This window comes from Prinia subflava, chromosome 3, assembly GCF_021018805.1.
Source record: "Prinia subflava isolate CZ2003 ecotype Zambia chromosome 3, Cam_Psub_1.2, whole genome shotgun sequence".
Taxonomy (NCBI): domain Eukaryota; kingdom Metazoa; phylum Chordata; class Aves; order Passeriformes; family Cisticolidae; genus Prinia; species Prinia subflava.
In genome coordinates this window covers 20,250,539-20,320,629 of record NC_086249.1, presented here as the reverse complement: position 1 = coordinate 20,320,629, position 70,091 = coordinate 20,250,539, and the positions used below count along the sequence as shown (strand labels likewise).

The 70,091-nt window shown below is 45.5% G+C and overlaps 3 protein-coding genes across 12 annotated transcripts; 2 read left to right on the top strand and 1 right to left on the bottom strand.

Moving 5' to 3' along the window:
- Nucleotides 1-19,806: 19,806 nt before the first annotated feature.
- FOXJ2 (forkhead box J2) lies at nucleotides 19,807-50,908 on the top strand. 7 transcript variants are annotated; one of them, XM_063394294.1, is made up of 12 exons: nucleotides 19,808-20,069; nucleotides 24,845-24,966; nucleotides 39,587-39,939; nucleotides 40,450-40,524; nucleotides 42,433-42,501; nucleotides 42,852-42,992; nucleotides 43,399-43,597; nucleotides 45,459-45,779; nucleotides 46,170-46,271; nucleotides 46,714-46,914; nucleotides 47,638-47,736; nucleotides 48,308-50,908. In XM_063394294.1, exons 3-12 carry the CDS (start codon nucleotides 39,607-39,609, stop codon nucleotides 48,394-48,396), a joined length of 1,629 nt encoding a protein of 542 aa, XP_063250364.1. In that variant the 5' UTR covers nucleotides 19,808-20,069; nucleotides 24,845-24,966; nucleotides 39,587-39,606; the 3' UTR covers nucleotides 48,397-50,908. The 7 variants fall into 7 exon arrangements, with proteins under 7 accessions (XP_063250365.1, XP_063250364.1, XP_063250361.1 ...); XM_063394291.1 differs by having other exon boundaries at nucleotides 24,842-24,966; XM_063394293.1 differs by lacking the exon at nucleotides 19,808-20,069 and adding an exon at nucleotides 23,461-23,697.
- Nucleotides 50,909-51,269: 361 nt separating this feature from the next.
- C3AR1 (complement C3a receptor 1) lies at nucleotides 51,270-61,429 on the bottom strand. 4 transcript variants are annotated; one of them, XM_063394300.1, is made up of 3 exons: nucleotides 58,804-61,429; nucleotides 54,932-55,056; nucleotides 51,270-54,179 (listed from the first exon to the last, which is right to left on the bottom strand). In XM_063394300.1, the coding sequence occupies exons 2-3, from the start codon at nucleotides 55,033-55,035 to the stop codon at nucleotides 53,066-53,068; spliced, it is 1,218 nt and encodes a 405-aa protein (XP_063250370.1). In that variant the 5' UTR covers nucleotides 55,036-55,056; nucleotides 58,804-61,429; the 3' UTR covers nucleotides 51,270-53,065. The 4 variants fall into 4 exon arrangements, with proteins under 4 accessions (XP_063250370.1, XP_063250368.1, XP_063250371.1 ...); XM_063394298.1 differs by having other exon boundaries at nucleotides 51,270-55,056; XM_063394301.1 differs by lacking the exon at nucleotides 54,932-55,056.
- A 144-nt stretch (nucleotides 61,430-61,573) lies between these two features.
- Nucleotides 61,574-68,415, top strand: NECAP1 (NECAP endocytosis associated 1). The gene is made up of 8 exons (XM_063394302.1): nucleotides 61,574-61,786; nucleotides 63,141-63,241; nucleotides 63,391-63,495; nucleotides 63,887-63,968; nucleotides 64,379-64,487; nucleotides 64,583-64,769; nucleotides 65,918-66,011; nucleotides 66,127-68,415. Exons 1-8 carry the CDS (start codon nucleotides 61,689-61,691, stop codon nucleotides 66,173-66,175), a joined length of 825 nt encoding a protein of 274 aa, XP_063250372.1. The 5' UTR covers nucleotides 61,574-61,688; the 3' UTR covers nucleotides 66,176-68,415.
- Nucleotides 68,416-70,091: the final 1,676 nt, after the last annotated feature.

Here is a 70,091-nt window from a genome sequence, read left to right as displayed (position 1 = left end):
AAAGGCATCGTGGTCCCCACAGGGTTAAAAAAAGCACAAGTGGGGGTGGGGTGCTGCCCTTCTCTGTCCTTGATCAGTGCCATCAGCCTTTTGGGAGGCAGGAGGTGGCCCGAGGGAGCTGGGCTGCATCCTCATGCAGTCTCTCACGTCCTCAGCACTTAGGGGAGAGCAGCAGCCCTGCTATCAGTGCCAGGCTGGAGGGAAGGAGGGAGGCCATGCAAAGCAGACTTTTTGGCAGACACAGCCAGTGCCACATGTGGAAACCTCAAATACACGAGGATTTAAGAGGATTGATATGGTGAGTGACTGTTCTTTATGCAGCTAGAGGATATTAAGTGTCATCTTCCTTGTACTCAGCTGCTCTGCAGAGGCCCCTTGGTGCCCCATGCTGCTCCTCTGTTCCTTCGGGGTGCAGTGAGGCTCCCCGAGGCCTTCCCACATTATACCACAGAGTCCCTCCTAGTAATCCTCATTCTGGCCCACCTATTCACACATTGGTATGTGCATATCTCAGATCCCCAAGCAGCTGAATTTCTAAAGAAGGGAACACCTCACAGCAGTCAGTCTGACACACATCCGCCCTGGAAAACCCAATCTCCCTGGCAATGGGAGTGTGAAGAGACAGACAAAACAGAATTAGATTTTTCAGAAGAGCAAGGAGCAGGCATCTCCTGTCAAGACATCCACATACCCTCCACTCAGAAACACAGCAGGAGAATTTAGGAGGTAGAAATAAAACGTGCCAAAACCAAAGGGGACCTGGCTGAGTGAGACTAAGCGTTGAAATTTAGGTGTGACACCGGAGACTCTGCGCAAAAGCCCCCCAGCTGAAGGACTGCTGTGTTACTTCTGCTTCTGGTACAGCCATTTGGAACCTGATATGGGATAGGGCAGCATCTTGGCAGATTCTCAGTCTTCAGGGCATCACAGAACAATATGTCAGGTATGTCACTCATTGTACACCCTCTCCCATCCACAATGCAGGTACACATCACACCACCCCTGGAGCACTGTAGGGTCTGGGCATCTGACAGTCTTGATTTTTCACAGCACCTCGTTGAAAGGAGGAAAGAGCCTTTATCAGATGTAGAACTGAGACAAAGAAACAAAAAGCAGATCCCAGTTTGAGAGGCCACGATGCTGAGCACTTGCAGCATTGGGACTTTCTCAGTCCCTTAAATGGAAACCAAGAGCCCAGAAGGAGAAAAAAAATACCCTGGGGTAACACAAAATAACACATAAGAAAATAGTAAATCCCAGCACTCTCCAGGTTACACTGCAGTAGTCAGAACTGCTGAGAGGTGCCATCCTTCAGACGGACAGCCTGCAGCCTCTGCTTTCCTGAACCTGCACTCACCCCTCTCTTTACTTTAAAAAAAGCTCAGATTCTTTAGTAGTTGCTTTTTCTCTGCTGGCAGGGTAGCGCTATGGTTAGTGCAATACCTCAGAACAAGAGACCAGTGTTCAGCTTCTCCATTAAGGGACCCATTTTCTACATTCCTAGACACCGTGTTCATGGATCCACGAGTTGCTAGGGAAGGACAAACCCACTCACCACAGGGCTCTGAATGCCTGATTGAGTCTCAAAGCCACCTGTTGTAGTCCTTAGAATATGCATTTGCTCTGCCAAATAAACTTGAACATGCTCATGGTGAAAAAAGGCTAGGAGCCAAGATCACCTACTTTCTGTACCTATGCCAGGTAAGGTAGGAATCAGGCTGCCTCATACCTAATGCATCCTGAATTATCCTTTGTATGGGGATGTGTCCCACTGCCTGACCGAGAATTTGCGATCACTGACTTCTTAGGGTCTGCACCTGAATGCATGAATGGTGGAATTCAGCTGCTTCCAGTGGGGAGACAGGCTTCCTATGGAGGCTTTTTAAAATGAAAACACACTAATCACCACTGAATTTCATGTCATGTCTGATCTCTAGCAGGGATGCAAATGGTATTTTCAGAAAGAAAGCAATGTCAAAAATTTGCCTCCGGCACACGATAGTCACTGAATGTAGTTTTTTTGGAACATGTTGTTTTAGGTGTAGTTCCCTAAACGCTGCCCCTATCCCCCTTTGGATCCTTAAGCCACTGTATTGAAGTCTGCCTTAACTAACAAGCACCTGTCCAAAGAGCAAGCAGTGGTAGAGTGCAGCCTGTTTACACCGAATTCTTAGCTCCAGCCAATGTCCTGGCACTACAGCCACTGTTACACTTCTGTTCTGCAACTTATCTGTTTTTCTAGACCTTGTGGCAGCACAGTGACTGAGACAATAAAACAGAAAAAGAGATTAAGAAGAACTGAAGCAAACAAAGGGGAAGGAAATATCAGTCTTACCGAAAATGGACAGAAAAAGAAAGAGAAAACCATGGTGCAGCATAAGACAATGTAAGAAATAGCTGGGCAAAATAAATATATTTGTGAAAGAAAACACAAGGATGTAATAAAAAATAAGAAAAGGAGACATAGAAAAAAACACAGCTGATACAGAAACACATCTCTTTCTAGCAGGTGATAGATACTCTAATTCTCAGAAAGTTGCATGACTTTTGTGTAAGTGTAAGGGAAGTATGTTGTTGCAGCATTTTTGTGTCCAGTGAAGCAATTAGTGCAGCACTGGGTGACAGGGACAGAATGTGTCCAGGATTCCTCCACTGCTCACAGAAGGATTTTCTTGTTGGGTGAAAGACCACTACTGCAGCAAGTCGGCAGTTTTAAGGTCTTCAAAGAGTCTCTTGGTTAAGAAGTATCTCGTGCACTATCCCTGATATTAAAGGCAGAACGTGCAGCTCTTCATATCACAAAGGCACAGGGCACCACAGCCATTCAGCTACCCTATGCCAAAAGTTCAGGTTTCCCTGGGAATTTGGGACCCTGAGCCAAATCACCTTTAACAGGTCCAAAGACTTATCAGATAACACATTCTTTAGCCTTTCAGAAGAATCACTGGATCAGACAGAGAAGACAATGTGCTAGTCACATGAGACCCTAAATCCTGAACTGACCTAAAAATGCAGTGAAGCTCAAAACTCTCTGAATAACATATTTATCTGCATCTGATTCCTGATCAAGCATTGATCCAAGATTTCTGGGAACACCTTAAACTGTGAAGTGAAATGCAATAGTAAAATAAATGTCTGACCACTGTTGCCATTATCTGATGTTCATACAGCAGACCCAAGCCTCCCTGAATTCCATCCCATTCTGTGCCAGGCTCAGTGAAAGATCTGGAATTATTTTCCCATGGCAGCCACTCCTCTGATTCTTCCAGAGTTCACCCCACAGAGCTTAGAATATTACAGACACCAAACAAATGAAACTACTGATGACATGATCTTCAGAGCTTGGAGCCAGCTAGAGATGCATTATTAATAGGATTAATTAGTCCTCCTAAAGGGTTCAACTTAAATCAAGATGATGCTGTAGAAAGCACTGTATGTATAAAAAGAGAGTAAGAGAGAGCTATATCGTGAAGACTTATCTCAAGGTCTACATACATGAGGCAAAAGAAGTAGTATTAATTCTGTTTTGCTGGTATGGAAACGTGACATGTAGTGGCTGCATTGTTTGGCCCAAGAGAAGATCTGTGATGGAGCCATAAATCAAACCCCAGTATCCAGAGATGCAGACCAGTGCAGCTGGTCACCAGCTAGGCAATCCACAGTCTCCCTCTGGACTAAAAGCAGAGACCATGACACAGGCAGCTGCTAGGTCTGCTCAACAGAGCCACTACAAGTGCTGTATGTTCAGTGTTGTTTGTTTTTGTTCTTGATTTCATGCTCCTTTACTTAGTTGAAGCCTCTGGCACCAACAAACAATTTTCTGGGATGTAAGAAAGTGTAGTTATGGATCATAAACCCTCACTTGCCTGCTGGGAATGTGCACAGCTGATGCTATCGGGGGAACATACACATGTCAGATTCTGTCCATCTAGCCCAGACCAGAAACAAGAAAATGACCTTCAGAGCCACGCTCCAAATTTTTGTGGTTAGATGACTGAGAAACTGATGTTGCAGCAGGACACTTTTCCTAAACTAAGAAGACAAACAAAGCCACTCACTGGCTGGTGTTATACACCAAAAGAAGTTAGGATACAGCCCGTGGGAAATTGCTGCACAGAGCATGGAAGCATTGTTGAGACTGCCTATGTGAGCCTAAGCACATTCTTTCTTTTTATTGAGAGGAAAAAGAGCTGCTGAGTACTGTGACATTGTTCCTAAACAGACAGATTGCCTCCTCCCAACAACGGAGAGAAGACCAAGCTAACACTGAGGAAATCTACTCTTGCAGCCCTATGGCCTGTTCTCCCTCCTGGAATTTCCGAAAGGCTAAACCAAACCTCAGTGGCTTGAAGGGCAGAAAAGGCCTGCCTGTCACAGAGACACAACATGGCATGCTTGAATACTGTATAACCTTTTCAGTCTCTAATTCTGGCTCCCTAATCACCTAATATCTGGACCTGATGTAAACTGCTGTGGCAAAGCAGGTTTACACGAGTTCAGTGTGCTCTGTGAAGATCAACTGTCTCCTCCTGCCAGGCAGCAGGTGTGGACATTAAACCTTCCCAGCCTCTTCCATCCATCAGTTTTCAAGGTGCCCAGAAGACAGCAAGGAGGTCATTTTGGATCCTCTGTTTTCTTACAGAAAGGCTACAAAAATCCAGAGGGATGCAGATGACAAAAACACGTGTCTCTCATGCAATAACTGGTATCCACTATCCCCAGCAGGTACCAACTTTTCCAGTTCCACTGTTTTCTCTCCCATCACAGGCTCAGCTGCTGGGCAGTTATATTTCAACTCCCCCAAACCAATGAAGGTGTTTGAGATACCTCATTGGGATAACTCTACAGGCAGAATCTCTGACAGGGAATGTGAGGCTGATTTCCATTATGTAAGGCAGATAACCTATTCCCTGTGCTTTACATAAGGAAAAAGCTTATGCTCCTCTTCTGTTGCCTCTGCCACCCCTTTCTCTCATCCTTCAAGCAAGAAGGCACAATCAGAATAGAGCAAGTGCTTCTGTGCACCAGGTGTGGGGGGCATGTTAAGCAGTGGGAGTGGGAGTAGGACACGTGGAGCAGATGTGGATTTTATCCGCATAGGGAGGATCCTGCAATGGCCCTGACTCTTTCCCAGATGGAAAGGTTCTGCCACATCTGGCAGCAATGAAAGGCATTCAAGTAGTGTGTTCCATTCATTCTGTGTTACCTGTATCCCTACATTGCCTGCAGGAGCCCTAGCAGAGCTGCCCCACTTTGTGACCCAACAATGGGAATCTGCCAGAATTTCCACCAATGTGAAATTAAGACAGGCCCACAGCAGTTTAAGCAAACAATGAGATAAACTCCCTTTCAACAAAAAGAGATGTCACCTCTCCCACCCAGTGCACAAACCCTGCAAACACAAGTTATCACAACCTGAAAAAGTGGCTGGGGACTAAACACAGCAATCCAACACAGACAGGTCTGCATCTGCTCACCTCAGATACCACTCCTGTCATTCCTACCTTACAACAGATCTCCCACAAGCCTCTTTCCCTTGGGGCCTCCTCTGCCTGCAGCATCCCTCTGTTATGCACTCACGTAATCCTCATGGATGAGCTCTGTTACCATTTGAAATCTTTGCCCTCACCACTTGCCCGAAGACATTTTCTTCCTCTGCCTTCCTAACTCCCTCACATGCAATTACCCTCCCATTTTCTAAGCCCTTTCCTCAGGGCAACACCTCCCGCTCTGCTTGGGAGACTGTGATATCTCCCAGGCTTCCAGTTGCAGCTGACCTGGCTTGATCTCCAACCTGCACACAACCTGCCAGCCTCACCTCACTGAGGAAAAGGTGAAAGGCAGCACAGCAGAAAGGGGAGCTACATCTGGATCGGCACATCAACTATGCCATCTTACCCTCTTTCCACATCTTCTCCCATTGTGAGGAACAGAGGGGCCGATTTCTTTATACCTGTCCCCTGAGAAAGCTTCTGTTCTGAATTTGTTGAGGTGTAGGTCACGAATGGGCAGCTTTTGAGAAGGGTAAACAAACTCCTCTTGTAGTTTTTCATATGAGTCCCATTGTCTCAGATCCGCTAGAAAAATCTCTTATTAACCTGTTTCACAGTGAATGGTTATTTTGATAGCTATAGGATCTGGGTTTGGTGTCCATGTTTGTTTCAAAGTCCAAAAATTTTTTTCCAGACTAAAAATAGGTTTGAAAGTATGTACTTATCACTGATTGAGGTCATTTTATTTTGTATAGAAACAGATGTAAGGATAATCATAGCAGAATAATTATCCCAACTGAGATATGCAGCAGTTTATTTCCCCTCATAAGTCAGGTACAACTAGGTTCAATGACAAGAGCCATTGTAGCCAGCAAGGCCTTGGAACGAGGGGATCTTCTTGGGCATATTAATATCACTCCAGATAAAGTCAGCCTTGATTTGTCATTAAGTCCTTTACTAAGAACAGCGTGTTAAGGATTGCACAGAGAAACTTTCACAGCAGCAGCAAAAAATATTCCCAACAAAGGTCAGAGTTATTTAATGCCCCTGCCATATGACATGGATCAGTCATGCCAGACCTGGAAATAGACTTCAAGCCTTCTAATTTTATAATCCCATTATCCCCTGCTCCCCACCTCCTGGCACTTCTTCTGTTCTCTTGCACCTTAGCATCTTTGCAGTGAAAGCTCCCAAGCCAGGTAACGTGATGGAAATGTGCAACTGGATCCCCACAGCCTCCCCTTCTTACCTCATGCTCTCCCATCTGCCACATCTGCCATGAACTTGCTCTCCCGCCCCCTTTCACCCCAAACTTCTGTGCTCTGCTCTGTGCCCAGCATCGCCCATTACCTGCACACATTACACGTCTCCCTTGCCTTTGCAACAGTTATTTTATGCATCATCTCTTCTTCATCATCCTTGTCCAGCCTCATTTCTTCCAATATCTACCTCCTCCTCCTCCTTCTCTCTCTGAGTCAATATAGACTGAGCTTAAGGTGTGATGTTAGCCACAAAGGATAATGTGGTCGTTAACCAGCCTGATATGGACTCAGCAGACTGGCTTTAAGTCATGTTAACAATCCTAAATGAGGCAAGAAATCAGTGAAACACTGATTTACCACTTTGCATATTTATTGGGTTTTATGAGTTTCTGATATCCTTTCCAAGAGTCTCTCCTCGTTTTTGTTCTGGTCATTATCTTTTGAAACTTATCTCTTTTTCCTCCCTTTCTGACTGAAAAAAGGCTGCATTTCACAACTTGATCATCACCCTAAACAGGATACAAGCTGCTTCCCCTTCACATGTGTTTATGTTAATGTGCTTGCTTCTTAGTCCAAGTTTATTGCTCCTGCCTCAAAGTCAAGGATGATTTTTTTTTTTAGAAGAACAAAGAACTTCTTTTCCATCTTAGATAGGGATAAGGTGAGGCCATGATGCAGGAAGGCTGTGGCTAATCATACAGGGAGGCAAAGAGAGAACAAAAGGGAGACTGGAAAACAAGGCTGAAGTGAAAGCATGAAGGCAAAAGGTTACAGATAGGGCTGACTAAGAGCTAATATCAAGAACAAGGAGGAGGCCCAAGTCCACCTGCTCCCTGGTGCTTTTGGTACCCAGGAACAGGAAGGTGCTGGCCAAAGCTGGACTGTGCAACAGGATCCAGCTCACTCCAGCACTTCCCTCTGCTGGCCGGCGTGCACAGCCCCAGGGAGGGCACCCAGTGCAGGGGAAGGAGGGCTCTGGATTGCCCCATCTTGTCCTGGGACACAAACCATGGGAGGGACCCGTGTGAGCACCTGAATCGCTGCATTCTTCAGAGACTGAGGATGGCTGAAATATTGGGGAAACTTTAGTTCAATTCTAGGTGTCTCTTTTGTGTTCTCATTCAACTTTAATGTCAATCAATAGGCCTTTTATGTCTTGAAATGCACACAAACCTACTGCAATACCCCTGCCTCCATATGGCACCTAACCATTTCCTCCAGTGGCTTAGATTTGCTTACCTCACTGCTGTTGAAAGAGGGTAGAAGCTACGAGGAAATGATAAACAGGAAGCCCCAAAAGGCCAGATCATTTACAAAACAACACGTAGGCGCATGTATCCATAATGTATTGTGGATAACGCTAAATGAGTTGGAAAAGAGTTATTTGTTTTGCTGTATCCTTTTGTACTTAGATGCTGATGTATGATCTTGGCTTAGCAGACAGCAGGAGCTTCTTGGCCTGCTCCCCAGATGTGCACAGATCTGTAAAATTTCCTAGAGCTTTTCTGTTGACAGTGCAATATAGAAGGCACTATTTGGCAACAGCAGAGCTCTTGCTGTTTTGTTGCAGGGGTTCTGCAATGTATGTCATGTCTATTGTATGTGTATTGAAGAGAGTTTCTAGATTTCCTTCCTATGCTGTAAGACTGCAGGCTTACAGCCAAGTCGTATTTTTTTCCAAGGTTCCCATCTCTAGATCCTTTTGCAGCTTCAAATTTCCTTTATCTTGTTTTTAGCTACATGTTTCAGATGCTTTTTCTGGGGTACCTAAATCTTAATAAGCATTCATTTCAACATGTTCATTCCCCAAACCTCCCACCCCTGGCTATGCCCCACCCACCTCTCTGGTACCCATCACAATTTTCCAGCTGCCCTCCCAGTCAATCCACCCTGCTGCCTCTCCTCGCCACAGTTCTTCCAGCCACTCCCTTTTTCCCTGTTTCCCTCACCAGTCTCCTCTCCTTCTTCCTTCTTCCCCTTCTCTTCCTTTTCTCTTTCTCTGAATGGCTGTAACGCTGCCAGTGTTGGCAGATGAGCCAGCCTCTGTCTCAGAATCAGCTAAATTAGCTCTGTTAGCTCCTTTAGCTCTGTGCGTGGGGGAACCCTCTTTGGCAAGCTCAGCCCCGCCGATCCCGGACACCAGAGGGCCTTTTTCAGGGATTCTCTTTCCTGCAGTCCTTTATCTGTCTGACGCTGTTTGCTTCTGAGCCGAGGCTCTGAGGTGTGCAGTGAGGTACCCCGACTGTTCTTTATAGGATAAAATAAAAAGCGCCTGCCGCCCCGGAACAGCAGCTCAGCCGCTGGCCCAGGCAGGGTTTGCTGAGCGGAGTGTGCTCATGCCTGGGGGAAGGGGGAGGCAGAGCCGGGGTCCGGCAGCGCTTCCCTCACCTGCTGCAAGACGGGCAGGACCACCTGGCCCGCGGCAGAGGGCACGGGGATGGCTGATGCACTGTTTGACGAACATCTAGCTGCGCCTTAGAGACAGAAAGTGGAGGGGATGGAGGGGAGAGCCATCCGGTCCCCATGGCAACCGTGCTCATGTCATCTGAGGTCAGAATGATGACCGAGGCTGCCAGAGAAAACGTATTTTGATGTGAGGATAAATCCCACATCAGAGACCACATGACTCGGTCTGCCAGCTCCGGGTGCCCTGAGCAGCCCAGCACCCCCGTGTGTGCACCGCCCCCCAAACTGCACTGCACTGCTCCCCGCTATGCTGCTTCTGGGGGCCCTCTCAAAGCCTGATCATCTCTCCCACTGCCTGCCCTGAATTCACCCCCAGCTATTTCTGTTTCTGGGTCACCGAGCTCACATCTGCACAGCCACCAGTGGCTGCAGGGTGGGCTGGCACATCCTCGCTCCTCTCGAGCCGTGAGGCTCAGGCCACCAGCCCGGCACCGGCCAGCGGAGCCTCAGCTCGCCAGTCACCACCCCCTCGCTGTCCTCAAGGGTCCGGCTTCATCGAAAGCCATCGCGTACGCGCCTAGTGACGACAAAGTCACGTCAGCTTTCCTTCGTTTTGGGAAAGCAGCTGGAACTGAGCAGTCTCTGCAGGATGCTGCCGCGCTCGAGCGGATTTCTGTTGCCATCTGGTGGCAACTGAAGAGCACTTGGAAGTAGAGACAAATCACCAAGATCCACGCCCCACTGTTCTCCGAGAGGGGCTTCTCCTCCTCCATTGCACTGGGCTGCCCAGGGAGGTGGTGGAGTCACCATCCCTGAAGGTACTCAAGGAACGGCTGGACTTGGCACTTCGTGCCATGGTCTAGTTCACAGGGTGGGGATCGGTCAAAGGTTGGACCAGATTGTTTTGGAAATCCTTTCCAACCTAAACGAGTCTGTGACTCTGTTCCACAGGTCGTTACTCAGGCCACATCAAAATCTCCTCACTTCAAAAGGGGAGAATGTTAACACTATCAGATCTGATTTGATTTGATATCTAGATTCCAGATGATACCTGCCATTGCAAATGTTCTCCACAGTTTGTAATTAAACACTGACAATTTTCTTGACTACTCCACGTGTTGTAATCAAGACTCCCTCCTATCCCCTAAACCCTGCAGTTTAGCTCACCCTAAATTAGAAATCTTCCCTCTGCCTTGAGAGTTGTTGAATGAATCATCCACAGTTGGTCAGTTAATGAATGTATAGTTACCAACCCCATCTGGCTGTTGCAGAAATCTCCTTAAAGGACTGCACCCCTGCTTATCGAGGAACATATGAACCCAAAGCCAGCCTCAGACTCCCTCTCTGTCTAGCCCAGGGCCTCATCCCATCTGTGGCTTAGGGGCAGAGGCCTCATGGAAGGCAGAGTTCTCTCATCAGATGGCTTGCCCTGACATGTTCCTTTTGTGGACACTATTGCAGCTTCTGCTGGAGCCTGGCTCACACTGCAGAACCAGCATTTCTGAAGGCAGCCACAGATTCACCCTCTTGTCAATTTACTGTTCTCCGGTAGAGAATAATTCCCCTCCTGTTTAAGGAGGGCACCAAACCATTGGACTGCATGGACAATGCAGAAGCAGGACATGCTAATGGCATTTGATTGTAGTCCTGCTTATTTTTTGCTCCCACTTATGCTTAACCCTGCCTTTGTGCCTTCCCTCATGCCAGTCTTGCTCTTGCCCCTGTTCCCTGCTCCAGCCCAGCCACATCTGCTGGAACCACCCAACCTCCTTCATGCCCATGTTGCCTAAACTCCAACAAACCGCCTTTACCAGTCAGGCAGAGAGCCCACAGAGAGTTTCCCACTGTGTTGTTCCCACAGGCAGGGGTGACTCATGACATCTTGTCACTCCCGAGTAAGTTAGCTGATGAAATCCCAGGAGCAGCCAGCCACATTCCAGCTCCATGTCAGTGCTCCAGCACCAGCTCCTGCTCCATGTGAAATAATCCAAGGGAGTGCAGCAGCTCCTTCACTAGCCCCATCAGAGCTGAACCTTCCCTTGCCACACAAAACTTACGATGGCCACTGATGTTCTTTTGGTGCTGTTCAACTTGCTCATAGGTTGGTTTTGACCCAGTCTCCTGTGTGTGCTCTTGCTTGCCAGACACAGGATGTGGGTGAGGGCCTAAAGAAGCCCTCCCCTGCAGAAGCTCTTAATCCTTTATTTAGATCCCAGGAGAGAGCAGTGAGCAGATATTAAACCAAAAGCAGAAGGATTCTGTGGTATCTGGCAATACTGTGACCCTTAGCATGGCCCCAGAAAGGAATTCTGCAATGAAGCCACACCATTTCCAACAGGGGCTGATTGGAAAAGCCCTGGTGCAGTTGTAAACATCCTTCTCTTTCTTTATTTTTTTATTCTCTACATCTGTTCTGACATCCATTTTCAAGACATGAAGGCTGAGTGTTTGAAGGGCTTGTAACTGGCGGTGATCTTCTCATCCAGTTCTCTACAGCTTCATGGTTCATCTTCATATTCAGTGCATTGACAACTGTTACCTCAGGCCACAGAGCAGAGACAGGCACCTGGGAGTCACACCACAAATGCAGGCAGCACGACCGACCTGTCAGTCCACCACCCTGCTCCAAAATGAGGAAACCTCATCCCATCACCATATGGTGCCAGTGAATCACATGGGTCTGAAAGGCACATGAGCCTCTACAAACTTCATAGACACAGGATTTTATTGAGAATGTGAATGGGTTTTTACAATTTAGACCAGGAACAGATCCTCAGTCACTGTACGCTGTTTTGTGAAAGAGATTAGTTGGTTACACTACAGCACTACTAAATGAAATGATGGCTGGGAGTGTTCGCCACTAAAATTTGATGATAAAAGTTAGTTAGCAGCCCACTAGAAATTGTCCTTACAGTTCTGTACACGGTTTAGAAGTCAGCACATAAGAAGGAATGTTCCAGAAGGAAGTCTGCCTGCAGTCAGTCTATTATAGAGGCTAAGAGTTTAACACTATGGCCACTCCATGCCCAGTAGCCTCAAAACCAAAGAAGTTTAATCTGCTGCCAGAGTAAGCCTTACTCTCTGTGTGAGCATTGAGTCAATTTCTCAATACTTTGTTCACTTTTCATATGGACCAATTACTTTAGGCTCTCTGCATGGTACCAAAATAATTTGGGTCAAGAGACTAATGCAGTTAAGGTTCAAAGTCATCTTTCACTGACGTGTCTCTGCACATAATGTTTGATTGACTATGATGACAGAGTTAAGTTTATTTATTCTCTTTTTATTTTCCTTTAGAAAATCAGAGCTTGTTGCTGGTTTTGAGGATCCAAGTTACTGGAAACTCTGGTTAATAAGTCAAGTGTATTGCTCTACCACATTTGTGCTCTTCCCCACAACTCCCATTGCTTTGATCCCAGACATGAAGCCTCCTTCAAAGGACCAAAGCCAATGCTTGATTTGAAACAAAGCCAGGTTACTCTGAATGCTTAACATAGTGTTCCTTGTTCCCAGAGCTTCATCTACAGATATCCACATTCTTTTACAGCTGGAAAGGAGAGCTTCCTTAAATCTTGCACTGCCTACCAAGAACTGAAGAGGAAATACCGGGAAATACCTCTTGCATTGCATCCCTGACCTATTTGCTTGCATATGGCAAAAATCACTACAAAGCTGGAGTCAGGGAAGCATAGTTGTTCTAAATCCAGTAGGATACAAAGAGTAAATAAGTCTTCCAGGCCAGAGCGGGTCATTTTGTGTATATAGCTATTCATCTTGTTGACAGTAACTTTTCCAGAAACTGCAGACTAACTTACCTCTGAATATTTTGCATCATCCCCAACTGCATGCTACAACCTCAGTGATGCCATTTTAAGCAACCCAGAGCAAAACTACTGGCTCATAACAATTTTTAAGAAGGACTAAGAATGATTCACATCAAGATTTCAAAGGAACACAGTTGTCCCAACTCCTAATTTCTTGGACAGAAGGACATCTGATCCTGGCTATTCCTATAAACCAACAACTTTAGAACATAATTAGCAATACTGTCAAAAAACCCTGCAACTAATTAGGATCACATCTGGCTGATGGTAAACAGCACTTGAAGGAATATGTTGTGCTTTCAAATGTGGACTGATCAGAAAGCTTGAACAGTTCAGACAAGAAACTGAATTAAGTTAGAGTTAAATGGCTGTTTCCTGTTCCTGTTTCCACCTCAGACTGAGTGAAATAGTAGGACAACAGATGACTGTCCATGAAAGGAAACATTTATCCGTCCCCTTCTTGAGTGCTGTATCTTCATTTTAAATGCAGTTATGTTTCAGTGTGACTCACACATCCTTGGGACACTCTTTGCTATCATCCCTCCTGGGCATCAGTCACCTAACAAATAATTTGGCATCTGTAACCAGGATGTCCCCTCTCAGAACCTCTCAACAGCTTGTGGAGACACAACCCTAACAAATACTCCTGCCCCAGTTCTATTGTCACTGATGACAGCACTAGACACTGATGAGAGCTGTATAAATTTCCAGTCCTTTCTGAAAGCCAGGGAAGCATTTGGCTCAACCACTTTCTTCAGCGATGAATTCTCCAGTGTAATATCATGATATGGAAAAGTGATCCCCAGTTTTTACTCCCCAGTTTCACTGAATGGTCCTTTTGTTCTCATTTATATGATACAGGCAGAACAGAAGCTAAGTCTACTTTATAAACTAGCATTCCACTTTTATATCTCTCCTTTTCAAAATAGCAGTCTCGGTTTTTCCAGCATCTTAGAGTTTTTACATGCCTTAGTTTCTCATGTCACCATTTCCTGAAGTCTCCTGTTTGAGGGCAGACTTCTGTGTTGTCTCCAGAGCATTCATACAACATTGTCCTCAACAGTGATGGCATCTCATGCCTATAATTATTACAGAGCTAATTTAAACCCCACAAGGGTAACATCAGCCCTTCCAATTGCACTGTTGAAACTGAATTTTAAATACTGTTGTGTTGTCCAGTCACCTTCCCTGTACGGGTCATTTTAGGGAAAGACATTTCAGAAAGCCCTTAATTAACACTGGATTTTTTTTTCCTACTGTTCACTCTCATTTCCGGATGTATTTGTTCTTAAATTTGTAGCATCCTCTGCATTAAAAGCTCCTTTCCCTATCTGTTGATTACCATCAAGATTTCCATCTTGATAGAAAACCATCAGATCCTTTCCCCCTCTTCACTTTATTAGGCAAACTTTTTAAGCCAAAGTTCTGGGGGTAGGGTCTTCATTCTTCAGAAGATCCTAAGAGCCATTCTTACACTGTTTTCATTTGCATGAATCTTTACTGAGAATGAATGATGAGAATTATTCACAATATTCTCTATGAGACTTTTTACATAGAATATTCTCTTGATACTTTTCTGTATACCATTTACCTTTTAGCAGTTCATAGTGTGTGACCACCTAATACTCAAAGATCCTTTTTCCTCCTTCTCTCTCATTTCCAGCTGGTGAGTTCCCAGGAACAAAAGTTATTAGTCCCTATATCCATGGTAGTAAATTTTGCATACTCGAATCTCATCCAAGATTTCATTTCATCCACCTTTCAGTATTCATTTATAACATCCTGATCATTCTGTCCTTGTGCCATCAGCAAATTTCACCCAAATGCTCTTTTTATTTATGCCAAGGCCATGAATTCAAATATGAGACAAGATAAGGCCCCACAGTGACCTCCATTAGTAATCCCTTTTCCCTATCAAGATCCTGCCTTTGTGAAGCAGTCTCAAAGGCCTTTTAAAAATCTAAACATATCAGATTAAATGTTTCTCTTTTATTAACTTCTTTGTTGACGCATCCCGAAAACTGAGCAGAGGATTTATGAGATACTCTTTGCTTAAAGAATTAATCTCAGTTATCAGGATCTTCCAGGTGTTTTGACACATTTTTAATTACCATTCCAACCAGCTTTCAAGAAACAGATAAAAGCTTCACTATTGTACTTCCCTGATTCATCCCTAGCACCTTTTTCAAAACTGTGGGTACAGGGTATGTTGTGTTCCCAGAAGCTCTGGTACCATGGCAGCTTTCCATCACAGACCATGAATTTTCCTAACCCAAGAAGCCAAGAAGCCCCACTACTACTACTCACTTGAAGTTCTCTGGAATTCTTGGAGGTATACCATATTATGTTTTCAAATTATCAGTTTGATCCAACATTTCTCATTATGAACTCTCAGTCTTTGAAAGCTGCTTCATTGTAAAAAACAGAATGCATGCAGGACAGGAATACAGAAGTCTCAAAACTGAAAGTGTACATGAAAACACAAGGTTTTTCTCGATTGTTCTCTTTAACCACCCTTGATCCAACACATCCACTAATTGTTTCACAGGCTTCCCGGTTCTCACACCCAGGAAAATTCTCATTTATCCTTTTCATTCATTTCATTGTTTGCTCCATAACTCCCTGTTCTATCTTCCCTCCTAATTATTAAATGCTGCAAATTCAAGCTTCTCCCTACTGTAAATTTTGAAGAACCTCTTGCATGACTCTGAAATTATAAGTTAAGTCACACAGGTATCCTATTTTCCTTTTGATCCGCGGGAATGCTTGTCATCCAAGACTATTATTATTGCTGATATCATAGGTACCCGCCAGCACTTCTAAGGATTTTAATCTTTTACTATTAACTCTGATGTCTGCTTCTCAGTCAGAACGCAACAGCATGAACTGCTCATTAGTTTGAGTTATTGCGATCAAACTTTATATCCTGTCTGCATTTTCACACCATCTGCTTTTGAAGTGGCAGATAGGCTGTTAATCAGACACACTGTGCTTCAGTGCCTGTGAAGTGTACTGGCTCTTTGAAAAGTGACTTCAGGTGGTTCTTCATTTACTGTTTCAAGCAACTTCTGTCCACACTTACAGGCAGCCAGAGCTTTCCTAGCTGCCAGTCCTGGGAATGTGTCCACAGCTTTCCTTTCCTGGCAGCATTGCCCAATGTGAAGACCCAAACTCTGATGCACAAAACAGGGTTTTCCTTTAAAGACAGCTACCAATTGATGTCTTGGTTTGTTCACGATAATCATCTGAAACTTAGAATACAATTTTGTCAATTCAAAAGGAAGGAGCATTATTCAGCTTCCTCTCTCAGAGCTATTTTTATTCTGCAGGGCTAACAAGCAAGAAAACCAGAAAAATTACTGCAGCCTATCAAGTCGAATTAGCCAAAATGCACCTAAGCATCTTTACTGCTGTGTAAGAAGGTATTTTTTCATGTAGGCATTTCAGAGGAGAATCATTTTATAACTTTGCTGTACTTTTTATTCATTGAGCCTCTGGAAAGATAACATGTAACAGTACCTTTGTGAGCTTTGGGGCCCTAGAATTTGACCTTCAATATCAATTTGTCTGTCTGTCCAACAGCTTAAATGTTTCCCTTGTGAATACTTCACAATCCTTATCATAGTAACACTATACAAACCTTTTGAGTCAGGAAAGTGCAATTATCATGGATTTTTTTTAAAGAAAATTCTTTAGATGTTCTACACTGAAGGAAAAACAGCATGACTCGAAAATGTATGCAAAACAAATTCATTCACTGACACTCCTTTCTCTGCCTAAAAAAGCGCCTTTGTCTCACCCCAGTCTTATAGAATAGAGCACAGCAGACCTTAAGCCGCTGGAAACTCTTGTGAAGACCTTGACATCCTGGTCTGCCAGACCATAATGGCCAAGAGTCCCCTCCCCTGGGGTGCTCTGGTCTCTATCCTTACAAGCACCGAGATCACCCAGGAGTTTGCATTCAAGTACTACCTAGAATTGTGTAGGCTTGTGCAGACTCTGACAGCTCCAAGTTCACCCTCCAGGTTTTTCAGCTTGAACAGAGGCTCCAGAACAAGGCTCCTGCACATGATCTTCCTCCACCAACCTTTCCAGGTGACATTGTTCCCAGAGGCCCATTCACAGCACAACTCGGCCACAGGGAACGCATAGGAAGGGCTGCGGCAGACCAAGAACATCATGGTTAAAATATTTTCCCCAGTTTGTGTTAGATCTGTATCCTGACTCCTGCCTCACCGCACTACTTTCTGTCAGAGATACCACAACCTGAACACACAGTTAAGCATTGTGCAGCAAGTATTTGTCATTTTGTATCTCCCTGGTATCTCCCATGTACTGCCTGAATATCCTAAAGATTGGGGTTTATAACCCAGCTATTTTTGTTTCCCTGAATATTTAATCAATCATTCACACAAAGAGGATAAGCTTCAAGGTGAAAAAATGGCATTAAAAAAACAATTACCTCCAGTTATCCAAAGCTTGATAACAAGAGCATTTGCCTAGGATACACTAGCAACATCTCTTTCAAACAGGGCATTTGACCTGGGGACACAGAAAGCGCAGTCTCCCCCCCTACTCATGATCCTTGGGAATGAGCCCTACTCTGTTCCTGTGCCTACCTACAGCCACTGTGCCTGTCTGAAAGATCAAGGGAAAAGCTGGTGAGCCAGGTTTAAACCTCTGCTAAAAAGCCGTGAGAAGAATGAAGGTCCCTTGCAGAGATCTAAAAAACCAAGAACTCATGTAGGGTTCATGAAAATAAGAGACCAAATACAGGAGACAGACTTTATTTTTGTCCTTGCAAAGGGAAAGGTCACAGTACAAACTGAAGATTTAAAAGGCTTAAGAAAACCAGAATGAAAAGAGACATTACAAATGCACCAATTAGGGGAAAAGCTTCAGTTAGAACTTGTGCCTTGTCACTCATCAAAGAATCCAATTACAAGACCAAAACCAGGCTTTGTTAGTTCTGCAATTCACAGAACTACCTGCTTCAAAGCACATTAAAGTGCAGCTGCAGCCTGAAAAGTGACTATCACAGCTACGTGGGATGACATGGAGCCTGCACCGAGTCTTGGCGGAAACAAAGACCCAACCTTCAGTCCCTAAGGAATGAATACAGGGAAATTCCTCATTTCAACAAAGCCTCCCTGTATTGGAAGCACAGCCAATTTCCCTGTCTTGGACTTCTGAGGATTTTAGGGCGAGTCTGTACTGTTGCAGGCCCTATTTGAAAGCAGAGGTGGCCCTGGAACAGACAGGACAGTCCACGTGGAAACCATTTTGGTGGGGAGCAAGAGACACAGGGGCTTCTGTCCATCCAAAATATTCCACTGCCTTTCCCAGTGACTAAACCTCTGGAGCATGGCTGGTTTGGGTTTGGCTGGCACTGCTCAGGCAAGGAATGTCTAAAAGACAGAACACACCCCACCGCTGGGATCCCAAGTGCAGAGTGTGGGAACGGGACACACTTCACCCTGAGAATTCTGTCCTACGCGGTGTGTGAGTGACTAAATTCAATTTAAAGGCTTCCAGGATGAGAGAACATAGTCTCAAGGATATATCAGGGGAGGCTTAGGTTGGAGGAATTACTTCAGGAAAAGGGGGATTAGACATTGGAACGGGCTGCCCTTGGAGGGGGTGCAGTCACCATCCCTGGAGGTGCCTACAGACTACTGGACGTGGCACTCAGTGGTGTTCATTGCCATGGTGCTGTCTGGCCACAGGATGGACTCGGAGAACTCGGAGGTTTTTTCCACCATCGCTGACTCCGTGACTCCACCAGCAGCCAGAGCGGCGCGCAGGGTGCTCCCCTCACACACACGATGGATCCCTCCCGGGGCGCTGCCCTCACACACACCACGGATCCCTCCCGGGGCGCTGCCCTCACACACCATGGATCTCCCCCGGGGCGCTGCCCTCACACACACCATGGATCCCTCCCGGGGCGCTGCCCTCACACACACCACGGATCCCTCCCGGGGCGCTGCCCTCACACACAACATGGACCCCCCGCTGCCATTTTGCGGGCGCCGCTCCCCACGTGCCCCCGACACGGGGGGACGGCCCCGCCCGCGCCCTGGCGTCCCGCAAAGCGCATGCGCTGAGCGCAGGCGGGAGGGGGCGCCCCAGCCCGAGGCCGCGGGGCGGGTCAGCCGGAAGCCGCCGAGCCCCGCGCAGGAAGTGCCCCCCGCGCGCACGCCGCGACCAGCGGCCCCCGGCTGCGGCCGCCCGCGCGGCCCTTTGTGACTCATGTGACTGACGCGCGCGGCGCTGACCAATGACAGCGGCTCCTCCCTTGCCCGCATGGCCCCGCCTCCTCTCGAGCCTCACGACCAATCGGGAGGGCAAGTTCTCCTCCATCGCCATCGCCTCCTTGATGGATGGGTGCGAAAGCCAATGAGATCGCTAGCCCCGCCCCCATCCCGCCAATGGGCGCCGCGCAATGCGGCGCTCGCGAGCTGGGGGGAGCCAGGGAGGGCCTGGCCGGACACCCCCGCCCCGGCGGAGTCGCCGCCGCCGGGGACCGGCCGCGCTCCTGCGCCGGGGGCAGCCGCCCCGCGCTCCCCGCCCGCCACGCCCTCCCCGCCGCCATCGTGAGGGGCTCCGTCCACCCCCAGCCCCGGGCAGCCCCGCCGCCCGCCACACGTTCCCTGGCTGGATGCGACACGGGGCGGGGAGGAGCCGCCCGGCCGCTGCGTGTGGGGGCTCTACGCGCTCTTAAGGTGGCCCGAGAGCCCGACGGCAGCGGGACCGGGATAGCCGGGGGTGTCCCCGGTGGGGCGGAGGAGGGGCGCGGTAGCGGCGGCGGGAGCTGCCCGCTGTGAGGGCGCCGTGTGGGGGCGGCTGCCGGAGAACTCCCGCTTGGCCGCCGGGGTGAGGGAACCGGGTGGAGATTTGTACCGGGAGATAAGAGCATGTCACATGAGGATTCCTGCTGCAGAGACGGGGAGCGGCGGCTGGAGACAGTGTGTGCCTTCCCGTGTGTCCGAGGCTGGGCCAGCAAACACGTCTCTCGACGATTGTCCAACCTTTGAAACTTTGGAGCTCTCGGCAGGTGCGGTTGGCACTGGTGGAGATTTCAGGTACACTGGCTTTCTTGTAGTTAGGATCCTAAACGTGTAATTGAAGCGCTGAGTTTTAAACCACCGGTTTTGGCCTCTTGGTTGTGTAAGATGCATCATTACACGCGTAAGTGTGTCATTTACATAGAGTATACCAAGACACTTTTCAAGATACACAATGTGAATAACCAGTAACTTTTTATGTACGTATCTACATAATCACTGAATCTGTGAGCTGGCAAAAGACCTCTGAGACTATAGAGTCGAACCTTTGACTGAATAGCACCATAGCAACTAGACCACGGCACTGAGTGCCACATCCAGTCTTTCCTTAAACATTTCCAGGGAAATTGGCTGCACCACCTCCCTGGGCAGCCCATTCCAAAGTCACCGTTTTCTGTGAAGAAATTCCTCCTGAAGTCCGACCTAAACCTCCCCTGACACAGCCTGAGGCTATGTCCTCCTGTCCAGTCATTTGTTACCTGGGAGAAGAGGCCGACCCTCACCTGGCTGCCCCCTACTTTCAGGTGGTTGTAGAGTGAGAAGGTTACCTTTGAGCCCCTTCTACAGGCTAAACAATCTCTGCTCCCTCAGTCGTTCTTGTACTTGTGTGCAAGTACATAAACAAAGATTTTCCTGACTAAGAATAGTTTTTTTTTAAAAAAAAAACCCAAGCCAAACACCAAACTCTGCCCAGGGAGAAAAACATGTCAGGATACCTGCACGGTACACAGGATTGCTGAGATGCCTGTTTATTACTGGGAAATGGAAGGAACAGTCATTCAGCCAGGATGTGGAAGAGAATTCCTTCCCAAATACTGAGACTTTCAGTGTCCCAACTGCCAAAAACCAAAGCCACCTCCTACACCTTCCTGGATGCGAGAAGCCCCAACTGCCCGCTACCCATCTGTCAAAATTTATAGATCTCCTTAGACAAATATTAACAATTCAGTCATGCACAAAGCCTGTGGCATATTGAAAAAAATGGGAGAAGGATAAAATACATTGAATGTAATGTAAAAATAAGCTACGTGGTGACTAGTTTACTCGTTTTCCCCATGTCTCCATCTGCTCTGCTCTGTCTTCTGCTTAGCTTTGAAAGGCTTTGGGATGTGTCTTTGTTCTCTGAATGCTGAATATGATGATGGATCACGATACATTTATCTTTGTGCATTTCTGCCACACTGATCCTTTGCCCTGCCTCCCTAGGGCACTTTTTGTGTTGGATGGTAATTTTTGTATTTACGTTCTTACAAGCAGTGGAACAAGTTAGTTACATCATACCTTTTAATTGTCTATAAAAAGCAGGCAGTACTTCAGATATTCATTCGGGGGGAGGATCCTGAAAACCAAAAGGAAAAATAAGTAGGGAACACACATCGGATGCCTGGCACACGTCGAGTCCAACCACAGCTTTTAACACCTCTGCAGTTGGCTACAGATCAAACAACTTGCAGATACCACCCGTCTGCCTCCCAGCACAATGATGCTCCTGCCTCCTCTCTCAGTGAAGTCTGAGCACTGCATGGACACAAATCCTAGCTAGAGGGGCACTGAGGAACCTGGACTAGGAGTAGCAGGCACACCCAAAGACCACATAGCCCAAACAGAAGTCAAAAGAGAGGCAGAGGGACAAGGGAACTGAAGCTAAGCTGTTCAAGCAGGACTTCAGTGAGGTGGGAGAAAAGACACAAGACAGAACTCTGCTATGGAGGTGAGAGGGAAAGAAATTGTTGTTGGCCCTTGGTAATAATCAAGAACACCGTAATGGGGATCTCTAGTGAGATAATGCAAATAGTATGGGGAAAAAGGCAGGAAACTTTTCTTGACAGAACAGGTAATAGCATAGGGAGGAAAGTTGTGACTAGAGCTGCTGGCACAGATGCAGAAGAAGGGGATAGTGTGGGAGAAGGAGGACACAGAGGATGGAGGATGATGACTGACTTCCTGAAATTAAGGTGGGGAACTATGGCACAGGTTTTGACCTGTTGAAGGAATGCAAGGAGTCATTGCAGGTGCAGTGGTAAACTTAGCCCTGCAAAAGCAGCAAGTCTTAAAACACCCCCTCTACTATCTCAATTAACATATTACAGTTTCCAGAAGGGAAAAAAAAGAATTTCTCAGAAAATGCCATTTCTTCTCAGTATGTCCTCTACCTCAAGCCTTACAGCAGTGCTACCATTTGGAAGGATGCAGATGTGAAACCACACACAAAAAGATGAGATGATCAACTACAGGCTGACTTTCAGATAACTGGGATAGGGGCCCCGTGGGGCTGTTTCAGTTGTGCTTTTCAGATTGACACATTGAAATTATCTGCCTGCAACACTGGCTGCAGGTGTATGGGATGCCAGGCAGCACCTCCTCCTCCTCCTCCTCACACACACATTTTAGAGTATTAGCTGTTATTTAGCGTGCTTTACTGCACAGTCCCCTTTAATGTTATAATGGACCACTGCCTTGGTCTGCATCCCTGAGACACACCAACAGGAGACTCCTAGGTTTTTGGGTGAAAGCAGGACAGTGCTGTGAGAGCCACAGAATGAGTTAGGTTGGAAGGGACCACAGTGGGTCACCTGGTCCAGTCTCCTTGTTTTAGCAGGGTCATCCCAGAGCACATTGTGCTGGCTTATGTCCACATGGCTCTTGAGTATCTCCAATGAGGGAGACTCCACAACCTCTCTGGGCAGCCTGTTCCAGCTGACGGTCTGTACAGTGCAGTTTACCTGCACAGCAAAGAAGTTCTTCCCTATGGTCAGGTGGAACTTCTGTGCATCAGCTTCTGCCTCTTCATCCTAGAGGCTGGCACCTGAGAAAAGCCTTGTGGCGTCTTCTTGGGACCCCTATTTAAATATTTATACACATTAAGGAGGTGAATTAAATGGGGTTTCCTATATGGTTCTAGCCCTCAAATTTATGGAACCGTAGGAGAACTGGAACACACGAGAAATAGCAATGAGACTTTTAACAGGGTTGTGGTAGACCTTCCAAGATCTGGTGATGGCTCTGCATCTGCAATAGGTTGTGGACACACGCAAGGCTTGAGGGTAGATTACGAGGGACGAAGAGCTGCATTGCTTTGGGGTGAGAGTTGACTCGGGGCACTCGGGGCACTGCATGGCCGGTGTGAGCAGCGCGGGTCACCCAGGGCGCAGACCCCGGCCCAGGGTGGCCATTTGTGTGCCCCCGTGCCGGGGCTATGAGCGGCGAAAGGCGGCTGCTGCCAGCGGCCTGGGGGCGAGGGCCTCACGGCCACCTCCGCGCTGAACCGAGCCCCAGTGCCGGGGATGGCCGCGGCCGGTCCCGGCGGGCGGGCAGCTCCTCCCCGCCGCTTGGCAGAGCGGGCGGGCAGCCGCAGCTCCCCCGGCCCGGCGCCTCCTTAACCCGGGGAGGCGGGGGCGGCCGCGGCCGGGGGGAGCCGGGGGAGGCGGAGCGGCGGCCGGGGAGGAGCCGGGGCCTGCAGTGGAGCCGCAGCCCGGAGCAGCAGCCGCGGGAGCGGCGGGGCCTGGAGAGAGCCAGCGTCGCCCGGGCCGGGTCCCCCGCACCGGAGCCGGGGGAGCCCCCCGGGGACGAAGCCGCGGCCCGGCGGAAGGCGGCGGAGGCGCCGCGCAGCCCCGCGAAGGCCCGTGAGCCGCCGCGGCCTCCCTTGGTAGCCGAGCCCGGGCAGGAGGAGCTGAGGCCTGGGGGGAAGCCAGGGACAGCGGCTGGGGTGGGGGGACACCCCCGTAGCCTGCCGGGGTGGGGGAGAGACCCTGCCCGCCGCCCCTCGCCCCGTCCGCAGCCCCGTTAGGCAGCCCCGCGCCCGGGACACCCCGGCGGCCCCCCCTGCCAGGCCCCTTCCCCGCAGCTGGTGAGGGAGCTTAACACTCGCCCCCTTCCCCACTAACGAGCCAAGGGTGTGCACAGGCCCCCGGCACCCAGCCCTAGTAACTAGAAGCAGCTCTGCTCTTCCTCGCTGTAGAACGGAGCCGTCTGGAGCTCCCTCGATACTTGTTAAGGGGAGAGGTGTCCTCAGACCCCAGTTCCTGAGGATTGTGACAATAACCTTTACTGCCTACTCCCTCCTGCTGCCGAGGAAAGTCTTCTCTCAAGCAGGGCAGACAGCCCTTCCCCAGACCAGGTAGTAGCAGGAGTCTTTACAGAAGAAATCCTGTATGCCTAGGAGAGGCATTTCCCAAGACAGAAATAAGCAGGAGCTCCAGATACTTACCTAGTAATTTTTATTATTTACATCTGCTCAGCAGGCAATAGAGCAAAACAAGGGAGAGAAAGCAGAGGGAGATTTAGCTATTCTTTCCTTTTCCAGTTGCTGTTAACTGGAGATAAAGGTAATTTCCAGTACTGATCTCATCCTCCTTCATCCCAAGGAAGATCCCTCATCCCCTAATCCCAAAAGGGTTTTCTTCAAATACCCTGTGCAAGGAGAGAAGACACACCTCCTAGTTACAGGGAGAGGAAAAGGCAGATTTCACTGATAATATTCACAGAGATAGCAAGAATTGTTTTAGAGAAGGAGATTTTTCCCCCCTTACGGGTAAGGTGTACCTAGAGAAAAGAGATTTCTAGGTAGGCAGATTAGGGAAATTGATTTCTGAAATAATCTGACCATCAGTGAAAAGGCTGTTTCCCAGGGGAACACCCCTTCAGTAGTTAGGTGCCAAAAGGGAGAGAGGATCTCCATCCTGGGATTAAACCAGGAGTTTTAGGGGACTGACAATTCCAAGCAAATTGTTTTAATACTCAAGATCCTGATTTCATCCACAATCCTTTCGCCCTTGAAATATTTTTCGAAGAAGCCCTTGGAATAGCTGACAGCAACGGTCTGAGTATGGGTCTCAGAGAAGGAGTGTGAGGGGCAGCACCCCAGCAACCAGCACTGAAGATAATCCACCTCCCTCGAGAAAATCTTCCAGACAGAGTGAGTGACCACATTATATCACCTCTCTATTCCTAGCTGTCCTCTTGCCTTCTGTCCTTGTTTTCTGTGTCTCTTCTTCTCTCACTGTATCTGCTTGCTTTTCATCTTTTACCTCTTTCTGTTTCTGAAGCTCTCCCCACCTTCTTTTTCTGTGTGTCTTTCTCAGTCATTTAGCTCCCTTATATGCTGTATGGAATTGACCTGATTCTTTCCCTCTCTGTTTAGTTTATGGGAGACCTTAGCCCTGTTTAATTGTAAGAAGCCTCTCTGTCCTTTACCTTCTACTTTCTTTCCCTGGTTTATTCATCCTAGACTCAGCTTTAATCATCACTGGTGTGAAAGAATTTCTGTCATTTGGGGGTCATTCAGAATGATAATGGTGGTTAAAAAAATAGAGCTTTGAGGAGCAGTGATTTGTAGTGCCAGTGTCCAAGGATGCACCCGTGGGGTGGAGTGTCAGTTCTCCATGTGGGTCCTACTATGCTTGTAACTGGGAATAAAATCATTGTATGGTGCAGACCTCTCTGTGCTTGGGGTCTAAACCTACAGATCCCCATGCAAATACTCTGAGATTGTGTCCTAATGTACCTAAGGTGCTGTGGGATGAATTCTGGAAAGAGTGCCCTTGGGACTGGGTCCTGTGGTGCTCAGGGGCCTGGGAATGAAAACTGTGGCAGTGCTGGTGGAACCTGCTCTGAAAGCCAAAAGGAGCCGTTCGGTTGCCACCAGTCTTCATCTGTGTTTTATGCTGCGTTCAGGGGCTAGGTATGTGAATCCTAGTGCTGGTGCTGCGTGAGCCAAGCTGCTGCTTTTTGTAAACGAGGCAGTTAATTCCCAGCCACAGATGAGTATTCTGACACCAACACAGTGATTCCCTGAGAAATCAAGTCTGAGGGAGACTTAGTGTCAGATACAGCCAAAGCAGATTCCAGTAGTAGAAGAATCTTGGATATCTTACCTGTGATATTACTGTTTGTAGTGAGATAGCAGTGGGGAAATCCAAGATCACAGGGCCAGGACAGGGAGCCCTTTTGGAGAGCAATGGTTAAACAAGGAGTCCCTGAAGAAGGAACTCCTTAGTGTAGTGTGCTTGCAAGATCAGACAAAAGATGCCAAAGTGATTCCCCATTTTGGTAGAGAATTTTGTCAGTTATCCATAGCTTCAGAAGGTGGCTCTTTCTAAGGGAAGGCTGAACCACCAAGCATACATATGTTCTGGGGGTACTGTTAGATGCCCTCCTACCTGTTGCCCTATAGTTATGCAATCAGCCTGTTTTGAGTAGAGCTGTGTTATCTAGCACAAGGGAAGAGATAACTGAGGCATTTTGGCCTTTGTACATTCAAGGGGATAAACTGACTTTTCATGTTCTTGAGGTTAATTTACCTCACGCTGCCCCCTTCCTCACAGTAATGACTTGACATGTTTCAAGTGTTTTTGCCTCTGATGGATGCCAGGGCACTTTACAGAATATATATGCCAGCCTTAACAAAATTCTGCTCTTCCCCAACAATTACCTTTCTGCATATGAAACATTTTTTGTCTTCCATTAATGATAAAGATTCTGTATTTGCTGCCTGAGCTTTAAATGTTCATTACAGACATAAAAGGCTGGAAGTGGTGTGCTGTAGACTAATTGTTATTTTTATTTGTTAATTGCTGATAAAGCATTCAGTACTAACTTGGACATCAAATTAAGACAGTCTCTGCTCTGAAGATCTCATAATCAAAAACACAGGTATATGAAAGCTGGGGCATACTCATAAATTTTAGGGGATAATTTTTCGAGAGCACAGCTCTTCAGTGTGATCACAGTATTCACATCAAATGTTTATCACAGGTGAAAATGCAGTTTCCTCTGAGGTGGAATACTGCAGCTGCTCTGCACCATTTATTTTATACAAAAGTATCTGTACAAGAGAAAGGGAGTGTATTCTTCATGAAAGTGCAGGGTACTTTATAGCCACATTTAAATGCAGGTGTTATAAGAGTTTACATTAAGAATGTTAAACCTGACCACCTAAAATTAGACTTCAAAAACCACATTAATGTACCTAAGTGAATAGCCTAGTTCTTGTAAATGCCCCAGAATGTAGAGTTGTCTTCAACAGAAGCATTGAAATCTTCTACATTTGAGGAAAAAGACACTTAGTTGTGTGTGTATGGGTTTGTAAATTTAAATTTGGACATTCATACTTCCAAAAGTTGACTTTTTAGTTGAAGCAGTCTGATCCTGTCCTATGGGCACTCAGCTCCCATCTGGGAACTGACAGTGTGGCATTTCTCAGGTCAAGCCCTTAAGCAAAATGAAATGAGATGGTCTAAAGAGTTATGGGAAAAGGATTATGTTACTGAAAGATCAAGAGGTTATAATATCATTTAAGTGTGTGTTCTATAACTTCTTCAGTTTTATCTTGGAAAGTGGTTTTGTAGACAAGTTTCTAGGACAGAATAAGAAGTCCAAAAAGTTGGAATGAAAGAATGAAACCGTTTGAGGAGTTGGAATCTAAGTTTTCAGTCTGAGAGAGTGTTCTGACGAGTATAGTCCTTCTGGTTTGGGGTTTTTTTGCTGTTTTGTTTGTTTTTTCTCTCTAAAAATACAGCTCAATGTTGCTGTCTCTGAAGAAGTTTATTCTTATCACAGGTTACATGTTACTACCTGTTTCCCTAAACTTCAACTGACCTTCATATGGTGGGAGATTCAATCTGCATCCCAGTTTGGATCTTTGGCCCTTTACTTCAAATGTCAGAAGGGAGGTGTGGTTAATGGCAACTGTGATATGGACAGCTGTCCCTCAAGAGCAGGACTGAGCTGATTATCTCATTTTACACAGCTGTCAGACGGGAATTGGATCTCGGTCATTAGCAACCAAAAGATGAAAATGCTTCTGTAGTCATTTTTCCATTTGCTTCTCCCAACCTTGGCTAGAATAGTAACCAGTGATTTTGCACACAGAACCTTCTGCGTTTTGTAGTACTCCATTTGCAGAATCTGTTTCTGAGTGATGCTTCAGAACTAAAACTTTGAAAGATACTGGTTTTGATCTGGGAGGCATCTTAGAGAAGATGAGTAGTCCCTGGATTAATGGGCAGCCTAATGTGATAGCTGGCATGTTTGAACTCTCCAGTTGTGTTAACTCTGAAGCCTAAAGAAAAGCCTTTAATTTGCTGTATTGTTGGCAGTTGCACGTTATTTTAGCAAGAATATCCAGTTGATGTGTTCAACCTCCAAATGCTTATTGGCTTTGCAGGAGGCAGTATTGCTACTTGATGTCTGTTCTGCTGGTTTTGTTTCCATCTTCCTTCTAAGGGATATATGATGAACGTAAAAATCTATAACATATTTATGCCCTCTACTGACATTTTTCACTTCTAAAGGCCATCTGTGTATGTGTATTACTTAAGAGAGTGCGAGCATGCTGCAGTATGTTTTCACAATTAATTAATTACAAATTTTCATCTTAAGTTTGAAGTGCAAATGCAAAATACTGTGAATGTTTCAAAATTTGGAGATCCCAAAGCTAACTTTTAAGGCCAATTTAATGTATTCTGTGGTGCTTTGCCAAGATTTGGACTAGATTGTTGTTTTATCCATCTGTCTTTCACTTGCCTGGTCTTCCTATTATAAGCCTGATACTTACTTAGGTAGGCAGCACAGATTTAAAGGTAGCAGCAGCGATTTTGGTAGTACCTGACCTTTCCTGAATCCCTGGGCTCCACAGCATCATGTGGCACTCATGTGCTTCTCCTGCACCTTTAGGGCCCAGCATGTTTCCAGCCTGCCTACTTCTTGACTCGCATTTCCTCCTACACCCACTCCTCCTCTCAGTTGTTCCTGCTCATTGCATCTCTTTTCTCTTGTGGTCCCTTTGGCATTCTGTCCTGTGGTCCTAGAAGCCTAAAATGCTGGTTTTCTCTTCATCAAGCAAGCATCCCTCATCTCCTCACTAGGATTGTTCACTGGCAGGAGTCTTATGGCATCTCACAGGCTCTGGTCTTACTTCCACACCTGCATTTTGACCTGTTTCTGGTTTGCCTTTCATTAGATTATATGCCTGTGGACACATAGGATTTTTTGTCTGAGGTTACCTCAGGAAACTTCTTTATCACTGAAAATATCCAGTTCTGCTTGGCTGGGGCATGGTACTTGGTCTCCATAATCCAACTCAATTCATTCTCTGACTCTCCCTTCTCTTCTGGCCCCTCTCCTTCCTCAGGAATAGCTAGATTTTAGTTAGTTAGAATGAAAAACCCCTTCCATTACATTCTCTGGTTCCCTCTAGCAGTTGAAGATCTCGGTTTTCAGAACTGGACTGAGCATTTTGTGCAAGGCCCAGTACCTCATTCCTTATCTTTCTGAGCTGGTCAGTTTATTTGATGTGAAATCAAGAACTGCGGGAATATGTGTTCTTTTTTTGGCCTTTTTTATGTATAATAGAGACTGAGTAATGAGGGACAGGGTGAGATGATGAGTGAGAGCTTTTATACCTCGAGGAAAAAATATTTTCTTTTTTGTTTTTTACCATTAGCAATTCAAATTTTGTTTATGCTCTCTGCTCTATAAAGACTGTGGCTGATTATAGCAGAAATATGTAATTACTGTTAAAAGTTCAAATCTGAATAATTGGGAAAGAATCTGAACACTTTGTGGTCATGAATTAAAGGAGCAAAGTTTCTGAATTCTCAGTTTCCCCTAAAAAAACTATTGTTAAGTAAAACCAAGACAAATTCTCCCTACCCATCAGGAATTTGCAGAGAAAAATAAGCAAGCTGCTAAAATAATAGTATCTGAAAATCTTTTTATCTCTACCTGAACAAAGCAGACAAGGTTTATATGTAGAGAACTGGTCTGGGTTTGGGGAGAGCACGGTTCTCTGCATGGTTCTGCTATTCCTTTGCTGGCTGACCTTGGGCTGCATGCTTCTCCATGCATGGCTTCCCATTTATCCTGGAATAGGTTATTGATTCTTTATAAGGGTTCCAAAGTATAAGGATGAAAGCCACTTTCTAATGGCTACCTGCTCTTGCTGCTGATTGCCTTAATTACAGTGTGATATTGAACTCAACACCACTATATGCCAGGTTTTGTGGCATTAGGAAGAGTGAAAGCCCCGATGCATTTTTGTTTCATTGAAGGACCAGTCACTCCAAAATGGAAAGATTCTGTATGACTGTGTGCAATCTAGAGCTGTTTTGTAAGTTGACTTCAGTATAGATATTCTTGCTCCCTTGAAGCTTCTCCTGAGATCTGTAGTGACCTTTTCTTGGCCAAGTCTCAGGGTCTCTATTCCATCTTCATCCTTCCTGGCTTCTCTGCTGTTTTTGACACTTGATCATGCCCACTCTTGAAATCTTGCCCTCTCTTGACTTTTGTGACAGTATTTTCCTGGTTTCCCTCCTAACCATTCTAGTCATTCATTCAGTAGCCTCTGCACTAAGCTATTTACCTCCCTCCATTTTTTTTTTCGTAAGTTAGACACAATGACCCCCTTCTAGTATCCTCTCTTTGCTTTTCTTTACCTCCTTCATGCCAGGGATATTAAATTATGCAACTTTGTGTACTACCTTAACGTATTTTTTTAATTAATTTCTTCAAGTTTAAGACCCCTGAGGCCAATATGGAACTCAAGAAAGCTCCTTTGAGATTTGCCTTTGTTTCCTGCTTTCCTCTGCTGCAAGCTTCCATAGTCAGGCCTATAACATGTTCTTGCTCTGAACATTCAGTGTAGGACTCATCTTCCTGTTCATGGCCTGAATCTTTTGCTGCTTCTTTCTGAATCTCTTTGGGTAACCCTTGTGCTTCCTCCTTCATTTACCATCTCTGTTACTGCGAGCTGTTCTTGCTGGCTTCTGACAACTGTGTTACCTTCTCGTCTTGTTAGCGACCCTGTTGCTGGAGCTGTCCTCCTGGCATGTTTTCTCAACACGTTGCCATCTCCTCCTTGACAAGCCTGTGCTTTGGCTATCATCCACCACCTAAGGTTCCAGCTTGTTGTGCTCACTCCAAGGGGCCTTCACATTTCTGCTTCTCCCCTATCTGTCACTGTCCCTTACGGCATTGTCCTTTGCTCTGTCAGCAACACAAGCATGACAATGTGCTTTTCCATTTTTTGCATGAACATCTCTTCGCATTCTTCCTGGGCTGACTCATACCTTGAGACACACAGGAATACTGCCAGCCAATAGAGGCCAGACATACTGGAAAGTACTTATTTCACAGAACCCTAGAATGATTAAGGTTGGAAAAGGCCTCTAAGATCATTGGGTCCCACTGTTAATTGCATATTTGCAATTAGCTGTTTTCAAATATGCAAATAGCCATTATTTGCATTTTTGAAAATTATTCAAAGGTCTAACTGATACTCAGATGTAGTCATCTTACTGTATGTACTCCACTCTCCCTGGCTCCTTTTGTGAAGAAGGATGATTGCAAAAGAAATAAAGATTGTCATAAGCAAAGACACAACATCTTAGAGTCTGGAATGTTCAAGGTTAGAGAAGAATAATATTTACTTACAGCTGCAAGGTGACAACTGTGGCAAGCATGTGTGTGGAAGAAAGAGACTTATTTCAGTGTCTGTAAGGAGATGAACAGAAGATTTAGTTTCAGGATGATGCACAAAATGGAGCATTTTGTGAGTAGGATGCAGAAAGCCAAGCAGCAGGACTAGTGTTTTAAGCAAGGAGAAACCATTAATGGGTGTGTGTTTTGTGGCACTGTGGTTCTGAATCCTCTTGACCTTCAAGTGTGGTACAAAGCTTTTCGAGCTGTGAGCCGGGCCAGGGATTGTCAGGTGTTTTGTCTACTGGAAGAGAGTTCTGTCAGTTTGAGAATAACAGCTAACAGAATAGTAAAATGGAATTATGTTAAAACAGTGGTTGAGCCTTAATTTATGAGCATCATGCAGTATTTGATTCTTCTGATCATTCTCCAACTTCAATTTCAGCTGTGCTTTGCTCTCAGACTCCTCTTGAACAGGCTCCTCTGCAGTTCTTTGGTAATCTCAACCCTGGGAGCATGTGCTCTATGTACATTTTGGGCACATGGTACATAACTAACCTGCACTTGATATAGATTTCCTTTTTTCCTATGAATTCAGTACAGAGTTCTTGCTACTGCTTGATACCCGTTTCCACAAATGGGTTGTGGTTTGTTTCAGCAACTATTGCAGAGTTCATATTGACTAATCTGTTTTCAGTGGTTCAGCCTTTGGTGAGCAAGTTCTGACCACTCTCCGTCAGATTTTCATTTACCCTGAAAGGTGACTGACATTCCTTTCTCTATCATTGAAGCTTTTCAGTATTGCTGTCATTAAAATGCAAGGGTAGCAGTAATTTTTCACTAGGAGACCCATTTTTTAATGTGAATAAGAATACAGTTTTCGCTTATAAGCATGTTACATTCTTTTAACCTGGGTTTCTGTATATGTCTTTGCAATGCTGTGCAGATCTTCTGAGCAAGATAGTCTGCATGCTGATCTACTTCTGATGTTGTCTCTAATTTCAGAGACAATCTGGGTATTAAATCAATGTTTGCATATCTTGTGCTGCAGGTTTATTACTGGATGTGATTCTGATAGGCCGGTAAAATTGAAATCCTTCAGGGGGCTCTCATAGGGCTAGGGGAAATACCTGCTCTTACATACTTTTTCTCTACCACAGACTTCCCAGTTTCCAAGGGAAAATTTCATTTCAGATATGGGCTCATAAATATGACTTATTCCAAAGCCAGTTCCCTATACCTTTCTGAGTGTAAGAGTAATTGTTCCGTTAATATTCTTAAAGCAAATGTCAAAGATTTCTCTCCTGCCTTGGCATATGCTTGGAATTACAGCTCCTACTTCGAATGGTGAAATATTGCGTAGTAGTAGTGAGGGTGGAGGGATGCTGCAGAGATACTTCTGCTGTGGTGATGTATTTTCATTGCATTTCTTCAAAGTGCTTGGTTTAGTTTTTACTTCAAATCTGTTATTGGGAGGGTTGTCATGGGACATTTGGCTTATTATTAGAATAAATCTTTTCTAGTAGTCTTATTACAAAGGAAATAATTTCCAGCTCAAAAGTATTTTATGTATACCAGTATTCTCAGTATCATTTACTTTTTGACAGGTGTTACATATTCCCCACTTTACCTTACACTGCATCATAAATAAACAAACTGGTCCTAACTTTGAACACATATTTTCAGACTGTCTAAGGGGTGTCTGCAATGTGTGTGTAGTATTTCTCAATGTGTTTTTTTCCTGTATGTTTATATAGCAGACAACAAAAATATTTGATTAGTTGGTCTTATTAAAATCTGGCAAGGCCCTAGCTATGCTCAATCCTAGCCTGTTATGCCCATAAAGATACTGCCTCCCTTGACATGAGCATATTTCAGACTTTGGCTGTAATGCCATCTGTTGATAAGTTTAAATAAGCAGGTCAGGTTTTGTAAACTGTACCATTTGTCAGTTTCAAACAAAGCTAGGACATAATTGCCTTTGGAATTGAATCCTGATGCACTTCCAACGTGAGGGTTTGGGTGACTTTATAGTTCTCACAAGACTTCATGCTTCATTAGTACCAAAAATGCCTGCACAGTCAGTGTCGTTCATTTACTAAATTCAAAATACAAATTTATAGCTTGCTTGTGCACCTTTCACAAAATGGAGGGAATCGAAAGGTCCTGTGATAAATGTGCTATCATAATATTTATCTAATCTATAATGACAGTGAAAATAAATTTGTTTTCTTTTTATTTTTCTTTGAGACTTAATATGAACCTTATTTTGTTGAGATTTCTATTTATTAAAGGAAAATCCTATCTGAGTAACAGTTTAATTAAAACAATTAGTCCAGTGATTTATATTAAGCTATACATGGCCTAAAAGTTTTCATCTTCCTCTGACTGGTAATTTTGAGTACCATCTCAGTGTTTTGTGTAACTTTGAGCAAATTTTCCATTCAGGATACCATAATCACAGTATTCCATGAAATTCATGGAGTGTTCAGAGCCATATTCGCTGTGTTCCATGAACTAGCATGGAAATAGTTCCTGAGCATGCAGAGCCGTGCTGTCTTGCACGTGCAGTAGTTTTGAGCAGGGCTGTAGAGTCAGACCCTGTCGTGTGGACAGGCACACGCTGTGACAGTTCATACTCATAGGCAGTGCCACACCGTGTGCTCTTAGGTGACAATAGCTTCCTTTGGTTGGATCCCTTTTCCCTTTGTGGCTCAGGACTTGTGAGAACCATGTGATTCCTGTTACCACATCTGCAAGCCTGTAGCTAACTGGGAAAACTTTTTTTTTTGGCTTGTTCTGCTGCTCCCCAAAAAGGGAAGCATGGTTCTAGGGTATGAGAATTTCCCTTACCTCCTTGCCCCAGGGACAGTTTTTCTTCCTTTCATATGGCACTGCAGACAGAAGGGTGCTGTCAAACTGCAGTGCCTTTCTTTTGTCACTAACATGACACTTATTATTCCTTCCAGGTTAAGTTTCATTTTATGAACAATACCCAACAGCCTCTCTTCCTTCTTCATTTGATTCCATAAATATAAATATTTCCTGAAGGCTTCTCACAACTAGTTACCAAAATGATGGATAGCAATTTCAGTCTGGACAGATAATCAGTATCCTCTTTTCTTATTTCTTACATGAAACAAGTATTTCTGTGAGAATGTTTGCTTAGAGAAGATCAGATTTTTAAATGTTTTATTCCTACTGTCTTAGTTCACACCACCTTCTTTATGAGGGGAAGCACATACATTAAAACAGCAAATTTCCTTCTAGACTCAGAAAAATTGATTATTTGCCCCTTTTTGTATTGCATGAGGGCACAGAGGTTTTTGAGTGTGTAATCTATATGAGTACATCAGTACTGCATTTTTTTCGACCAAAGTAGAGGCTCTCCATTTCTTCGTGCATGTGGTATTCTTGTTTTACTTTCACTCCTTACGTTGTGACACTGTTTCAGAAAGGTTGCAGTCCAGTAGTCCTTTTTTTGCCAGTTGTTATATTTGCTAAATACCTTAGAGACTAGGGGTATCTCTGAGTGTATTAGATGGATATTGTTAGTTAGATCACTGGATCTGTGTTTCAGGCACCTAACCTAGAAGTGGTTGTATATCTATAGGTGTCCCACAGCAATGTCTGTTTTGCGTTTTTTCTCTCAACGTTCATATTGAGAAACTTGAGTCTTCTTTTAAATCTTTTTGTCATCATGTTTTGTTGGATCAGAATACTAGCAAATAAAGCAACAGTGAAAGTAAACACAGAAAAATGTAAGTGTAGAGATTTATTCTGGAATAGGCATCTTCTGTAGGCAGTGCACAGCATGGTGCCACTCATTGTATGGCTTTCCCACTTCAGTGCTAAGTGATTCTGCCTGACCAGCCTTTGAATCCAGCCTTAGAGAATGCTTCAGGCTATAAATGTTTATTAACTGCATTCAGTGTGACACTTAGAGTGTTGTTCCCCACATTTCATATGTTTTTCTGTCCTGATAGGCAAGCAGCAGTGATCCTGGATAAGATCTGACTGGCTCAGAGTGAGCATCTGCAAAGTAGCAAAGTACAGATTTCTTCAGCGCTGCGAAGGGATGGCCCTTATTGTCCATCCCGTCAACAGAAGGCTGGCTTTCATTTGCAGCAGGAGCTCCCATTTGCTAGTTGCAAAGATTCAAAGGAAGGCAGTAGTTTTCCTGGAAAGCTGTAGGGAAGTATTACCAGTCCCAAGTGAATTAGTGGTTATTAAAAGGTATTCAATGCAGGGATTTTCTTTAAAACATTTTTCTTACGAATTGGACAGATTCTTGTCTGTTTAACTGTAGTTCGAGATCAGTGCTTGGCTGGACTTCTTGCATCTCTCTGACCTGTCTGACTTGGGATTGTACTGTAACTATTTAGTAACTATTTAGTGCCTGAGAAATGAAGACTCTGCAGTCACCTTCCAGCTGTTGATGGTTATAATCTTGGGTACCTTACCCTTGCTTTTGAAATTCAGCCAAATACATAAACAGGTAGCATTTAGCTTGTAAAGTGGGAGATTATGAGTTCTGATCTTTGACTTTCTTTTTACTTCTTGAAAATTAATTCTGACTTGGTAATGTGGTAGGATTTTTAAAGCACCCTTGATTTCAGTTCAGTGTGTTTATTACTTACTACTGTTTTTTTCTTTATTTGAATGGGATCATAAGAGAAGAGTTCAAAAGATTTGCCAGGCAATAAGCTGGGAAAGGAAAGTTGGAAGAATTATCAGCCGCTCTGGTTTGGCTGCAGTCTCGTTTTGTCATGCCATTAAATACTGTCAAGCTGATGCACCAAACACTTGGGTCAGGTGCATGAGAAATGCAACATAAATCAACAGTAGTATTTGCTGCGTAGCAAGTATTCTTTTAAATAATTTAGTAGGCAATTACACTGAATTATTGTTGTCCTGAAAGTGTTCTGGAATTGCCACCTTACCTAAAGTTTGGCTGTGCCTGATTATTACAGATCCCATATTGCCAGCAAATCCAGTAACATGATCAAGTGCAAACTTGGAAAAAAGGTCTTATTCCACTGCTTTGAAATTTCCCATGCAATTGCAATTTGGTCTGAGTCTTCTCTTTCTGTCCTAAATTACTGTCTAGCGTATATGTTCTTAAAAAGCTGCTGCCTTTTACTGAAAAGTGGTTGTTTCAGTACTGGGTGACAAGTGCATATATAGACACTGAGCTTCATTTGGGTTTTTTTTTAAGATTTTTGCATTTTGTTTACTTGTCAAAGATTTTTATAAGCCAAGGAATGAAAATATTAAATTTCTTAGTGTGGGTGTAATCTGACCCAATTCTAATTTTGCTTGTCTCCCTGACAAGTGCATTCTATACAAATGCACAAAAGCTTGTGTATTTGATGATGGGGATGTTGCATATCAGCCTTACATTTTACTGCATAGCCAATCATCCCAGATGCTCTACTGACATAACCTGGGCAAATCTGAAGCTCTGTGAAAACAGCAGTGCTTTCTTCTGTTTCTTGAATTTCTGGTGTTTCAGATTGGTATCTTAATCTGCCATAGGCTTTTATAACCCAATTTTCTTGATTTCTATGCTTGTCTTAAAAAAATACAAAGGAAAAAGGGGGGAGGGGGAGGAACAGAGATATTTTTATTTATTTTACTTTGGAGTTGTATTGTTAGTGCAACTGTTATTTCATAATGGTTTAAAAAGAAGCATTTTTTTTCTGCTTGCACCATAGAAATTAAAATTTATATGAGATACACTTACAAAATGAAGCATTCAACTTAACATTTAGTTTGTGTTTATTTTCTTCCAAGTGGGATGCAGCTTTTAATGAGGGCTTTACCTCTGAAGTTACCATGTAAATGTCGCTGTGTTTTGATTACGAGGTGGTCTGTCCATCCCCACTGGATAAAAACATACTCGTGCTTTTCACTTGTATTATTCGGCAAGGAATAGTCCTGCTATTTTTTTTAAAAATTTGTGTAAATTTCAAGTGTTTGATACTAGATCCAATCAGTCAAAACGAGTTATTCAACAAAGCACAACTTGAGGGGGCTAGATAATGGAAAACCTTTTGCAGCTTGGATCAATTAGTTAGCTGTGCAGCAAGGAGTCATGCTAGGTGATAGGCAGATGAGTAGACAGATAAGTTAGTAGCTGATGGGCTTTTCCTTTCCTCCATAGACAAAAAAATGTTTCCACTCGCCACAGGAGCTGTGGCGCTGCGATTGTGCCTCTCAGGCCGTGGGTGCCTACGAGTGTGAGTGGCATGTTCGCCGTGCAATTAGGACGTGTTTCCTGAGGCCAGGGCTGTGAGGCCACTGCCTGTGGGGGCTGAGGGATGGATTTTGTTGGGGTATTGTGTAGGTGTTTGAGCCCTAAGAGGTGTGGTGCCACATGCGTGGAAATGAAAGGTTTAGTGCATATGAATGCGTTGGAGTGTGGAGTGCATTGCTTTAGTGCTGTGAGAGCACTGGAGTGCAGAAGTGAAAGGTATAATGCATATGGGTGTGGGGGAAGAATGGGTAGCTTCAGTGTCAAAATGCTGGGTGCATCTGTCTCTGGATCTGTGCATCCACACTGTGTTATTGTCAAATGCCTATTTTTAGAACAAGTATCTAATTGGTATTCATGCAGATGGGTGTCTCCCTGTCTCATCTGATCCACTCATCTGAGTGATGCACTCAGTAGGAGGTGTCTGCTGACGAATCTTTCCTAAGCAGTGTGTTCGTGTCAGTCTCTTCCCTCTTACATGTATGCAAGTGTTTAATTTGCTATACATACATAAGTGTGTTTGTGTGTTTGCTTTGTGTGTGCTCCAGCATGCTCAAAGACAGTACCATTTAATCTTCTGGAAAGACTAATTTCAGAAATGAAAGGTGTAGAGCTTGCATGCCTTCAAGACATGATTCTTCTCTCTGTGCAAAGAGCAGTGCAAGTTGTGGCCTTGGAAACTTGGCTACCTCAGTCCAGACTTCAGGGGATTGCTCCCAGTGTAGTAATGCAGGCAGCTGTGAGTAGGAATGATGAACCTTTTGCTGCCTTGTCTACTGCAGCAGACTACAGAAAAGTTAGTGTGCTAAGTGTGCAAGTTCATACAAGTTAATGCTGCTAAATGTTTTCTTCTTATAAAATAATTGTTATGTAGAAATCCCTGTATACAACTGCTAGCCAGGTGTGTTTTATTTTTATGAGGGGAAGTGTATAACATTTATGAGATAAAAAATCCCGAGTCTTCCTGCAGCAAATTTGTATGATTTCAGACAAGTAAGTTTCTTCTGTGTCTCAGAATTGGAGAATGTACTTGCCTGCTATATTGTGAATTAAGCAGGATTTAAATCAACAAATATATATATACATACATATACATACATACATATATATATATATATATATATATATGAAAAACTGGTTATGGTAGGCAAAGCTTTAACTATTATGAGCTTAATATAGTCTGCTCCAACTCGACATGGTAGATGTAATTATCTATATATAGTATTATGCATGATCTTGGTGTTTTAAAATGAGATATGTAATCCTACCTCTAAGGAATAGGATTCATTATAATGTCACCTAATGCAAAAAGAGAGGCTAAGCCTCAGAGAGAAATTAATTTCTCCTCAAATTAAGATAGTCCTGACTTTGCAGATGATCTAATTAAATTGTGGTTTGTGTATGGCATGAATGAGTATTTCCTTTTAGCTATGATTTTCCTCTTACCTGACACTGTAAACTTACTGGATTACAGGTAATCTTGGTGAAGAGAACCAAGGTTATATGGATTATGTAGTAAAGGAATGAATGTGATATACCTGCTGAAAGGGCTCCACTTCCCTTAAACATATCTTGGTTTTTTTCGCCTGGGAACAGTGCCCTGGGTAAGACTGCCCTAGCAATGTTACCATCACTGTTAAAAAGCACTGTCCCAGCTGCTCTCAGTAGGGATGGTCCTCCCTGAGGCACAGTCATAGGCCTTTTGGAAGGGTTCTGGGTAGCTGTGAATAAGATGTGTGAAGTAGGATGATCTTCATACAGGTATTTGTGATAGCAGAAGAAGAATGCAAATAGATGTTTCTGTTCTTAGGCTTTCCCTTGTTTGTGTCTCAAGGGTTTCCTTTGCTCTCCTTTCTCCTCACAGATATTCCTGCTTCCAGAACCATGGCCTCTGACCTGGAAAGCAGCCTCACTTCCATAGACTGGCTCCCACAGCTTACTTTAAGGGCTACTATTGAAAAATTAGGAGGTTCCTCACAAGCAGGACCTCCAGGGTCTGCCCGAAAGTGTCCCCCAGGCTCACCAACAGATCCCAATGCCACACTGAGTAAGGATGAGGCAGCAGTGCACCAAGATGGGAAGCCACGTTACAGCTATGCCACTTTGATCACATATGCCATCAACTCATCACCTGCCAAGAAGATGACGCTTAGTGAGATCTACCGTTGGATCTGTGACAACTTTCCTTACTACAAAAATGCTGGTATTGGTTGGAAGGTGAGGGCATGCATGACTGAAGTACCCTTTTGTTGCCTAATTGTAAGGCTTACTTTCTTAATTCTATGCAAAATACTCTCTCTGGTTAAAGTAAGACTGATGTAAAACTAAGTGACCAACTGGAGAAAATGTAGAGCCAGAAGTCCCATTTTCTCTGAGAATTTTGTTGCACATATGTGGTCGTCCATTAAGGAGTGTGCACAAAACCCACCACCACCAACCAAGAAAAACAAACAAAAAAAACCCCCACAAAACACACATCACTACTGTCCTCTGCATCACACTGATGCTATTTTCATTGCACCTTCTATAGGTGTAGAGGTGGTTCAGCCCCATATTACCATCTTAATCCATTCCTTCCCACAGCTTCTGTTCTGCCCCATTTCAGCAATATTGAGCTTTGGCTTTTAAGTATGTACCATCCTATTTTCTCTACCTGCTCCAGGGCATACTCAGGAGACTGTATGTTTTTGTTGTAGCACTTACCTGTATCTCTTACTCTCTCATCAGAATTCTATTCGTCATAACCTCTCTCTGAATAAATGTTTTCGAAAGGTGCCTCGACCAAGAGATGATCCTGGGAAGGTAAGAAATCTGCATGCTCCTGGGCAAGCAATTTAAGACTGCAGGGAAATAAGCTGGGGTTGCCCTTTCTAACTCCTGGTTGGAATTTGAAACCTAAAGTGTAGGCAGAAATGGAAGCAGTAGTAAGATTTACTGCAGTCCTTTGGCTGCAGAAGCATTTACTTAAAGGGAACCTGTAAAGGAACTTCAGGGGGTTTAGTAATTATTTTTCATATCTGTGATCTTCAGTTGATTTTAAAGATACTGGCAGAAGTCAAAAGTGTGATTGAAGGTACTTCATTAGTTTTGTTTCTTTTTCTTCTTTATCTTTGTGTGTAAAATGTGGGTGTAGTCCAACGTGTTCTGTTACGAGAGAGCACAGTGGCTGCTGGTGAACAGTAGGACTGTGATGTGACATCATGGATTTTATGGAGGCAACATCCATAGAAGTGAGAGCAGAATTGCCACCTATATAGATTGCAAAGTGTTTGGTGTTGGAAAAAAAGGTCATCATCACTTAATTTAAATCTGTAGAAATGATTTATGAGTAAAACTCAATAATTTAGGAATATGTTGGCTAACCAGGGACTGGTAAACCTCTGGTAGTAGATACAGATTGTAAAGGGGAATTGCTAGCAAAAACCAACACTTGGCATCTTGGCATGCAGACAGGATTGTCTTAAAAAAACCCACAACTAAACAAGCAGGAGGAGATGGTGGGGGCAAGAAGCTGTGTATTTAGACAGAAAGATTGTCTCCTCTCCCTCATCCTGAAGTTACAAGAAAGGACCATTTGCTCAGGCCTTTATTTCAGGTTATATTTAAATGACTGTGTGGTGCTCAGTTAGCATCTCCAAATGGAAATAGTAGATCTTTGAGGATCACAGCTCAAAAATACCTTTAATTATGTGGCTTATTCCAGGAAATCCTAATTGACTTAAGGGTATATGTTTGCAGGTGCTCATTGCCATGTTGGGCTGGGTTTATAATGAAAACCTGTGCTTGTTACTTACTCAGATTATTCAGATCTTGATGGGAGGTTAAAACAAGCTAAATCCACTTCAGAGTTCTTTTTTATACTTAGTCAGAATACAACACACATAATTATAGGCTGGTTTGTGTTGAAAGGGACCCCTGTCCTCTCCTGGACAGGAACAGTCCCATTAGGCTGATGAGATCTGTCAAATTTTGAATATCTCCAGGGATGGAGGTAGCAAAACTGGGCACTTGTTCTGGTGCTGCACCACCATCATTGTGAAGAATTTTTTGTTTATATCTGACTGTACTGTCCCTTGCTGTAACTTGTATTTGTTGCCTCCTCTTATGCCGTCCATTTTTGAGAAGAATTTGATTCTGTTGTCTTTTATAATATCATAATGCATTTGAAGACAGTGGTTTGATTCCCTTAGCTTTTTCTTATCCAAGCTAAACAGACCTCTCTGTACCTCATTTGTTTTAGTTTTTAACCATGGTTTATTTCTTAGCCATCATGAGCCCTCTGTGAATGCTTGGAGACTCACAACCATGAAAAAAGAGAAATCCTTCTGGCTGTCTCTGCCAAATACCAACATTGAGTTGGTTCTCATCAGTTAATCATAAATTCAAGTTGTGAGGAGGCCACTGAAAGGAGTATGCAGGCCCAAATGAGTTCTTAGCTTGGATCAAACCAACCCTTTGTGTCCTGTGTCAAGAGTGATGGAAAGTAGAGGATTCTGCCTTCCACCAGTAGCATTGTACCTCATAGTTCAATGCAGCCCAGTGCAAGAGAGGAACCTCTTGGCAACACCGGAGTCTCGGTTGTCTGAGGTTCTAGAGGATGCTCCTTGTGGTCCTAATGTTTAGTTGGTGCAGATTCCTTGAGTCAGCAGCCCCCTGCTTCAGGAAGCTCTGTGATTTCATCATTCATTCACCAATGGGTCTTCTTTCCAGGGCTCATATTGGACAATAGATACATGTCCAGATATATCTCGCAAGAGGCGGCATCCTCCCGATGATGACGTGAGTGTTTTTCTTTCCACACAGCATGGAGTGGGCTGGGAATTCCCTTCCAGCACCAGACCGTGAGAATGTTTTGGGGTCAGGGTGTATAGATGGGCAGAAGACAAAGGCCAGGACTGAACGAAGTAATGTGGATGTCCTGCTGATTGCCTATTGTTGCTGCTATTCAGTAGCAAAGTTAATCTTGTTTGAAGTCCTTTATCCTGACTTTTTGGTGACTAAGGCCCAGTTCTCCTCTTTTTTAAGCCATGAACTTCTACAGCGGGGGAGCTGGCTTCCCATCTGCAGTTTCACTTCTCCATCTGTTTTTGATTTCTGCTCCTTGCCTTTTCTTTCTTCCCCATCCACAGATACCACAAGACTCCCCAGAGCAAGAGGCAAGTAAAAGCCCCCGAGGGGCTGTTCCAGTCAGCACAGAAGCCTCTTTGCCACCTGAGGCCACCCCTCAGATGTCGATCCAGAGCACCACCCCCATTGCTAACTACAGTCAGGTGAGCCGCAGGGAAAGGGATGGAAGTGGGAGGAAAAGGAGAGTGGGAGGAGTGCATGAATGGAAAAGCGAAGTGGTGAGGAGAGGGAATTGTGAAAATTGTGATATGGAGGCAAAAATAAAAAGAAGGGAAGGAGCTGAAATTGCAGAGATAGAAAATAAGGGGGAAGTGATTTTAGCAAAGGGTTGGATGGGGATAAGGATAAAGACATAATGGTATTAGCTGAAGAGAAGGCTGGAGCCATTGTGCTGTGGTTGGTGTTCCTCAAGAAAAATGGCATTTGGGAGGATTTGTTGGAAGATGAGCTGAATGATATGGGATATCAGTGCATGTTCTGTGTGTATCTAGTCTGATCTCTGTCTCAAATCCTAGTACAGGCTAAAGGCCTTATTTCTCCCTCCCTTAGCAGGGTGCAGGGCCTGTGGATGTTGCCTCTACTGTAGCAGGGGGGCAGGGCCGTGAAGGGGCTGATGTGCCACCCCCACTGTACAGTGCCAACCATGACTTCAAGTTCTCCTACTCCGAGATCAACTTCCAGGATCTTAGCTGGTCCTTCCGAAATCTCTACAAATCCATGCTGGAGAAATCATCTTCCTCTCAGCACGGTGAGTAACTACATGCGTCATGTGGGGTGGGCAGGTATCTGCCCACACAGTCTTGTCCATTTGGCACCTCTCAGATCTTTCCTCGTTTAGGAGCCTGTGCAAACAGACTTTCCTTCTTTGGCATGCTGTAATTACTTCTGCCAGGAGCTGATAAGAAATCTGCACATCCTTTATGCATTGCTCCCCCTAGTTCTCTCAGAATAAAAAAGCACAATGATTTAAAAATGCCTTGTTTTGATACAAATGCAAATACTAAAATGGCAGAAGCTGAGAAAAATGAAATCCTGAAGAAAAGCATGTCATAGAAACATTCACAATCTGTTAGGCTAGAAACCATAAGAGGGAGGGGATTGTTGCATCTGGAATTTCTCAGAAGGAGAGTGGAAAATCATCATTGCTCAGATCTGTTAAAAGTAGGATTGTACAAGGCCTTGGAGAATTGAGCTTTGTGGATTGAGAGCAGGGAAAAGAGGGCCTCCAACTCCATTCATATCTTGCATTTCTGGGATTAAATAAGCAGCCAGAAGAGGGCAGAATCACTTCAGGGATGAAATGTCCATAGAAAATACTTCAGAAAAACTTAAAGCTGTTTCTGTCTTTAAACACTCTTCTAAATATTAATCTGGTGTAAAAAGGAACATGTTACATGAGCCTCTCACCTGTGCTATCAGCCATCACATAGTGCAGGCAAAGTTTGCTACTGCAGAAAGGGCCTCCTGAACCCCAAGCTTCAACGAAATAAAAATGAATATACTTCTACTGTTTTCATCATGCTGGCATTCCTAATAGGAGCCTGTTGTGTGAAGTGTTGAAGTATGAGCAAGCTAGAAAAACGCAGAAAAGAACTTTGACTTGGTGTGTTGCTCTGATTTTACAAACTTAGCAGCTGCCTGTTGGTTTTTTTTTTTCCCTCCAAGTTGTAGGCTGCAAGGCAGTCTAGGAAAACCTGCAGTTTTTGAAAAAAAATTTCATTGGCAACTTTCAAGTCAGGATGGCAGTATTCACCCTTTGGCCCCAGGACAGTAGTAGGATACTTGAAGGGTTGATGTTGAATCTGATGAAAATGTGAGGCTTGCTTGCAGATGGTCCAGTAAGGGTACTCAAAAGAAGTGAGTAGCTCAGGTTAATAGCATGCAGTGGCCCTGACTGTGGTTTTCCACAGTGGTTCCCCAGTGTATGGGGAGAATGAGCCGGGAAAGCAGACATAAGAGATATGCTGAGCTCCTGGTGCTGGGGAAGGTTGGAAAATACCTGATGCTCTCACGTGTAGGGGTTGCCTGAAATACAGGAGGATAGAAATGACACACCCAGTGAGTCAGGAGGAATGGAAGTAATAAAGGAGCCCTGATGTGTGCAGTGTGCTCTTTGTACAAAAGCAGAGTCTCTTATGACCTCTTACGATCAGTGTGAGAAAAACTGTGAAGGACCAGGCTGCTTGTAAGAAGGGAACTGAAAGGAGTCTTTGGAAACAGCAAGTCAGATGTATTAAGTTATCCATTTTCTAAATGTTCTATTGTTTAAGTATGCTTAATGGTCATTTATAGGAAAACAACATGTGCTTGACATTTCAGGAGAGGTTGGGTTACTTTGGTAAGTCTAGGAAAAAATCCAGGAAGGAACTTAGGTGCCTGACACTGTGTTAAAATCCTTGTGGGTCTTTGTTGTAGAGCCTTTTGTTTTGAACAGTCGAGCACAGCAAGGGCATAACTGCACCCGGTGATGGTTGTTGGCAGCCTATAGAGGGCACTCCAAAAACTTCATAAATAGCGGCATGAGCAGTGTGAAATTAGAGCTGGATAATGTGAGCAGAGGTCTGATCCAGGCTCTCTTAAAGCTCCCTCCTCTTTCATTTACTCGGCAGGTTTCTCTTCACTCCTTGGTGACATGCAGCCCTCCAACCACAATTACTACATGTACCAGCAGCAGCAGCAGCAAGGCCCCTCCTCAGTGGGTGCTGCTCCCCCACTCCACACTCCAACCCCAGAGGGTTGCCCATCCCAGGGAGGAAAGCAGCAGGGTGGTGAAGGTTATGGCCCTCCACCGGTGATGTCCATGCACCCGCCCCCGATGCAGCATGGAGGTTACCACCAGCATCAGCAACATCACCCGCACTCCCACCCACAGCAGCAGCCTCACCAGCAGCAGCAGCAGTCACAGGCTTCAATCAACAATGCTGGCTTTGGTGAGTCAGGGGCGATGGAAAGCACAGGTGGGAGCAGTGAGGAGCCCCCAGACAGAAATCCCACAAGTGAGCTTTCCCTAAGCTCACGCCTACTTGCGTGTAGAAAATGGGGGAAAGGCAGATATTGTTGAAATCTGAGATGGAAATCGCTTTCTTACTGGAGAATGGAGGATATTTCCACCCTGGGTTTGAGATTCTGTTAAGGGATGCAGCATAAAGTCAGGGCCTTAGTGAAAAAGGAGATACCACCCCTGGTTTTCCAAGGGAGAAAGGATTTCTAGCTGCTGTAGTATCAGGCTCTTTGGTGAAGTGGGGCCAATCTTTTTATATTAAGGAGTGGAGGGAAAGGGTGATCTGTATTGTATTAATTTTGTCCCTGTTTCATTCTAGCGTTTCCCCCTGATTGGTGCTCCAACATTGATTCCCTGAAGGAAAGCTTCAAGATGGTAAACCGGCTGAACTGGTCTAGCATTGAGCACTCCCAATTCTCAGGTCAGTGTTGGCCTAGGGGACTGAGGCTACTGACTCAGTGTCTAGGGCTGTAGTCTAGAACATGCGAGTGCGGTGCAGGGATCTTCTTTTCAATGTAACTGTGGCAAGTGCCTGGATTTCTCAGTGATTCACCTTGTTTTTAAAAAGAGGTGTCCTACTTCATGGGTTCTAGATCTTGAAGCACTTGAATGAACACTGCAGGATTTGGGGCAGGGAGAATTAAGTCATACAAGTGTGTTAGAAAGCTGAGATTCTTCCTTCTAACTCTTCCTTGCGCTACCTGAGTCAGTGTGACAGTATCCTAGATGTGGAGCTCTTCAGATTTGAAACGATAAAGTTTGGTTTGTGAGGAGAGGTAGGATTTAGGAACAGAAGACAAATTCTTTGCAGCGAAGATCACAGTGTGACTACTGTCTGTGACACTCTCCTCTGTCCTCTGCAGAGCTCATGGAGAGTTTGCGCCAGGCTGAGCGCAAGAACTGGACGCTGGATCAACACCATATTGCCAACCTCTGTGACTCCCTCAATCACTTCCTTACCCAGACTGGGCAGCTCCCTCATCTTGTTGGCCCACAGCAGCCCCCTCGAATCTCTGATTCTTGTGCCCTGAACAGTGGCAAACAGGAGCAATCCATGAACCAAGGTAATTAGCAGGAGACTAAAATCACATGTAAATGAAGGCCCAGTTCTGTGAGTATCCTAAATTACTTGCAGCCTTACCAGGCAATGCAGCACTGAGCAACTCCAAGCTAGGCTGTTCACAGAACTAACTTTCTCTGGCTTTAAAGAACTGGGATGTCCTATACCTGTGGTCTGCTCAGACTACTGTTACATGATGCATACTATTGACAGGCAGCCTCCAGGCAGGAATATATTTAAAAGGCAAACCTGGAAGAGCAGAAGGGAATGGTGTTTTTTAGGTGACCAACAGAGAGGAATGGCAAGGTAAAGAGATTGCTATTCCAGATGGCAGGAACAGTAAAGGAGAAAGCTCTTATACCCTTGTTGGAGAAATACCGTACAAGGAGTAGGGAATGCATTCTGAGGAGGGGATATGGTGGTCTTGATAGATGGTGTGTGTCATCTAGTACTGAACTAAATAGATGATTTTGAGCCAGCTTGTGGTGTTTCTGGATAAAAATTTTCTTCTTTTACAACAATAGAGAAACTCCTGCTGGTTTCAAGAACAAGATCTCTGACCAAGCTATAGCTTGGAGTTAGGACCCAACAGCTGAATATCTCCTCAGTATCCTGTGGGTGTGAGTGAGTTGCTCTGTGGCTGAGCTGCCACCCAGTCAGGGGCAAGGCTTCTGACCTGAACATTAACGGTTGTTTTTTTGTTTTCTTAATTCATTTCCTTTCACAGTGAACTCCTATGGTCAGCCCCAGCCTCCCCATCTCTTCTCCGGGCCATCTCCTATGTACCAGATTTCCACCCAGGATTCTCCAGGATATAATCGCCCAGGTAAGGGGTGATGTTAAGGCATATTACACCAATGAACATTAAAAAACTGGTTCCCAACCCCTTTGTGCATTTCTCCCAAAGCACTTAGTAATCAAGTGGAGCATTGTGGGGAGAAAGGGAGCATGGACTGTAAGGGATCCTCCATGTAGTGCTCTGTGATAGCTCTGGGAAGGTTTAGGATTTAAAGGCCTGATTTTTTTAACTTCACATAAACACTCTTCTAGCTTAGCCTCACCCTCAGTTAGTTGTTTGAAGACAGCTGCTCATGAGAAGCTCCTGCTGATGAAGTCACTTGTGCCCTATCAGCAGTCAGCTGTGAGGTAAGTAAAGGAGGCTGAAATTTCTGTAGAAGCTGCTGTGGAGAATTTCACAGCAGAACATTCCCAGACACTGGTAGATGCTGACAGAGATTAATGCCAGTAGTGTTTTTGCTTGTTAGACTGTTGGAAAGGAGAAGGCCCAATTCACTTTTGGTTTCTTTTGCCCAAGGGCCCCACTGTGAAAAAGTATGTAGTTTTAGATTCTAACTGTTCTCTTTCCTTTTTCTTCTTTTTTCTTGTTTTTGGCTCAGCTCATCATCTGGTCCCTCGGCCTCCAGGGCCTCCTCCAGGCGCCAATGAGGAAATCCCCGATGATTTCGACTGGGACTTGATCACCTAGCGAGTTACAGACTTGATAGGCCGTCCTTTATGAAGGACGTGGGAGGGGAGGGGGACATGGGGTCAATGGTGTCAGCACCACCCTCCCCAGCCTCCCTGCCTTGCCTGTATATAGATATATATTCTCTATCTCCGCCAGAGAAGCCACCGCAAGATGCTGCCGAAGATAATCCTTCCTTGCGTCCTGTTTTATCTTCTTTTCTTCTTTTGTTTATTATTATTATTGTTATTATTATTATTACCAATAATTGAGCACAGCCCTCCCCCTCCTCCGGTGGCCTCGGACGCATCGGATCGGCTCTTTCGTGTTGCGCAGTGCCCTGTGGAGGGCGGGAAGATGGGTCCTTGGTGCCATGAAAAGACCTTGGAAGGCTGAATCCTCGAGTGCATCTTTCTCTGCCTCCGTTATTTTGCGTTTAACAATCCCTCTTTCCCTTCAAGGTGGCCGGTGAATCTGTCGTATTGGCTACTGGAGTGAGAGAGCCTAGTGGACCCTGGGAGCCTGTAGTTATGTTGTTTCGTAAATGTTGTAAAGGTCAGGGGGCTGAAGGGACACTGGAGGGGTGATCTTAGCTCTGTGAACTTTGTCGCACCAGGAGGAACAGCAAGAAAAGAAGTAGTGTTCCCAAGTACAAGGAGAGGGTAATCCCTGAGGTAGGGAGAGCTGAGCTGAGCTGGGAGGGAGACCTGAGTTTGGAGAAAGGAGAATGTAACAGAGATGGTATTTCAGCAGAGAAGTTTGGTTTCAGAATGTGGTGCCATCTGTGAAGACTGAGAGATTTTGAGGGAATCCTGACCCATTTCCTACACTGCCTTTTGCAGTCTCTAGGTGAAGCCTACATACCCATCAAGTAAAAGAAGCAGTCAGGGGTGTCACTTGTGATTCAGCAAATTCTGTTCCCTAGAGCTTTTCATTTCACCCCACACCCCTTCAAGCCCTTTTTCAAAATATGTAGTGAGGCTCTCCCTTTTATATGCAAATTTGGAAGTTTTCTCCCATCAGTATTTGTCCAATTGTTATTTGGTCCTCCACCCCTCATATTTCTTTGGAGGCTGTCCTTGCCTGTGGTTGAGAGTGGCAGCAACAGGAGTGTGGCTTCGTAGGTGCATGTCCTCCGTCAGCAGTTCCCACTTGGTGAATGGTGTGATGGTGGGCAGAGGAAGCTGCTGTGCAGAGTGGGGCTGAACTGGGGGGCTGCTGGTCAAGGGCTGGACCCTCTGGTCAGGACTGGGAGGCCCTCACAAGCAGTTTTTGTAAGAGGGGCATTAGGAGAGAGAGGGTGAAGCAGGGCAGGGTTTTGAACCGACCAGCCAAAGAGTGTAGTATAAAAGGGAGGAGGGTATGTCAGACCCTTTGTAGTGCAGCTCGGGAGATAATGTAATCTAGTGTAAATCCTGAAGGATGAGCTTTGTCATCATGTGCAAATCAGGAAGGTGAAAAAGGTGCAGGGACAGGAGTGAGCACTGAGATGCTTCCTCCCCAGAGTTGTGTCCTGTGTTCCCCTTCTTTTCTCATATGGCTCCATCCTGTCAAACCTCATTTCCTCTTAATATTTTGTTAAGCCTCCCCCAGCCCTTATTCCCTATTTACCAGTGAAGGGAACAGATGTGGAAATAGACTATCATGGCTGCTTGACAGACCTGGAGCACAGGAGTAAAGTAATAACTTCTGTTCTGACTGCAGGAAGGTGGGGAACTAGCACTGCTTTTTAAATTTGCTGTAGGGATAAACCAGTTGGAAATTGGATTGTTGTCAGGGAAGTGGACAGAGTCTCATTGCATTGGAAGGGGGGAACAGCACTTTTTTTTTCTTTTTTGCTTTTTTTTCAGATTTTGTTTTGTTTTTTTTGTTTTAAGTGTGTGTTTGGGGGGGAGTTCGTCATTGAGCATTTCCAAGAGAAATGAGGAATCCCAGACAGCTTCAACATGGAGTGAGCTGTTATCTCTGCTGCCTCAGGATGGGAATGATACAGCTTGGAAGTATGTGTGATAGGTTTCTGTGGAAAGTGGCACTGGAAACAACGAGAGACAATTTATGGCAGGTGCCAGTTAGTGTTTTGCAGTGGACATTACTGAGAGCCGGCTCTGTGGAAGTCTGAAAACACCATCGGAAGAAAAACAAACCAATATGGCTCCTTCTGCGTATCCAAGTGCTCCTCATTTGCATATTTGCCTCATTTGCGTATTAAGTTGTGCCTCATTTGCATATGTAAATACATGCCGGTCAGTGTGCAAATTAGCCTCGTTCCTCTGCCCCTGAAATCAATGTGTGTTGTTAGTGCGTGGTAAGACATCGATGGGTGGGCGTGGAGCTCTGCGGGTGCGCTGGCACCGGCCTGCAGGGAGGGCAGGGGGGCCGGCCTGGCCCACAGAGGGGTCTTGCAGGCCCCTCCAGCCCGATGTGACCCCCAATGCTTCATGTCAGTGGTCAGGGAGAGAGGGGCGTGGTCTCATGAGTTTATTTTTGTGCATGCTTTCTTAATAAAAAGAAAAAGTGAATGTTTATGGTTTAACTGTTTTGGTGCTGGTATTGATTTTTTTCTTTCAGCAGCGCCTGTCAGGACGGCTTGGTTCCCACCTTAAAATTTGGGTGTGGACATAGCTAAATGGACAGCCCACACCTGGATGTTCTTTAGATGGAGACTTTTTAGGATGTTAAGAGCTGAAGGTTCTCCCAGCTGGCTGTTCTCAGGGCAGTGAGATCTGGTAGTCTTTCAATTCATGCTCACCAGAAAGGCAGTGTCTTGGTTTGGAAAGACAGGTGTCTGCCAGGGAAAGCTGGAGCTTCCCTTGGAATGGAGCATGTAAAAACCTCTCCCTCCAAATTATTATAATTTTGCAATGAAGGGGGCTTTCAGGAAAAGATATGGGAATAGGTATAACAGTTCTTTACTAGGAATATTAAAAATACAAATATAATAGTACAAAAAAACCCAAGCAAACAAAAAAGATCCTAGAAATGCTGACCGAGTCAGAATATGACCTGACACCCTGTTGATCAGGGTGTTGGGAGCAGTCCAAATAAGTCCTCCTGGAGTGACAGATGTGGTTCTGTTGGAGTAGAGATGATCCTGTAGAAAGGGTCCAGTGGTGGTGAGATGGGTCTGGTCTTTGTCTGAGAATCCAGTGGAAACAGGCTGTCTTGTTGTTTCTGATTCTCAGGTTTTATCCAGGTAGAAATGCTTGGCTCCTCTCGCTGGGTGGAGCATCTCACAATGGGACAATGTAATTTTATCAGTCATGCAGTGAGCCTTAATGGCTCATTAACAGCAGATATCCCCCTGGAGGGAGGATGGGTCGTGGAAGAGATAACATTGCTCCCCCTGGTTTTAACAGCTGGCCCCTTAGCAGAAGGCACCCACCCCCTCCTCCGTGGAGTTATGAGGAATGGGTTATACAAGAGATAAAAACACCTCCCAGCCAGTTTCAACAGATGGCAAATAGAATACACACTTTTGGTTACATATTTCAACCTAAGACAGGCAGAGTGAAAACTCTACCAAATGCTTAGTGTCTATTTGTCATACTGTTTGCTGGCCTTTCTCTTTTAAGGAAGAGCTAACACAAAAAGATTTTAAACTGCTTCCATAGAGGACTTAGTAAATATAGTTCTGCTTTTCAGGAGCAGGAAACATTTAACCTTGGGAACACCCCAAATAGCCTGACTGGATGAAGCTTTTTCTCCACTGGAAGGACACAAGAAGCACATCTCTCAGTAAAAGAGAGCACATCTCTCATGTAAAGACAGCCTGATGTGACTGAGCCAGAAGATGGTCATTCCCCACCTTCCTGGGGTCAGACTGGAGGTTATCACTCCTCAGTTCCAGGGTTTTACCAAATGGCTGATGGTCCAGCAGTCACCCAGTCTGGGTCATCAGTGACTGCAGCTGCTCAAATTCTGCTCATGTGCCATCTCAAAATGCAGTAGGTACATTTGGCTAGTCTCAAACTGCTTCCTAAAAGGAAGATTTTGGACTCTGGTGGTGGAGGGAGCGTTGGGGAGACAGTGAGTGTGCACACGCTGATGAACATAGGTACAGCATGTGCACTGACCAGTTACTACCATACACTGATTTGCCAGGACAAAGAAACAGATTGGGCGTCTACCAGGGCACAGAAGTCAGTTTGATGCAGCTGACTGGGGCAAGTGCATGGCTGTAAGGAAATGTAGCAGTACCTTGTAGGGAAATCTTTAGATATTCTTACACGTACCTCAGAGCCCTAGTAGACTCAGAGGAAAGATGTGATTACCTTCCAAGGAGCAATATTCAAGTTAGTTTTATCTGCACTTTATCAGAGACAGGAGATGTAGAATACAGACATATGCAAATAAAATAACATTCTTATCTCAATTGAGAGGTTCAACTACATGATTCCCACCACAAATCTGTAGCCAGCCCTGCTTTCTGAAAATAGTCTATGTAGGTTAAAATACTGTGTCTTCTGCTTCACCAGTCCTCCCTCAGATTATTACTCTTGGTGCTTCCAACTTCCCATCTCTCTAGTGTAGGATATGAAGGAGGTTATCTGTCATGAGCTGAATGATTGCAGTGTCCTGGGCTGGAGCTGCAGGTTAATCAAACATTGGAGCAAAACCACCTGCTAAGCAGAGAGTGACTGATGTGCAGCTATAGCTTGCTCTTTCTACAGCGGTGATAGGAAGTCCTGCATTACAAGGTGCTGCTAAGGTTCTTCTCTGCTGAAGTCTGGCTTCTGTGCAGGGTTGAAGATGTGAGTTCCTCACTAAAGGCACCTTCCAAGATTCTTTGCACTGATTGCCGTACCTTTGCCCTGAAGTCCCGTCCCACAAAAACATAAAGCAGGGGGTTGATGCAGCTGTTGGCATATGCAAGTGCTATAGAGAGGTGATCCCACAGGATCAGTGACTCACTCAGTCCCGTTCCCAGACTAGGTACAATGTGGAGAATCCCAACGACATGGTATGGAGCCCAGCAGATGAAGAATGCAGCTACCACAAACACAACTGTTCGCAGTGTCCTGTTGTATGGCTTGTGAAACTGATTTGCATGTGTTCTGAAAACAATGAGGGCGTAGCAAACTGCCATTATGCCAAAGGGGAGCACAAAGCCAAAGACAGCCCTAGTGATGTTTATTACCACCGAGGCAAGGGATACAGAATAATTACCTACACTGGTATCTCCCCACAAGTCACTACCACTGTAGGTTGGATATTCTTCCCATAGCTCATTTACAGACACATTTACAGGATCATCTCTGTAATCATCAACTTCAGAACTGTAGCTGCACTCTGTTTTGCCATCATAAGTGCTTGTCTCACGGTAGTAGAAGACAGGGCAGCAGAAAATGAAGGCCAGCATCCAAATGCCACTGCATATTAGCGATACAAATTTCACTGTTCGATGGTTCTGACACCAGACAGGTTTCATCACCAGGAGGCACCGATCAATGCTGATGGCCACAAGCAGGAAGACACTAGCAAACATGGTGAAGATTATGACTGATGGAATGACTTTACAGAGGAACCAGCCATAGGGCCAGTGCTCATGGAGTGCCAGGTGAACGATGGAAAATGGTAAGGACAAGCAGCACATGACATCAGCCACAGCAAGGTTCAGGAACCAGACAGTGTTCACAGACCTTTTCATTTTCACACCAGCTACCCAGATCACCAACCCATTGCCTGGGATACCTATGATGAAAACGATGGTGAAGATAGCAATGGAGACAATTGATTGTGATGGGTAATATACAGCAGCCTGTTCCTGTGAACTGCTATTGTCCAGGAGTTGAGCCATTCTGCAGCTATAAAACAGAAACCAAATTAGTAGCAATTCACATCCTTGGTTCTCGTTAGCCACACGAGTGCAGGGCGGGGCTTTCCTCTGGGGAGTGGAGGGGTGATTAAGAGGGGAGGGGTGATTAAAAGAGGGCTCTAGGGAGTGTGGTGAACAGGAGCAGGCAAAGAGGGACGTAGCACAGCAGTTCATGCCAGCAGGGCAAGCAGGCAGGGTGGCAGGTTTCCTCCTGCTAGTGGGGTTTTTGTGGTTTTGTTTTCTGGTTGTGTTTGTTTTGGCTTTTTGGTGTTGGGGTTTTTTTTGTTGTTGTTTTCTGTTTGGTTTTTTTGGGGGGTTTTTTTTGTTTGTTTTTGTTAGTAATGGTTTTTACACAATCAAAAACTGCAGTTAGTAAAAGTGTGTGTAGCCAAATAGAACCCTCCTAAAAGGATGCATCTGTCCAGACCCCTTCCTGTGTGGAATCTTTGAACCTATCAGTGATACCAGGGGGCATTGCAGAAGAAGCCTGCCTGCAGTGTGAACACAGATGAATGATCTCCTTTCACTGGTGGCCGAGTTTAGGGAGGAAGTTGACAGACTAAGGAGTATTAAGGAAAGTGAAAGGGAGATAGATTGGTGGAGGGAGGCCCACCAGGAGTCAGAGAACTCCCATGCCTCCCACTGTCAAGTAATAGGAGGACACCTCATGGATAAAGGAAAGTGGAAATGGGTCTCTATTCAGGGACGCAGTAAGGATTCCTCCCGATCCCTATCACCTACCCAAGTGCCACTTCAGAACAGGTATGAGGCGCTGAATCTGGAGGGTCAGCCAGATAACGTAGAAGGAAATGATCCATCCAGTGAGCCTCCCAGTTATGCCTCATCAGTCAGACAGATCACCACCTCTAACATGAAAAAGAAATGAAGAGTAGGCATAGTGGATGACTCCCTTCTGAGGGGAGCAGAGGGCCCCATATGCCGACCAGACCCATCCCACAGGGAGTTCTGCTGCCTCCCTGAGGCCAGGGTACAGGATGTTACCAAGAGACTCCCTGGGCTGATTCGGCTCTCTGATTACTACCCACTGCTGATACTCCGGGCTGGCAGTGATGAGACTGAAAAGAAGAGCATCAGGGCAATTAAAAGGGACTTCAGGGCACTGGCTCAAGTGGCTGATAGGGCAGGAGCACAGGTGGTGTTTTGCTCAATCCTTCTGGTGACAGAGAAAAATGATGAAGGGAATAACTTTCAACAAGTGGCTCAAGGGTTGGTGTCATCAGCAGAAATTTGGGTTCTTTGATCATGGGGCAACTTTTTCAGCACTTGGCCTGCTGGAACTGGATGGGCTCCATCTCTCTGTTAACGGCAGAAAGATTTCAGCTCGTGAACTGGCAGAACTCATTGAGAGGGCTTTAAATTAGGTTGAAGGGGGAAGAGGATGCAGCTGGGCTGTGTGGAAGCAGGCCCAAGGGTGGTAAGCCTGAGTTAGGGGTGAAATCAGTAGCCCAGCTCAGGTGCATGTACACTAATGCATGCAGCATGGGTAACAAACAAGAGGAGCTGGAGGTCATGGTGCAGCAGCAAAGCTATGATGTAGTCCCCATCACAGAAACATGATGGGACGACTCATATAGCTGGAGCGCTGCACTGGATGGCTACAAGCTCTTCAAAAGAGACAGGAAAGGGTGAAGAGGTGGAAGGGTGTCCCTTTATATTAGGGAGGCAATGGGTATTGAAACTAATGACAATGAAGTTGAATGCCTGTGGGTAAGAATTAAGGGGAAAGCCAACAAGGCTGACATCCTACTGGGAGTCTGTTATCATCCACCCAACCAGGAAGAAGAGGTGGACAACTTATTCTATAAACAGCTGGAGAATGTTTCAGGATCACTAGCCCTTGTTTTTGTAGGTGACTTCAACCTACCAGACATCTGCTGAGAACTTAATACAACAGAAAATAGGCAGTCCAGGAAGTTCTTACAGTGTGTGGAGGACAATGTTTTTATTGATGACATGGATGAGGGGGTTGAGTCTTTCATCAGTAAATTTGCAGATGACACTAGGCTGTGTCGATCTGTTACAAGGTGGGAGGGCTCTGCAGAGACACCTGGAACAGTTGGATGGATGGGCAGAGTCCAATAGGATGAAGTTTAGTAAGTCCAAGTGCTGAGTCCTGCATTTTGGCCACAATAACGCCCTGCAGTGTTATAGGCTGGGGATGGTGTGGCTGGACAGTGCCCAGGCACAAAGGGACCTGGGGCTACTGGTGACAGCAGCTGAACATGAGCCAGCAGTGTGCCCTGGAGGCTGAGAAGGCCAAGGGCATCCTGGCCTGGATCAGGAATGGTGTGGCCAGCAGGAGCAGGGAGGTCATTCTTCCCTTGTACACGGCACAGGTGAGGCCACACCTCGAATGCTGTGTCCAGGTCTGGCCCCTCAGTTTAGGAAGGATGTTGAGACACTTGAGCGCGTCCAGAGGAGGCAATGAGGCTGGTGAGGGGCTTGGAACACAAACCTTATGAGGAACGACTGAGGGAGCCGGGGGTGTTTAGCCTGGAGAAAAGGAGACTCCGAGGTGACCTTATCACTCTCTACAATTGAAAGGTGGCTGTAGCCAGGTGTCTTTCTCCAGGCAGCAACTGACAGAATGAGAGAACACAGTCTTAAGCTGCACCAAGGAAAATAGAAGTTGGATATTAGGAAAAAGGTTTTTTACAGAAAAAATGATAAAGTACTGGAATGGTCTGCCAGAGGAGGTGGTGGAGTCAGAATCCCTGGATGTGTTTAAAAAAGACTGGATGTGGCACTTGTTGCCATGGTCTAGTTGAGGTGTTGGACTCAACCTTGAAGGTCTTTTCCAACCTCATGATTCTGTGATCCTCCTCGCCAAATTCTTCTCTAAATCTTTACTCAAGTGTCCCTGAGTCAGGTGACAGTACAGAGCTGTCAGGGTACAAAGGCATTGGCCTACACAAATTTGTTACTAGTGTGCCCATTGTACACCTTCATCACTCTCATGGTGGCTAAGTTACATCAGCCTGCTGTTCAGATAGGGAGCTCTATAGAGTTATGTTCTCCCATCTGTATCACCCCTTTGATTTCCATCTGGTTCTTCCTAGTCTCCAAAGTAGAGCTCTCTATTCACACAGCCATGCTGTCCCCAGGTGTGTTTCCTGGTTGACTTCCTGCTTCAGAAAGGCAAATCAGCACTTTTAGTTCCTGTTTCCTTTAAAATGAGTGATTTCTTCTGGCATAACTGGTGAAGTACATTTAAGTTAAGAAAGCAATGCCTGTCTTTCTGAAATAACCCCGCTTCACTCTCTGAACATTACAAATAGAATAGACAGGACATTGACTCTGTTGGCTAAGGGATATTTTAGGGAAGTACCAGTGACCACTTCCTTTTCCTTTATATGTGTTCTGAGCTGTCTGCTGGTTCCTTGTAAAGCTTATTTTGACCAGGAGAAAGGGAAGACATTAATGGTGTAAGGTTCTATGAAAGACAAGAAAGGGATGCTTAAGAAGAACAGACAGATATTTACTTGTAGAAATAAAAATACAGAGTAATGTTCTCGAGCCATTTTAGATATGATGTGTCTTACTGCAAGACAATGAAGCTGACCTACAGCACACTTAAGTGGTATTTTAAAACTATGACTGTAGTAGAGCAACAATGTTAATTGCTCAATTATTCTTGGACTTAGTAAATTTAGAAAGGAAAAGAAAACCAGCAAAGCCAAGAGAGAATTGAGGAAAAAACCCTGATTTTCATCCTTTAGGCATTAATAGAATTGTCTATAAAATTCCTGTTAACGAAACCCTTGCTGAATTGATGCAGGCAAGGTGTGTTACTGAAAGGTCCCAAAAATGTTACCAAAATGCAAGGAAACTGAATAGGGAAGAGCTGAATACAGCCTGCAGAAGCAACTGAGAAGACATAAATAAGACAACTGACCCTATTTTAACCTCTGTTATGCCAGTACTTAAATACTAGTCTGAGACTGTTGTATGCAGGACTAAATATAAATATTATTTAAAAAAACCCTCAAATCATCAATCCCATTCTTGCATACCGTGCAATCTGAAAGTGGAGCGATGCATAAGTGTTTGAACTGCTTCACGAAGAAGAAAATGAGATAAACAATTGTAACAAACATTGTCATTTATCAGTTTTTGGTAATATCTGCTAAGAGACTTGCAAGTGAGGGTGACCTACGAGGAAAGCCATGAAAGAAATTATTGGAAGGCTTAACTTAAAGCTGGAGACTTAATTTAAAATTCTTCCAAGTTTGTTCCATTTCCTGTGGCCTTGCTGATCCACATAGAAGCAACTTTTAGAGGGACAACTGGCGAACACTGCTGCAAGAGTTGAACCCTGCTGCCCTCCCATATAGCTACAACAAATGATACGAAGAGGATAGGGAAATAGGGAATGCTGTAAAATAGTAATGCAAGTCCTACTCCAAAGCAAACTGAGGGATGAATCAATTAGAAGATACTACCCACACTATGTTTTCCAGAGTGCTAAAAGGGCTGCAATGTGGTTTGAAAATAGAAGGGGGAACTGGAGGAGGGAGAGAGGTTTTCAGGAGAAAGAATAATAAATGACAAGTAGATGAGGAAAGCAAAATTCTCCAGCTTATGATACCTACCTGAGTGAAGCAGTTATTTCAGTGTGTTGGAGCAAGTACCATCAATCCTGTCTCTGGAGTGACTGAAAAAACTCTCACATGACATTTTAGGAACTGCATTTTTTTTCCTGCATGCGCATGTGTGTGCCAAGTGTGTTTCTTCATCCTGATAAAATGACTCATTTGAATATCATTTCAACATTTAGATATCATCTGCTCATAAAATAAAGAGTCAAACCACAGGAAGTTTCTTAAAACTGTCAAAATAAAATAGTGCTCTAAATATTAATAGAAAACACAGGAATTACAATCACAGACAATACTTTACTATATTCTGTAAGACAACTCAATGACATCTTGCCTGCTGACACAGTGTGACCTTTGCTGGAAGTAATTCCTAAGTCCAAACCCTGCCATGTTGCTCTGAAATGTCTGATCTGTTATTGTCTTGTAGCCACTTATATGGCTTACCAGGTCAGCCTGTTCATCTAGCTAATACCATTTCTAGGATTCTTACCAATCCAGCTCAGCTTCTGTCCCAGCTTGATAGAGTTTACTTCATCAAATACAGGACACTGTAGTCTGCAAACCATGACTGGTCCTGACAAAAGGGTTTTAATCTGCCTTGTACTTTTCAGGGTATTAAAAGTCTATTTTTTAAAAAGGAACTTGACTGATAAAAAGTTAGAAGTGGTTAACTGAAATGCTGATTGGCACAAAATGTGGCGAGACTATAAAAACGGAAAGCTTTCAGGGCAAGGCATTTCTAATGTTTAACAAGGGGGTTCCCCCTCGCCCCTCACAATTTGGGAAATCAAAACTGCTAGCAGAAATGACAAAGCCCAGACATACAAGAATCAGCCTCAGTATTTTGGTTTTGGTCTGAAAAATGAACCATGACAGAGCAGACTTTTGCTCCTGAGTGTGTCTGTGAAAGACACAGATGCTGCCTCCAACACAAAACCAGAGAAAGGAAGACAGGCCAGGGCTGAGCTGTACCCACAAAGACAGACAGGCTGTCAGCAGCCTGCCAGGAAAATTCCTGTAGCTTCATTTTATTCTCAGCTGCCATCCTGCCAGGGGGACTCCTTGGGCTCAGACAGACAGTGCAGATAGGAGCTTACTGCACTGGGCTCCTCCTGGCTGAGAGACACAGCCTGGTCACCAGCATGGGACCTGCCAGTCAAGCCCTGCTTTGCAGGAAGGTCCTTAACCAGTCCTATCCTCCAGGTCAAATATTTTCTGTTTCAAGATTTCAATCCCTCTGTTGAATCCTGAAAAAAAAAGAAGTAGTAAAAAATAAATTAAAAAATTAAAATTTGGTGGTTATTGGCAGTGCCTTGTATTTTTTTGGTCCAGAGATGCTTGTTTGAACCAACCAGAAGAATGTTATGTTCTCTGCTGGTTAAGTCTCAATGGAATTGAAAGGGAGATGTATTCCTAGCGTTCTGGTGCTGCTTGTGAGTCTTTCCTCACGTGCCTTATAATAGTTGGCCCTTTGCCACTCCCTCATCCGAGATCCTCTCCTTCTAGAGGGACTGTAGGAGGACTGTGGCACGCTGAATGACAGCACTGTAAAGAGGGAGGTGAAATTTAATGCTGCTAATTGTGAATCACTGAACTTGGAAAAGCAACCATAACTACGCACATGGAGGGGTGTACTCCTGGTAAGTTATTATATTATTATCAATGAAAAAACTTAGCAGCCAATGCAGGAAGCTCTAATGAAAAATCAGGTCAACAGGCAACTCTATCCAAAAGGTAAATGTAAGTTTCATCTTGAATTCCAAATGCTGTATTTGATCTTAAAAAGTCCTAGAACAAGAAAAAATATAGACAATGATGACTAGAGAGCCATGGCTGGGGAATGGCTCTGTCTGCATTAACTAACGCTATTCCCTACTGGGAAAACAAGCAAACAAACAAAACAAAACAAAAAATCATCTAAAAAACCAAAACCCCAAAACCAAACAAACAGAAAACCAACAAAACCTCACCACAACAAAACAAAACCCTCAAATTTAGTGATGTTTCAGTGATTATTTTGAGTATTTTTGCCTCAACACCTCCAGGGATGGTGACTCCACCACCCCCCTAGGCAGCCCGTTCCAATGCTTGACATGGAATGCTCAGACATGGCTCTATGTAATTTTTAAACTTTTCTTATGCCTTTTCTTACACTTTTCAGAGTAAACATTGGTACTTTTTGAGACTCAGCCACAGGATGCTGCACAGCATTAAACTTCAGCAGCAGTCTCCACTGAGAAGCCACCACTTAACAAGTGGTTGCAATGCTGCCAGCCTTATCATTATTGATAAATAAACTAGTATCTACACCCTTACTTTTGGCCATATTTTGGGGTAAGACCCACTCCTGAAACTAAGCTTTGCATAGCTGGCATTTCCATCACTTCCAGCAGCAAAACCTGTCGTGCTTTGTGCCGCGTTTCCTTTTTAGCTTGCTAATCGCCACACCACAGAACGAACACTAACACTTAACCCGCCCGGTGTGCCCCAGGGCGGCAGGGGAGCAGCCCCGGGGGATCCACACGAGCAGGTCGATGCCGTGTGGCGGCACAGCCAGCCGCGCTCCTCCCGCCATCCCGCCCGCCACCTCCCGCTGCCCCGGACAAACATGGCCGCGCCAGCCCCCGCCGCGGCACCTGCCAGGCCCCAAGATGGCACCGGCCGCCGCTGCTGTGTCAGGGGCGGCTCCAAGATGGCGCCCTCCCGCCCCCGCTGCCAGCATCCAAGATGGCCCCATCCGCTTCTGTGACGTAACCGGAGCCTGGTCCGGCCGCGCCGGCACCCCCAGGCGGTGTCTGCCCTCATCAAAGATGGCGGTGGGCAGCGCCGCCGGTCACTAGGCTCCCGCCGCTCGCTCCTCGCCGGGCTTCGCGGCCGACATGGCGGCGGCCGAGCTGGAGTACGAGTCCGTTCTCTGCGTGAAGCCCGATGTCAACGTCTACCGCATCCCGCCGCGCACCTCCAACCGCGGGTACAGGTGAGGGAGCGTGCGGCGCCCGCGATCGCCCCGGCGCGGCCCGTTCTGCCCCAGCCCCTGCCCGCGGGGCAGCCGGCGGCTGGGCTGTGCCGTGACCCGGCCTCGCCCCTCGGCAAAGCCGTGTCGTGCGGTCGCGAGCGGGACTGGCCATCCGCCCAGCCCCCTGCAGCCGAGCTGTGGAGGAGCCGCCGGCCGGAGCTGCCTCTGGTGGGCAGGTGCTCAGCGCCTGAGGGCAGAGGAGCCTCCGCCCCGCGCTGCGGACGAGCGGGGGCTGCCCTGTTAGTCAGGGGCAGGGGCTGAGGGCGCAGCTGGCTCCTCCAGGCAGAGCTGACGTCTGCTCCCGGTTTGCCGGGTTCCCTGGGATGTGACGCTGATGTGCTGTATCGGCACGTTGGATTTGGCCTGGTGGCTCTTGCGGTGGCGGAGAGGAAAGCAAGGATGAATTCGAGGTGATTTTTAAGAAGTGGCTGCAGGACCAGCAGTTAGAAATGCCTCCTCTGGTCAGCCAAAAGCAGCAGAGTGTGACTTTGTAAGATGTGCCCACAGGCCTGCTGGAGAAACGGGGTTTGTGTACTCCCTGAACCTGACAGACTGTAGGCGGATGTTGTGCCTGGTCAGGGATGTTTGTTTCCAGTTATAAAATCCTGTAGATTTTACAGCACCAAGCCTACCAGAGGCCAGGAAGCGTTTGGACAATGCTCTCAGGCACATGTTGTAATTTTTGGAGTGTACTGTGCAGAGCCAGAAGTTGGATTCAGTGATCCTTGTGGGTCTCTCCCAACTCAGAATACTGTGTGATGCTGTAGGTTAGGGTTTTTCTCTTGCCTTTTTTTTTTTTTTTTTTTTTTTTTTTTTTTTTTTTTTTTTTTTTTCCTCACAAGAATCTGTGACAAAGAGTGTGATGGGTCAGTCAAAATGTCTTGGTGTGTATTTTGCCTGGTGTAAGTCAGCTGCCTCTGGGCTCAGAAATACTCAGTGTTATTTTACAACAATAGGGAAGAAAAATAGTGTCTTTTCAGCAGGTTACTAATTAATTTTTGAGGTTTTCCCAATGCTCACAAGTCACTTTTGTGGATTTTGTGTTCAAGTGAGTTACTGGGCTTCTGTCTCCCTGCTTTTGCAAGGTGAGTAGTTGATGTTCTCTGGACTGTGTCTCTTTCCCTTTGCCCAGAGATGCCAGAGTCATGTGTCAATTGACAGCAACAAGAGAGGAGCTGAGACCCCATGTGTTATTTGGGGAGGGAAGTGGAATGAGGCAGCTGCAGAGGTTGAAGGAGCAGAGACTTCTGCTGAGGTGGCTGGGCAGAATTGCAGAGGTTTGCTATGGTCAGTGATCAGCTGCTCTTCCTTTCAGGGCATCTGACTGGAAACTGGACCATCCAGACTGGACAGGGCGGCTTCGTGTCACCTCCAAAGGCAAAACTGCTTACATAAAATTGGAGGATAAGGTTTCAGGTAAGGGAAAGGCTGTGCCTTGGCAAGGCTGCCACTGTGATTGCTGCCTGTGAGCCTGTGTTTCTAAGCCTGCCCAGAGATGTGCGTGGCAGCCCTGGCCACCTTTAGGAAGGGCTCGCTCTTCTGAACACCTGATTCTTTGTCTGCAGGAGAACTCTTTGCCCAGGCTCCTATAGATCAATACCCTGGCATTGCAGTGGAGACTGTGGCAGATTCCAGCCGCTACTTCGTCATTCGAATTCAGGATGGGACTGGTGAGTTGGGGGCCAGTGTATGTGCCAAGTGCTAGGGGTGGAAGAGAGCCAGGTGGGGCTGGGAGTGTGCCAGGAAGATGAAAATGGTCTTGGAATGCTGAAAAGGCTAGGTTGTGTGCCTGGAGGGGTCTGAGGGCAGGGTAAAAAGAGGAGATTCTCTACATTGCACAGGGTCCAGGGGCTGGGCTAGGAAGGAACATCTGGTTTCCAAGCACACCCTGTGGGAAGAAGGGTGCATCCTGAAGGCTAGGGACAATGAACTGTTGTAAGCTGCTGGCATCCAGCTGCAGGTGTGTCAGAGAGAGGTAGCACAGAGTGGTTTAGGACAAGCAGAGGGATTTGTGGCCCAGTTGCAGGGCACCTCCAGTGACTCCTCCTGTCTCCTTGCTAGGACGAAGTGCTTTTATAGGCATTGGCTTCACGGATCGGGGCGATGCCTTTGACTTCAACGTCTCTTTGCAGGATCACTTCAAGTGAGTTTTGCTTTTCTGGAATGCTGTTTTTCCTCTGGCCTGTAGAACATGGTGGGTGGTGGTGCATGTTCCTTTAGCACAGGTTTCCTTGGGGTGGCCCTGAAGCCCTGCTCTGCCAAGGGACACTTGTGTGTGCTGCCATCTGTTGTGCAAGCTGAGAACCGCTGCAGGGTCAGATCTGTAGGTCATCATCTTAAGTCCTGTGATGCTCCAGGTGCAGTGTTAAAACAGCCTCTTGGGTTTGTGGTGGTCCCAGCTTTGTGCTGTGTGACACCAGGAGCAGGGAGGTAGCTGGTTTGACAAGGCAAGGTAGTTTGGTGGGATGGAGAGAGATAGCACACACACTGGTTTTTTTCTAAAACATTGCTCCTTTTTGCCACGGGTCTCATGGTTTCCTCTCTTCTGTTTAGGTGGGTGAAGCAGGAGACTGAAATCTCCAAGGAGTCCCAGGAAGCTGACACACGTCCCAAATTAGACTTAGGGTTTAAGGAAGGGCAGACCATCAAACTAAACATTGGGGTAAGCAGACCAGTTTACTCTGCTTCCTTCTCTGGATGTGCAGGTGGAGACTATTCTTTACACTTACTTTTTTTTTTTTGTTTGTTTTAATACAGAACATGACGTCAAAGAAAGGAGGAGCAGCCAAGCCCCGTGTGTCTGGATCAGGGGGCCTCAGCCTGCTGCCACCCCCACCAGGAGGCAAAATTGCAGTCCCTCCTATACCTCCCCCATCTTCCACAGCCATTGCCAACCACGTCACACCACCACCTGTGCAGCAGTCCAGTAATGCCAGCAGTGCAGGTAAACCTCAGCCCCGAGCCAGTAGTTTGTAAGACACCTGCAGGTGCTGCTTCAGCAAACCTGTGTTCAGCCCAGTGCCAGCAGTGCCCTCTGAGCCATGGTGTGTCCCAGGGGTTTGGGTCTCTGTGGCAGTGCCGGTGTCCCCAATGCAAGAAAGATCTGTGTCTGTTGTACTGAGTCCAGAGGAGGGCCATGGGAATGGTCAGAAGGCTGGAACACCTCTCCTGTGAAGAACAACTGAGAGGGTTGGGGTTGTTCAGCTTGGAGAGGACAAGGCTCTGGGGAGATCTTTCACTATGTAAAGAGAACTTGTAAGAAAGATGGAGAAAGGCTTTTCACCAGGGCAAAGGGTAAAGGTGTAAACTGAAAGAGTGTAGTTTTAGATTGGCTATAAAGAAGGAATTTTTACCATGAGGGTGGTGAAACCCTGGAACAGGTTGCCCAGTGAAACAGTGGATACCCTGTCATTGGAAGTGTTCAAGACCAGATTGGATGGGGCTTTGAGTGACCTGATTTAGTGCAAGATGTCCCTGCTCATAGCATGGCAGTAGGATTATATGAGATGATCTTTGGAGGTCCCTTCCAATTTAAATCATCCTGTGATTCTGTAACAAAGAGGTTGCTGCAGTCTTCTGGATGCTGTGCTAGCAGTGTGGCCATGCAGAGGAGAGCTGATGATCCCTTTGTGAAGGCAGAGACTCCAGCAGTGCTGTCCAGAGGTTTGAGTGAGAAGAAGCCACAAGCTTCTGAGTAGGGCTTGTGTGGTCCCAGTGCGTGGTTTGTACTGTTAAGGTGGTGCCTGTTTGGCAGCTGTTACGATTGCTGAGCTGGGGTTGAGTCTGAGCCTCCAGTCTGCTGGGAGAGGTAATAAGGGACAAAGGTGTCAGGTGGTGTGCTGAGTGAAGGCTGAACAGTTCCTGAAGACAGTGTATCCTTGCAGTGTCAGCTGGAGGTGTGCACATTCAGCAAAAGGAGATGCTGTTATAACAAACGCCTCAGAAAGTCTGACTTCTGCAGGGAAAGCTGGAGTCCCCTCAAAGATTTTCTGCCCCTGCATCCAGGAGTTTGTTAAAGGTGACAGTTAAAATGCCTGTAGAGTCTTCTGGATAAGCCAATGTATTTTTTTCTCTCTCTTTATTCTGCCTTAGATATTCTTTTAGACTTAGATGCTCCTGCAGCTGCATCCAAGGCACCAGTATCAGCTACCACAGACCTCTGGGGAGACTTCAGCACTGCATCCAGGTAAACTGTGATGAATGGCACACAAGAAGGGTAGTGTCCTGATGGGTGCGGGAAGAACCAGAAGTTAAGAAGTCTTGTTGGTTCTGCTCATTTGATTTTCCTTTTTTTGTTTCAGTGCTGTTCCCAATCAGGCTCCTCAGCAGTCCAACTGGGTCCAGTTCTGAATGATCAAAGCAGTGGAATGTGATAAATTGATGACCTTGAGGCACCAAATGGGATCAGAGGGGGTACAAACCTCTCTAGTCTTCAATCAAATTGGGACAATCCTTCATTTTTAGATCAGACCTTCACTTAAACTTACTGGTTTTGATCCCACTGAACCTAAAGAGAACATACTGACTCTTCCCAAGATGGGCAAGGAGGAAAGAGGTAGCCTTATCTCCTCCATCCACTTGGCCATTACATGGTACATCCTAGCTCTTTTTCCCTGTCTTTCCGTACAGGGAAAGCACGAATCTTGAAGAAAGTGGGTACAGGAGGAGGCTGGGTAGGTGCCTCTGGGTTCCTTGTCCTTCAAATTTTCTCTAGCTAGGCTGTTGCTTTTTGTGGCTGCTTTCAGTAGTGACTACAGCCCCTACAGCTTGCGGTGCTGAGGACAGCTGCATTTGGCTACACCTGCTGAGTGGAACCTCTAAGGACATAGATCTTCTCTCAGCACAGAATCCTCTTGGATTAATGACACCTGTGGTGAGGAGTGACCCTCCCCATGCACACACTACTCTCCTGTCTTTGGTGCAATTCTTGGTAGTGCTGCATGTCCTCATGCTCCTGTGGAAGGAGTCATGCAAGTCCTTGAGTGGACCTGCTGCCGTTGCGCTGTAGTTCCAGGTGGGCACCCCATCTCGAGGCTCCTCATTTGGCTTGCAGGTTCACTGGAGGAACTTCTTTCGTTTTAACTCCTCTCTCCCCAGGCAAAGGCCTCACTGTCACTGAGCTGTTTTAACTGGAAATAGCTTTAAGAAAAAAACCCCCTGTTTTTACAATTTGGTAGTTACTTGCACTAGATGACAACCAGGTGATTGCCACCACTCAGCATTTCATGTTCCTGCATCACTATCCTGAGCCCTGGCCTTGTGTTGTGACTTGGCATTGTGTTACAAGTATTACATATCTACAGTAAGATTATGGTGGGACAATAGATTATTCTGTGATGAAGGGACAGTCTCTTTCTCCTTTTCAACTCACTCATTTGAGCAAGAAATGTATAGTAGGCTCAATCCTGAGATCTGTGGGAGCAAAATTCTCCCACTTGTGTTCTTTATTATGACTTTTCTTCTGAGTCCAACTTTCAGGGATGTGAGCTAGTTATTGGAACTTAGATTTTTTTTATTATTATTTTTAATGTGTCCAAGCCCTCTCTATTTCTTGTGTGATTAAGGGAGTTAGAAAGAGGTAAAAAGCCATGACTTTCTACTTTTTTCCTTTGGGAGAGTTTCCTGTGGCCCTTCATTGTGGACACTACATCTTCAGGAGCTGTGGATGTGATGTGGGGTGTAAGTCTGTTGATTACTCCGGGCAAATTCACAGGGCAGGCTGGAAGCCTCACAGTGCTGAACTGGTACCCCTCGTGCTGGCACAGAAGCCAAAACACTAGCTGGGGAGGTGCTCTCTCTCAGTGACTCTTGGACAGCTGTACCCAGTTACTGGAACACTAGGGCTTTGGTGCTTTGCTGGAAGGATTCTTCCCATTTTGAACACTCAACACAGCAACACTTTTGTGTCTCTAGCACACCTTCACAAGGAAATGTTTCCCCTTGGGCAAAAATTTTCTGGTGAGGTTTTTAAAAGAGTAGTTAGACTTATGCACCTTGTATTGGCAAAGGTCTTTTGTCATTTTTGTTTGGCTACAGTGAGGGCATTTTGGAGACAGTTTCACTTAGACCATCCCTCTGGGGAACAACATTCTTGAAATAGCTCTAAAGCTGCTGCAGTTCCACTTGTGGAAGTGGGGACCAGACTGCTCTTGGATGTATTTTAAGTAGTCATTTAACCCTGATTCCCTTGCTCTCTTGGTGTTTCCCCCTGCCAGCCCTCCCCTGCCTTCATAGTCACTCCTGCAGTCTCACTGTACTTCAAGCCCTGCCTCCTGAACTTGTGGGTGGCTGTAGTCTGCAAGCAACATCACAGACTCTGCTGGGTTGGCATTTTGTTTTGTCTTCTTTTTATTTGCTCACATCCTTGTGAGGTCCTGTCATTTCAACTATGTATCAATTCCCCAACCAAGGAAGTTCATGGCACCAATTAACAACTAAATAGGAGCCTCTTCTGTATTGTCTTAGTATTCTGGAGATAATATATTATGTATTTGAAAAGCTGAAGAAGCAGAAATTAAAGATATATGTATATAAAGTATAAGATGTACTGGTGCAAATGGTAATTAAACAAATAATACTGGGGAAAAGAATGTCATGAGTCTTCTAAGTTGTCAAATTGTTTTTGCTTTGGAAGCCTGTAGGTTGAAGGTCTTCATGTGTCCAGCAAGATCCTCACAGCCTACTTATCCTTCTGCATATCTGTTGTGGCCTGCAGAGTGGACAAGAGCAACTTCAGGAGTGATGGGTTCAGGCTGTCTGTGCAAAGAGGTAGGAATGTAGAAGAAGAACAAAAAAATGACATGGCTATTCCAAATAGGGTAAAAAACACACACAATACCAAACATGAGTCAACAACATAGAACCAGGCCTGAGTATAGGTTCCTGTGGGACTTGGTAAATGTGGATAAAACAAGCGAGACAACTTGGTTGCCCTGATATTTAGCATCTCAGATAGTAAAGGCTTCTATAGCCTGCAGATATTTTCAGAAATTATTCTTTCCATGCTGGCAGATGGGAAACAGTCTCTGCGGACTAGAGAGCGGGGCAAGGTGAGCCAAGTGAGCCCTTGCTAGGGGCAGCAAGGACAGGCTGCTTGGAAAGAGAGGAAGCAGGAAGATGAGTCACAGCAGGGCAGGCACGGGCAGTGGCCTCACCAGCAGAGGAGCAGTCCTGACATACCTAAGCACAAAGAGCAGGTCAGGATGAGGATTTAGATAGCAGGGGACATGGCCAGATGGGGACATGGCCAGATGGGGACATGGCCAGATGGGGACACGGCCAGGCATGGCTGCACTGGCTCAGGCAGGGACCAAGGGTGAGATCCTTAGCTATGATAAGGCAAATGTTGCTGAGGTTTCTCAAAGCCAAACACCTCTGTTACTTAAGCTGGACCTGAGTCCAGCCAATCCCCCAGGAGGTGAAGAATATGTCCAGGATCCTGATATTGTTCTGTCAAGCCTGTTTGCAGCCATCTTGCACAGCATGCTTGCTCCATGTTCCTCTGCCAGACAGCAAAACTGTGTATATGGCTGTGTTGAAAGCACAACACAAGTCTTGTGGCCTGGGTAAAGATAAGAAGTCTTAACCTTTTAAGTCAGCTATTTGAATTGTCAAACATTCTAGTATCTGTAGTGGGTGGTGGTGGGTAGGAAAGACATTTTTTCAGCTCTAGGACCAAAGCTTTTACCCTATTTTGGTAAATAGGATGGGTATGTTGTACAGGTCCTGGCAGGGAGAAGATGAAGCATTTTACCCAAAAGCTATGGTGGAGCTTCTCAGACTTTTCAGTAGGTACTTTTAGCAGAAAGAAATGAAAAGCCTAAAAGGGTCTTTCTCCAGAGCAGAATTTTCAGATGAAGTTCACCTAAGGGAAGTGCTGGGATATACTCCTGTTTGTGCATAAAGAAGCACAGAAGACTGGGAAACAGTAAATGAGGGAGAGCTTACTCCTACATGGAGATCTTCCCAGGCCCCATGCCTTTTCTCACAGCAAGACCTGCTAGAGCACAGTTTGGTGGGTCCTGTGCAAGTGTTCCCTTTCTTCCAGTTGGGAGACAGACTGTAGCAAGCGCATAGAAAAAATCAGGAAACAAGTGTCAAAGGGAAGATCCCAGTTTTGTCTAGTTTTTGGTTGTCAATTCTTCTGTGGGAGCTGTAGTTAAGATGGGATATGAGTATTTCCCTGTCCCTTCTTCCATTAATTCTATGTGTCAGTGACTTTGTGTCAGAGCCATGCAGCCACTGTTCTTAGCACAGCCACACAATA

Coding starts and splice junctions, on each gene's coding strand:
- FOXJ2 (XM_063394295.1), top strand. CDS start 39,607: ATGGCCTCTGACCTGGAAAGCAGCCTCACTTCCATAGACTGGCTCCCA. Junction 40,525..42,432: donor CAAGAGATGATCCTGGGAAG/GTAAGAAATCTG, acceptor TCTTCTTTCCAG/GGCTCATATTGGACAATAGA. Junction 47,737..48,307: donor TCCAGGATATAATCGCCCAG/GTAAGGGGTGAT, acceptor TTTTTGGCTCAG/CTCATCATCTGGTCCCTCGG.
- C3AR1 (XM_063394298.1), bottom strand. CDS start 54,364: ATGAACTGCTGTGCTACGTCCCTCTTTGCCTGCTCCTGTTCACCACAC.
- NECAP1 (XM_063394302.1), top strand. CDS start 61,689: ATGGCGGCGGCCGAGCTGGAGTACGAGTCCGTTCTCTGCGTGAAGCCC. Junction 63,496..63,886: donor TCGAATTCAGGATGGGACTG/GTGAGTTGGGGG, acceptor TCTCCTTGCTAG/GACGAAGTGCTTTTATAGGC. Junction 64,770..65,917: donor CAGTAATGCCAGCAGTGCAG/GTAAACCTCAGC, acceptor ATTCTGCCTTAG/ATATTCTTTTAGACTTAGAT.